At 30.2% G+C, this 72,089-nt stretch overlaps 1 protein-coding gene across 2 annotated transcripts; it reads left to right on the top strand.

Moving 5' to 3' along the window:
* Positions 1 to 14,011: 14,011 nt before the first annotated feature.
* On the top strand, positions 14,012 to 61,638 carry LOC129965937 (serine protease 33-like). Of its 2 annotated transcripts, XM_056080236.1 has the most exons (7): positions 14,013 to 14,449; positions 39,075 to 39,146; positions 41,392 to 41,480; positions 49,305 to 49,393; positions 55,373 to 55,650; positions 58,635 to 58,786; positions 60,650 to 61,638. In XM_056080236.1, the coding sequence occupies exons 1-7, from the start codon at positions 14,245 to 14,247 to the stop codon at positions 60,812 to 60,814; spliced, it is 1,050 nt and encodes a 349-aa protein (XP_055936211.1). In that variant the 5' UTR covers positions 14,013 to 14,244; the 3' UTR covers positions 60,815 to 61,638. The 2 variants fall into 2 exon arrangements, with proteins under 2 accessions (XP_055936212.1, XP_055936211.1); XM_056080237.1 differs by lacking the exon at positions 39,075 to 39,146 and having other exon boundaries at positions 14,012 to 14,449.
* The last annotated feature ends 10,451 nt before the right edge of the window (positions 61,639 to 72,089 follow it).

The raw sequence follows: 72,089 nt of genomic DNA, 5'->3' as shown, positions 1-72,089 counted from the left end.
TAATATAACACAAGTTTAAAATACTGTTACACAAAAATTCATATGCAGTTTACTATATGAAACCGATTGAAAAATTAAAGGAAAAAATAATAATATAGAAAATGAATGAAACAAATAAATATTTGTATTTTGGTATAAAATCAAGTTAAATTTTTATTTGTCATATCATTATATCGCAATATATCGATATTAGATTATTTTCCAATGAATTCTTAATTACCTTTGTTTTTAAAGGTACGTTATACAGTTGTTAGCAATAAATGTTTACAAAATTTAGCAATTAATGTTTACAAAAGCATTGCAATTCAACTCAATTGCAGACTCAATAGGATACTTAAACTACAATGCAAGCTTAAATATGGCAGTTAAATTAAAAATAATAAACATTTTTGTGCATTATTTTCATATTTAATATTCTAGCTATAATTTTTGCATACCTGTTCATCGCTAAAATATGTATAATTTTGAACTGTGATTCTTGTAGAAGAGGGAAATTGCTTTCTATTTATCTGAGTTGCAATATTATAAAATTGAATTCTTTTAAATAAAATCTTGAAATGATTTTGTAAATATTGTTTTTGAATAAAATCTTCTTTCATGTAAAAAAGACTCAAGATGCTAAATTTTTTCAATCTTTTGGAAATCTAAAGTTACACCTATTTTCTTTCAAGTATTAACAGCGGTAATAAATTCTTTAACAACCTTCTCTTTATCAACGACAAAAAAAAAAGAATCATTAAAAAGAATTAATTATAATGTAATAATAAATTCTTTTTTCTTGTAAGAGTCGATAAAAATACTTATTTAAAAAAAAAACATTCCATCACAAATCAATTTACTGCGTTCCTAACTTACCTACCATTAAACAGCAGAGAATTGTAATTTAAATGACTTGTATTTTTTTTTTTTTTTACTTTAAGGTAGATTACTAATTTAATCATTAATTATTAAAATTAATTTCTACTGACTTAATCACTTGACTTCAAGTGGAGAAAAATTTTGATGAAAAATACAGATTTCAATTAATATTTAAAATTTGCTTGCTGTTAGATTTTAATTGAAATTAATATTTTAAATTAAATAAATGTCTTTCTATACCGATTATTTACATTCGTTTATATCTGTATTCATAAATAAACTATTTTATATCTAAATTAGCTGATTTTTAATTTCTCGTGTATGTAGTATCGAAATCGTCAAAAAATTCGAATTTTATATTTTAACGAATCTCAACGTTTTAGACATCCCTGAATTCGGAAAACATATTTTTTTTAAATGTCTGTCCGACTATCTGTGATAAAGATAACTCAAAAACGTTTTGACGGAGGAAATTTGGTATATGATTCTTACATCAAATTGTGTAGATTTCTATCAAAGTTTGAGCAAAATCCGGTCAGAGGAAGTCTGTCTGTCCGGCTGTTTGAATATAACTTAACACCACAACTACAAAATGAAAGGAGTTAGATGGAAAAGAATTCGGCACACACATATTTAACATCTACAGAGTAGACACATGTAAAATTTTGAGCCAAATTTAAAGAGTGTTTGATCATCGGTCTGTTTGTATCTTTTAGAAATATATAAACGAGATAACTCAAAAATGCAGTGATTTAAATACATCAAATTCGGTATAGGATTTTGTGATACAAGTGTAATTTCGTGTCGATTTTTTTACTTCATTTGGTTGGGAAAAATCCGTCTCATTCACAAATTTGATTTTCGAATACAATTAACCGCATGCCAAGGATTATTCGCCAAAAAACTCGCCAAAGATGACACAATAGATTCCGTAAAAATGCTAAATTCACGACAAAGGTTAGTATTTCCTAACTATTTTAAGCCAATACCCTACAGCGCGGTCTCGGGATAGCACCTTTATTAAAGAATATGCGAAAAAGTTCCACTGCCGCTGATTTCGTATTTGTATTATTTGACCACATTATCAAATGAGTAAAAAAATTTAAGTTGTAGGTCCAAAAGAATAAAAAAATAGCAGTGCACTATGTGATACACTAATTAAATACACTATGTGACGCATCGCACTCTGGGACTTCTTTTTGGTTCAGTTATAAAACATTAAAACTGTTATTAATGACAATACAACCTACCTGGAGCACGTATATAGATCTTCAAAACAACCATTCAAAAATAATTTAAAAAAAAAAAAAACGTAGAAAGTAGATTTAATACAATGTACAATTTATAAAGCTTTAATTATTTTTATATCAATAAAAATGTAAAAACAAATCTCAAAACGTATAAACTAATGAAAGACATGCATAAAAAATTTCTAATCATATCGCTAATTCCCCCCCCCCCCAAAAAAATGTGTAAATTGACAAATGCAGCAAGGGAATACCAAAAGGTAAAAGTGTTACATAATGGGGCCATTTAACCTCGAAAGTCTGTGCCCCCCTATTCCGTGAGAGATGATTGCAGGAAAGTTAATTGATTGGATAGAAGAAAAAAAAAATGTCATATTTTATACTATATTTTTCAATATAAACCAACATTTCTGTTTAAAAAAGCTGCCTAATTAAACTACGCCTCGAATATGAAGAGAATATTTCATTATGAGCCTTAAATATTCCGTTTCTCTTTCTCCGACAATCGCAACAAAAACAATTGTTTTGTGTCTCTCTTTTTTTATTTTTTAAATACGTCACTTTTGTTTTAGGTCGCTTGAAATTTCCTACTGTTTCGTTCTGTTTGCTTTGTTTTCGCTTCTCGCACAAATTGCGTGATTCTGGTCGTACTCTGTCAGTGCAAAGCGGATACGTAGCGTGCCGGGCGCATGTTGAGCAGAAATTTTTCTCACAGACTAACTAGAGAACGTCAGTAAACATTTGAATTACGAGCGAGGTTAAATGAGTCGTTGGCAAGATTTAAAGCGTTGAAATTTCAGATGAAAATATCCGCAAACCTCGAGTTTAAGCGTTTTTCAAGGTAAAGGTTTGGATTCAGTACCAAATATAGATTTATCAGTCTGATCTATTTTACATTTTGCTTTGAAGACAGTAAATATACAAATGGAAACAATCACATTTTTTAAAAGGGAAAAAAGGAATATTTGCCGGATTTTTACAGCGGGTGTTTTACATTATTATGCTAATTTCAAAATTGCTACAATAAATAAGTTGAAGTTGACAGCATGTAGAAATTTATGACCGACCAAATCACTACTGAATAACGCATTATGTGTTCTTACGAAAATTTCGGCTAAGAAACGAGCTTAATGAAATTCAGCAGCTTTCGTTTTAAACAAAAAATTTTACTACACAGAATATATCAACTGTTAGCATTTTTAATAAAATTTTATTCAAGTTTATCAGTAACTTTTAAATACATTAGGATGATTTTTAGAATTTTTATATTGGGGTACAGATATACCCTTACGCCCATCAATGGTCTAGTGGGAAATATTAAAGCATAAAAAGATAGAAAAAAGAAGGCGGAAAGTATAAAAACATTAAAAAATGTTATTAGATAATTTTTTTTAAAGCTGTCGACAAATCAGACGGATCATTACAGTTAAAACAGATTTCCAAGTAACAATCTAAAACGAACTGTGTTCAAATAATATAAATTAGAAATAATGTTAAAAATTAAAGTAAGCTAAAATTTAATTTTTAAACACCTTTTCTGATAACTCGATGAACCATCTGTTTTGATGTGAAAAGTATGTAGTCAATTATTTAAATAACTCATAATTAACAATGAGTAATCAATTGAAATTACTCATTGTTAAAATGTAATCCATATTCTATCCTGTATTCAAATATTCTAACAAGATAAATAATGAGAAATACAATATATTATATCCAAATTTACAAAAGAAAGAACAAACTCTTTCTCTTTCTCCCTCTCTCTCTCTCTGTGTGTGTGTGTGCATTTTTTTTTTTTTTTAATATTGTGATGGGTAAAAGCATGCAAATGAAAGAAAAGCAACAAAACAGAGTGCCTCTCCAACAATTAAAATATCAGGTCAAATAATATTTCGCTAAGTACAGGGTACGGCAAAAATATTCGAAAAAACAGTTTTTAATGTAACTTTATTGAAAATAAATGAATTAACAAAATGTTACAAATAATGATAAGAATAGACTTTTGCTAATAAATAAATTAATTGGTTTCAAAATGGCTGTCTTTTGCATCAACGTAGAGACGCAAACTGGTAATGAAATTTTCAGCAATGGGCCGCAATCCTTCTACCTTTAAAGTACCCATTCCCTCCAAAGCAATTGCTTTAGGGGTTCCAAACTTTTGTGCGGTTTAGTGCAAGCCCTAGACTCTGAAATCGAACATATGCTGTGATCCAAGGGATTGAAATTCGGCGAGTGTTGTGCCCACTCTCCAGATGATATCTCGTCCGGACAATGCGATGTAATCCACTCTTGTGTCTTTTTGACCTTGTGAGCTGGTGCGGAGTCTTGTTGAAACGCCCAGTTTACATTGCAGAAGGGCTTTTGGGCCCACAGAAGTACAACATTTATTTTAACGCCCTCATCCACAAAACCTTGAGGTGTTTTACCATTTGCACAAATTCCGCACCGGACCATGACCGACTTCGGATGTTGGCGATGTTCAACAATTGCCAAGGTGCTTGGAGCATCTATAGACCATACCACATCGTTCTGGAAGTTATGAGCTTGTTGGACGGTAAAAAATTTCTCATTAGTGAAAAGGAATTTCTCACAGCGCTGACCTTCGGCCCGTCTCAAAAGTTTTCGGCATCTTTGAAACCTCACGAATTTGTTTTCTTCAGTGGGAAGCAGAACTTTTTGGATTTTGTAAGGCTTTAGTCCAAGTTCTGCTTTTGCCATTCCTCACATTGATCGGTCATTTATTCCCATTTCACGAGCTTTTTGATGACTTTAAGGTTATTGGAAGTGTTCACCGTACGTTTTTTCCCCATCTCCTGGACTGGATGTCGATCATCATTGCCAAGCTCTTTGAAACCACAGATTGCATCAGACACTGTTTGCCAGAAACATTAAGCAAACAAACGACTTCACATTGTCGTTTTCCTTGCTTAAGTAACTCAAAAATAGCAGACCTCTGTACACATATATTATAAGATATTTTATAATTAAAGTGGTTGACAAAAAGAAATGAACACAAATTAAAAAGAAATTAGATAACTTCTATTCTATGATGCAATAACTTTGTCTGAGTTTTTTTGCTGCCCGCTGAATATACTATCAAAAATTAAATATTGGATCTCCAAAATTTCAGATCTCGGCTGATCTATTAAATTCCCGTAACAGCTGTAAGCAATTAAGTGTCGTGTTATCCTTTTGCACTCGGAAAAGTAATTGGATTGGAGGACTAATGCCTAATAAAAATTGCTCAGAAAAAGAAATATGTATAATTAATCTAAATTGAATTTCCACGAAAAATTAATTTACATCTTCTTATTTATTTAGGTATTTTTAACAAACACAATTAAAAAATAAATAAAACCTCAAAATGGTGCATTATCTTGAATGGTGCCTCAGAGGAAAAATCCGAGTGCAAAGAATTAATAAATGATTAATATTGATTCTTTTTATATCTTCTCTTCCTAAAATCAATTTTCAGTCAAATGCAAACCCTTTTGCGGAAAAGAAAAACGATGCGACAATTGTATATGATTGCCCCGTATCGTAAATAAAGTGTTGCTGTCCAAAACGATGTCGAAACACACACGACACTAGACTATTTTTGTTCTGATATAACTAAGCTTTTAGCGTTAACTCATTTAATAGTCATAATGTGTTTCTTATTTTGTGCTTGTTGGAAGTATACAACTAAAAATTTCTGAATACATTTCAATTGAACCTATCAGGTTATACAGCTTTTGAAAGGCCCCTTTGCCTTAATAAATCTGATAACAAGTCTAAAATTGTTAGCATGGACCATTGTCTAAAAATATTCGTCCATCCCTCCTATTACGAGCATAGGCATCACCTCAAAATGAGCGAGTATTCTCAAACGAGCAGTTTACGCCAAGCTAATCCATCCTGTGAGTTTTTTTTGGTGGGGGGTGGAGGGGGGGGTGACGATGCATAGATTTTCTTTCTTTCTTTTCTTCTTTCTTTTTTTTTTTTTTTTTTTGCCATACTATGCCAAGTATGCATCTTTCTTACGAGATAACGCAGATCAGATGTTTCCTTATGGAAAGGCCAATGTTAAGTTAACGTATCACCTCCGGCCCTGTATGTGATATGAATATTCGAAAGATTGTGACTTTTGAACCGCATAAATTTTAAATAGAACTAGAACAACAGATAAAATGGGAATAATATTTAAATATATTTTTAAAATATTCCTATCATTTAAAATGCATAAACTCGGTGAAAAAAAAAGAACTTTCGAATGAGGCAAAACTTCCGAAATTTTAGTTAAGCAGCATTTTAGAAAGATGATATTCATATTAGTGTTTTTATTCTTCAAAATATATAGATTACAAAACAGAAATGATTTTTGTCCATTGCTTTTTATTTTTTTATTTACTTTTGGCAATAATGGAATAATTTCTGAGGAATAAACAGTAAGCGGCCTACGTATTTTTTGTTAGTATTTAACAACAACGGTCTAAAAATATTTTTTTTATCCCAGAAATTTTATGATGTAAGAAATAAAATTCGAAATTTATTTAAACCAGTATTGCTATATTTTTAAAGAAAACATTTAATAAAATTAATAGTTTTTAATAAAAATTTGAAAATACCTTCAATAACTTGAAAATTATCAATTAAAAATAATATTATATCATAAAAATGTTAGTAATATCACAATCACTAAGTTCTAAATGGTAATACTTTATAGTAATCTCTCTCTAATTTTAATTTATTAACTCATTTTATTAGATTAATTTTTCTATCATCAAATACTTGCGATCGATACTCTGAGACAGTATTAAAGACGAAAAAAATCCTTCTTCGATTCATATTTTCATTCACATTTACTACAAAAAACAATGATTGATCAAAATATTTTAATACAAGGGTTAAAATTATAATAATTTATTAGTTATTATTAAACAAAATATAATAATAACTAATAAAATGCACTGTTATGTATACCAAAACAACCCTGACACAAGCGTACAAAGAAATCGATGAGAGTGCGGATATAAAAACAATAACTAAAGAACTAGAAGTAATCGAAAACTATCCGGTAAATATGCCAATAATCGAAAGTGTTAAATTTACGCACTTATTTCCGTAATTTATCCTCATTCCCATTATTTCCCTAAGAAATAATAATATAATAATTACTGAAATTTTTTTTTATTTCATTAATATAAGAAATCATCAATAAAGGAGAGGATTGTTATCGTTATTAACAATTTATTTGTACTTTTATAGATACAATGCAAATCGTATCTATTATTTTTTATTAGAAGCATAAACACTTCTGAAATTAAACGTCTTTTTTAAAACGTTTTATTTAACGTAATATCAAGGGGGAAAAAATAGATTTTATTACAACAAAAGCACACTCATCGACGCTACGTTCTCCAAACTTTCATTTTGTAATATTGTATGTTCCATTATTCAATTATGACAGAAGGATTCATCCTAATACACTACAATCTGTATATGTGCCATGTGATCCTTGTAGTATTTTCTCTGTCTTAAAAATGAAATTTATGGATGGATAAATTTGCATAAGACGTCTATCCTCTTTTAGTGAGATTGTTTTGTATATGCGTCGGTATCAATTCCTTGCAATTTTTATATTAATGCATATTTCTTATATAAATATTTTTAGTATAGTATTTGATTCATTTAAGTAAGGAAATTTTTCAAATCTTTTTATATATTTCTCACAGGCAATTTCGAGATTTTCTTCAGTCCATTCAATCTGAATACTCTGATATACTGTATTACGCGAAAGTAAGGTGGCTTAGTGCAGGACGTTTTTTCGAGCGAGTTTGGCAGCTGAAAGACGACATTGTGTCGTTATTCCATGAGAAACAGTGTTCTGCAGAGTACGAAATGTTAGAAGATACAGAATGGCTTTCGGACTTTGCATTTTTCATAGATCTTCTTTGTCATATGAACTTGAATGTCAAGATGCAAGGGAAAAATCAATTTATCGACGATATCTGGGCCCAACTCAAAGCTTTTAAACTAAAACTTAATCTGTTTGCTGGGCAACTAGCGAAGAACGACTTTTCTCATTTCTCGAGGTGAAATTCAATACCCTCTGTAAATAAAGAGAAGCTTAAAAATTATGAAGATTGCTTTAAAAAATTGAATTTTGAATTCGAACGTAGATTTCAAGATTTCAGTGCCATTCAAACAGAATTGGATATTTTTACCATGCTTTTTAACGTAAATTGTGGAGCACTGAGCTCAGCTTTGCAGCTTGAATTAATTGAGTTGCAATCTAACAATCAACTCAAGCAGTTTTTTCTAAATATGCAAAAGTTAGAATTTTACATATCTTTATCGAAAGTAAGTTTCCCAAATTTAATATCTCACGCCAAGGAAATCAGTTCTATGTTTGCTTTATCTTATATATGTGAACAAGTGTTTTCATCTATGTACCTTAGAAAGAATAATTTCAGAAGTAGACTGACATATGAGCATCTAGTCTCGTTCCTTAGAATCAGTACATCTCACTTCGAACCTCAATATAAGGAACTTTTAAAAATAAAATCGCAATTTCATTCATCTCATTAACATATTTAAATTGTGGTACTTGTATATTTTTTTCTCATTTTCAAAAATTTATCTTGGCCCACCATTTTTTTTTTTTTTTTTTTTTTTTTCGATTTTTGGCTCGCGACCGAAAAAGTTTGCCCATCTCTGTCCTAGCTAGGGTTTAAAGGAAATAGGATTCTATATAGAAACTTGATTAAGGATTATTAGCGTATGTTTCTTGGTACAAAAATTTGACATCGTGGGTCAAGCATCGTTCTCCTGGTACTAAATTGTCGCTGAAGTTTTGAAAAGAGAAGGCCACCCAGTGGATCATCCTCATCATCTCATCGCTTTTCACCAAAATAAGGGCATTCCCCATTTCGAAATTATAAAAAGTCGTATTACGAGTTTACGGTTCTCTTTCTGGAATATTCATTTCCTCGTAATATGCGCAATTTGCATCTTAGATTCTAAAATGTAACACCAGTAGAACCATGAAACACACTAGGCTGAATTTTCTCCAAAATCGTTTAATCCAATAACTTTTATCTTTAAAAAATATGTAATGCCTAAAAAAAGTCTTAATGCTTGTTGAAAAGACTGAATAAGTAGTTTTTATCAAATACATAAAAAATAGCTATCTGTAACAACATCACATTCATTTTATTCAGTATTTTTAAACAGTAAAATAGAAAATACGTTATTGATTTTAGTTTTCATATTTTAAATTTGTAAAGGAAGCAAGATATAATTTTTTATCCATATTACGTTTTTTATAAACTTATTTTTGCATTTAAATTAACTATCTAGTTTTTTTGTTATCTCGTTCACTCTTAATAGTGAATAATATTTTTGAAATTTTAATATTATAAGCTTTTTAAGCGGAAGTAAAAATGAAAAAGTTCCCTTTTTCATCTTTTAAGTGTAATAGAGTTACAGTTATTCAGATCGCTTTGATAGAAAAAAATCTTCCCAATGAAAAAAAAAAAAAAAAAAAAAAAAAAAAGCAAAAACAGCGAAGCATCTAACTTTAACAGAAATGTTTAAACACTGATTTTTAAATATGTAAGTACATAAAATGAGGACAACATTGTTTTTGCAGTCATTGCATTAATACTTTATAAGTAAATTTCGTTTCTTTTCTATTAAATAATATTTCTTCATTTATTATCCGATGATCCGGTCATTCGAATTAAGTTTGGTATTGATTAATTCCAGTTAATATATTTGAGTTCTACTGAATACAAATTAAAGTAAAGGATAACGAAATATTCTAGCAATCAATTCAGTTCTCTTCAAAACAAGATTCTTTCTTAACTTATTTTCTAAGAAAGCTTAAACATTTTTCAGAAAGCAATGATCTTGAAAATAGACAAATAAAAAGTGGATTGCTCCAGAAGGTTAGAGCGGCTAAAAGAATGATTCAGTGTTGAAACAGACAAACGGATTTTGTTCGTGCCTGCTCTTTTCTGTTAAATACAGTTTGTACAGGCGTTGACAAATGCATCTTAGTCATAGATCTGAGATAGAGTGCAAATATCGCTTCTCATTATCTCGTTTCCTTAAAGCCGTGCAACACTCGAAACATCAGCTTACTGAAACGTGTTCATCAAGTTGCTAAATTTTGGACTCTTCAGAAACGATAGTTTCTAATCTTTTTTCCTTGCTGAGTTAAAGAAAAATTGAAAAATTTTACGTAGCTATAAATATACGACACAACAAATAATCCCTCTTCACATATGTAAGGTCATTCTACAGAATTTTCGATAAATTTGAAGAATAGATAAAAGAGTTTACATTTATTTTTTAGATAGGAACACAGAGGCGCATACGCACAACGTACACGTCAGCAAAACAAGAAAGAACGAAAAAAATACATTAATTCAAATAAAACTTGTTTATAAATTAATTCGTGTATAAAAATAAGGTTCGAAGATATAATATAATAATCGCGAATGGCACGAGTACTCAACTACAATAAATGTTGTGGAATATTTCAACAAAGGATGAACATATTTTGAAAATATTTCCCGATACAATTTGGCTTTGTTCTGTCACTTCCACGAGCTGCTCGGAAATATAATGTATGCTTATCATTCCGGAATTGTTCCTCAAAATTATTCTACTTTCGCTATCTTTATTAATAGAAATATATTATTCATTCACTTCACATTAAACGATGCCTTCCAGTGAGTAACTGATACTCCCGTTTAATTATGTCTTGTGTTGTAAAATTAATTTATTTTTATGCCCGATTTGTCATCACGATTTTTTCGGATCTCTTTTGAATATCACTGAGTATACTAAGAGATCGTCTGATATATTCGTTATGTTATTATTTTAAATCCATTGAGAGAATTAACACTTTTCAGTATGCTTGTTACTTTTAAAATTGAAGGACATAGCCAACATATTTGATATTAAATATTATTTTTTCAATAAGCTTTCGTATTTTAATTTCTCCATACTGTGCACACAGAATAAAAACCTATTTGAAGTGAAAAAATGTCTTTACATAATGAGTTTTTGGAATGAATGTAACAATTTTAACTACGAATAGATATTCTTTATTTTCTGTATGATGAAGTCTCTATTGTTGCTTGAGAAAAGGAAAATAAAAACATTTATCAATGTTTAGAAAAATGACATTCATTTATATTATTTCTTGGAAAAATTCGATTTCAGATTAATGAGTCATTTCTAATATCACTTCACCTTTACCTTATTTCAGATTCAAATTGAAACGTATCTACCGTTACTCTACATTCAAATTTCCAACATAGATTTAATTTATGTATTTGCTAATTATATGAAAACATATCTTAAACAAGAAATGAAATTTCAGAAAAAACTAGTGCTAATAATATTAGATCATTTCGTAATTTAGTGATTTTTTTTTTGAATGTTTACTTTTTTGATGAAATTTTTAGTTTAATTAAACAAACAACAGAATTAAAAACATCGATGAAATTAAACGGGAAGTGCATCTACCACAGTCAGGTCCAACGGAAAATTCTAGAAATAACAAAATTGAATCTTATCAAAAATGTTTAGGAGAATTTTGTATGTCTGCACAGAAGCAATAGTAAATAAAGTATAAAATTAGAAGAAATATTTAATAAGCGAAAAAAAAAATATCAACATAAAACTGCTGAGAAAAAGTTATAATAATCCAATGAAGCCGGAACTATGAAGTGATAGAATTAAAACTAGAACGGAATACAGCTTTTTCATATTGACGAAAAAAGAGCATTCTTTTATTAGTATCATTACTGCACTTTCTTGCTAGAATTTTTTGAGTGATCACTCAACTCATCGTGTGAACCATTTACCAAATTTTTGTCATACGATTTTATTTAGCTCGACTTGTTTCGTGTTTGTAAATATGGGATTTTGCAATCGATTTTCCATTTACTTCCTAGTGAACTAAATTTCTTTAATTTTGCATAGGTAAGTATTTCTGATGATATTACTATATTTTAATGTGCTCTTAACTTAATTATCAATAAATTGATTAATTTATTAAATTTGAATATAATTGATTAATTAATATAATGGATTTATTAAATTTAAATATAATATGATTATCCTGTCGTTAATTAGAGAAAAAAATATTGCAAAATTTCAAAATAATTGTATTAGTGAATTATGAAACATATTAACAATTAAAAAAAAGAATAAATAATAATAAACAAAAATTTAAACCCATTTTTATAAGTGCACTTAAGAATTCAAAATATTTATTTGTTATAAATCCGGGCGAAAGAAAATGAAAGTGGGAGACGCTAAAAACAATACAATAAGGAAATGAAACCACAATCTGCACTATAAATAAAGGGCAAAATTTTTTATAGTAATTGAAACAAAAAATTATTATTATTTTAATTCTAATTTATGAGGAGTATTTCTCTCAGTGACTGAAAAAATGCTCTCACAAAAAGCTTATTTTGCTTTTTAAAAAGCATTTTTACTTTAAATAATTATCTGGGAGATAACCCTTTTGCAACAACATTTCAGAATTTCTCGAAACATGTAGATTGACTCCTTTTCTATTATAAAAACTTTCTAAATTAATACTCTCGTGCTTTCATTCAAATGCTGATAAAAACTAAAATGCATCAACTTAAAAATGTTTCCGCAAGACTTTTATTTATCAGCAAATGACAAAATGAAATTCAGAATTTTTGATATTTATAGCTTATTAAAAATTAGAAACAGAAGACAAAGAAAATATTATGATCCGTACAATATTTACTTTTTCTGAGTCATTAACAAATATGAACAAGTAAAAACATAGTAAATAAACCAGGAGACGCTATTCAAGTCAGTCTCATTATAAAAGATTTTATTTAATTTAATATTTCAAGCATTGTATATCATTATGCTTATAAGAAATGAAAAAAGTAAATCAATCCTTAGGGATCTTAAATACATAACATCCACAGCAATTATTTGATTATTTTCCTGAATTAGGAAGCATAAAATAGAAGTACAAATTGTTCTTAAATATTCAGTCTCTGCAAGAAAACTCGCAAATATTAACAAAATCGAACCCCGATCCTGTTTCTTTACTATTTATCTTCAACTGAAACCGTCTGACATTTTTATTCGATGTCAAAATAACTCAAACGCAATCTGTAGAATTTTCTAGAAAAATATATAAAATCTTAATTAAAGTTGCAAAAGAAGTGAACAGAACTAGCACGGAAGAGGGCGCACCAACGGAAAAAGCATCGGAAAGAGATTACAAAACAATTTAGTAGTAAATGATATAGAAAAGTAGGTTCAAACTGGAATCGGTTTCTTTATTTTTTTTAATTTTTTTATTTTATAAACTTTTGTTCCAAAAATAGGTCGATGAAACAGCAATTTAGCGGATGTTAATTTAACTCTGATTCTTAGCAAAGACTTCGATATTTTAATTTTTTGTGACACATTTGCAAATGTATTTAAATTCATTTCGCTTTTTATTGAATGCATCTTTTTTTTAATAACTACATTTTACAAGTTTAACCATAAAAACTAATAGTTGCATCTTTTTTTTTTTTTTTTTTTTTTTAATTATCAGCTAGAATTCTTATAAAGAATTACCTGTGTTCTTAAATAAGATTTAAACATATATTTCAGGAATGCTATTAGTTGTCAAATTGTTTCCCATGCCACATGTTATTATACACATAACTGTAGAAAACATGTTCTCATGCAAAGAAACCCTGAATTATTTTCAAATCCTCAAATTATTTCCATTTATACCAGCATAATGAACACCTAACAACTATAATCACATTTCCCCCTTGAAGGGAGAAGAACTTCAATCCTTATCTACCCCCGAAGAGGGGTGCGAAGTCCGATTGTAGTCAAAAATGTGAAACTCCCACCCCAACACATTCTCGCGGTTCGGACACCCCCACACACCTTTTATTTCCTTCCCTGAAGAAGCTACTACCCTGATCGGGGTCACTAGGTCATAACAATGGCGTCGCACCTGCCAAGCGATTTTTACCTGACCAATAACCCAGTTCGACCCCTCGCATCTCGCAGTCCATTCGTCGTTCGGCTCTGACGCGGGAGAGTGTTTTTCTGTAGCTTTTCATTTCTGGATTATGTGATGACCATGTCAGGTGTTCTCTGTAGATCGCGGTTAAACATGCGAATGTTGTGCATACTCTTCGGCTTGTTGGCCGGCTCTCTGGCCAGCACGTGGGCCCACCCCACCACGACAACTTCGGAAAACTGGAAGGAAACAACAACGATTGAAGGTGCGAAGAATTTTACGGAGGATTTTATAACGGCAGATAGCACTCTAACAACAGGTGAGTGGCCGACTTTCTATCTGATATTTATTATTTTCTCATGATAGAATCTTCGAGGAGTTGGGGTCAATCGTTCGTGTTTTGTTGGTTTAGATTTAATTTCTATCAGGAGGTCATCTATGTTTATTGCTTTTTTATTGGAAGAAAGGTATTAGGGTTTGAGGAAAGAAGTCATAAAAAAGCAATGTTTATTTCATGAGTTTTATAATTGATCTTCTAATTGTAATAGTATATTTTATTTTAAATGGTAATACAAGATTACAGTATTATTAATAATACAAAATTTCTTCCATTACATTGTGATTTAAGAAACTGTTTCTATGTTAAATCCCTTTTATCTTGAAAAAAGATAATAAAAGAATTTTTGTAATTAAAATACAATTTTAATGCTTTCCTGCATTACTAATATGGATGAATTTACAATAGTCTAAATTTTGCTTCTTGCGGTTTTTATTATTTTTTTTTATTTTGATATTTTTCTCTGATTATTTTTAATTGCAATATCAGTTTCATTTGTTTGCTGGATTAGTCACTTATGAGAACATAAGGGCAAAATTCTTTATATTTATGATGATCTTTATGGAATAATCGCAAATTAATTTATTTTATATTTACTTTTACTGATTTTTACTAATACTTTAATAAAAATTTTATAAACAATGACGATTGATGATGGATATAATAAACATGATCAATTCCTTCGAAAATTGACTTATCTCATTTTTGCTTCTTTCATTTTTTTTAATCGATTCTTTAAAGTTTATTTTCGTTGCAGATAATTTTCTTTTTAAGCTAATCCGAATTCAACAGTACATTCCCGATTTGTTATAATAAATCTTTAGAACTTTTATCTGTTAATCTCTCTTTTGTAGTTTAAAAAACATATTGGAAATACTTTTTACATCTTTGTTGTTTTAAAACATATAATACAAATTCAAAATAGTATCGAACATGAAGAAGTTATCGCTCCGAAATGATTAACAATTCTGTGCCCAGAATTAAAACCCTTATTTGTATGCATTATTGTTGGCAGATAGATTTCGGTGATAAACAATCAAACTGATTTGTTTTCAAAAACGTTGTTGTGGATCGAACAAAATGGATTTTATCTTGTTGTACATTTCTTGATGTATTAATGTAATATACATCTCTTTTTCAAAAACTAATTTGGAAATTAAACAAACGTAACTTTAAAATATATTTAAACCAAAATTTACAAATTTCACTGTACCCAAAGCTATATTTGCCAGTGAGTAACAGTTTCGCAATATAACGATAAAATTATCATTAATCAAATAAAGGTTTTTCAGAACGAACGCAGCTCGTAAAAGCGGTAAATTGAGTCCATGAGGTCAATATAATTTTCGAAGTTCTTTCAAAAGGGACTTACTGATTAAATTAAGTTTATTATGCGTTATTTAAATATTTAAAATTATCTGAAAGATAATCTTTCTAGCAAGTTCTATCCTGTGTCCTACTGTCTTCTTTGTAACTCTAATTCATTGCATAATACGTGAAAAATTCCGTAATTTAATGCCTTTATTTTACTGTTCTCGACCGATTTATTTTTTAATTTGACACACGTTTGTAGTCAAGCAGATTTATACTGTGTTTAACAAGATTATTTTCATACTATGATAATGATAATTTGTAAGGAATTAATACATTTTTAAAAAATTAAGATTTGGATATTATATAACTTTAATGCTTTACTATATTTATAATGTTTTTAGTTATAAAAAGCAACCAAAAGCTAAATAATGAATTCATTAAATATGAAAATAAATTTTGCTTTAGCTCAGAACTGTTTTCTTTTGGGATTAAATTTTTCTCTTAAATAATTAAACTGGAAAAATATTTCCCTTACATTAATGAATTAAGCTTCAAATCTCAAGACTTAATTTTGTTGTCAAGGGATATGATGAATGCTTCTACCTTTAAAACAAAAAAGATACGAGAACGAATCTATTGTATTTTGGCAAAAAGGAAAAGCTTTATAAATTGCAAATAATTCGTTCTCGATAAAGTTGTGTATTTGTGTGTGTGCGCGCGCGCGTGCGTGCATGCACGCGTTCTATGTAACACATTGCAGTCAGTTAATTTTTAAGCTTTTGCAATTCATACAAGTATATCTTAGATCCACAATTAATTCAAATTAAAAATATTAAACATTGCTTCGGTTCATAGTTAACAGAAAGTTATAATTCTGCTTCATTTTTTATCTCTTTGAAAGTAGCTTAAAATTTGATTTGTTTTTAAATTTTCATAAATATTGATTTCAATTAAAATATAAAATTTAACTTAAAGTTTAACTTAAAAGGTAACATATTTTCTCTTTTCTGAGTCTGATAAATAGTGTTGGAGATAAGTTCCGGATTATTACAAAAAAAAAAAAAAAAAAAAAAAATACAAACTAACGAACTGTACGAAATTTAGGTGTTGAAAGCATAAATAAAATCGTAAGAAGATATCGTGAATATAAACAAGTGGCAAGGGCAAATAAGACCTTGAGAAAAGTATTTTTCGTTCGACATCATTGCATAAAATGAAATAAATATATTGTTTATATTTGTTTTCATGGCGAGACTAGCATCTACAATTCCATCCTTCCCCGCCAAGGCCCCACACCTTGTATATATGGAATTCGTTGCCATCGATTTTTTTAAAAATATTCTTTATGAAGAAAAAGAAAATGTTCTTTTTGTTCTTTGTAAGAGTATAAACTTGGCTAAAATAAGTTAATATATTAACATATTATGCTTTATTCAGTTTCGTTATATATATATATTATATTAAAAATCGTTCAGCTTAATTATTTCAAAATCCTTTTAGTTCTTTCATAACCAGTGTGTGAAAAAATATTAGATTGCAGTAATTCATCTAATTATTTTTGAGTTTCGTGAAATAAAATACGCATTAATTATTAATAGCCTTTACAAAAAAAAAAAAAAAAAGTTTGAACCAATTTGAAATTTCCCAAGGAATAAATTCTATTATAAACTGAACCAAATATGGCTCGATTTTACAACATACTTGTTAGTGCTGGTTAGGATTTGCCTTTCGAGTGCCATATAAATGGATTCTATAGGTGCAAAGTCAAAAGTATTGAACATACCTAAAATTCCTTTAATAATAGATTAGAATAAATCAACTAACATGAATTTTTTAGATTTTTTTTTACATACTCTATTTAAACAATGGAATTTCTATGAACATTTTTAATTCGAATATACTTAAGTAATTCGAAGTCAAAATCCAAAATTGCAAAAAATTTCATTTTTGAATGGTTGGTGTCACTTAAATACGTCCATATATTTTATTCTCTAATAAGCGAATTTTACGATAGTTAATTCACACATGTATATAAATGATGAAAAAACAAAACAAAATTTCTTTAAAAAGTCTTTGAATACAAGTTTATTTTGTTATAGTTGTTATATTTAAAATTTTGTATTTTTAGTCCAAATTTCCCACAGCTGTATTAGAATTTTTAACTATAATTATTACTTTATTAAAATTATTTGTACTATATTTAATAAAAATTTTAAATATTTAATATAAATCTTGAATGTCATTTTTAGTTTTAAAATTGCCTTTTCCTTGTGAGCATTACTTTTTAGATTCAATTTCTCTTAATTCGAATTTTAAAACTCAGCGACATTTCTGTCGTTCTTTCACATTCGAATCGCAGAAGTTCCATTGCATACGAACTGCCTTCAGTATTGGAGAGAAGTACGTGTCCCAACTTCGTTCCACAAGAAGATCGAAAGTGTTAAACACGTGTAACTCTCAAGGTATAAATCATCAAAAGAGCCCATTTAAGTACAAAAGGGCTCTGACATGAAAGGAAAGGGAAGGGACTAGCATTGACACTCTCTTGAAATGATTCATTGCCACGTAGAAAGGGGTACTTGAAAAGACCTCCCAAGTGTTCGGCGGTACAAGAAGTATCGAAAAAAGTTCTTTTTATGATGTCGCAAAAATTAATTTTACATTTTGCAAAAAAAGCTTAATATTGATTGTTATATAAAATAATTTAATGAGCAAAAACATATATATAATATGGTTTTCACGAGAATATAAGAATTTGCGATATATTCCTTGCCAGTTTTTGTTGCGAAAAGTATAATAATGATAAAAATAATTTGAATTTCTTTTTTTAAAAAACTAGGAAATAGAAATACGTTGACCTTTTAATTTAAGCATTATTTAATTTACTTTTACCATTATTACGATTACTTTAAGAAGAACATAAGAAAATTAGCAAAAAAAAAAAAAAAAAGAATGACTAAGTAAGCTGGTTGGTCATTAAGTCTTTCCATAATTACAAAATTGATTATGAAAGAACTATTGAGTAATACTGTACAGTTCTTAATAAGGAATAGTCATGTTTTTTTTTTAGTCAACATATAGCGCAACCAATAGAGAAATAATGATCTTACATCCGTATGTTAACAAAATAGCCTCAAAGAAAGAAAAACTTCAACGTATTCTTTGGCTCCATGAGCACAAATCGGTCATTATTATTATTGTTCAGTGTCAGTTTTGAGTTGCTCAAGACAGAATGTTTGCAACACCATGTGAAGATATCACTCAAGAAACAGGATCACAAATACTGTGTCTAGTGTGACTGTCTAATTGTTGGACGATACTTGGCGAGTATTTTAAAATGGCCTTGACATTCTTCAAATTACCCCTGGTATTTATTCATAACGAAGGTTACTGACATAAATGATTTAAATAAAAATTTTATAATCATCTTTACAATAAATCGAAATAAAAGATGCATCAAATTACAGTAATTTTTTTTAATCAGAAAAAAAAATTGATGACCACTTGGTTTTTTTTCTCTTAAAATATATGCGAATAAAGTAGCCTTAAAATATGTGTTGTTAAATAAAATGAATTATTTAACAACGCATATGAATGAATTATTATGATGCTCAAAATATAAAATGCTTTAAAGCAAAAAATTTCTCAAAATTGTACCAATGTCTTGAAAATGATCAATATGTTTTAATTTTTGATAATTTGTATAAAAGTAATAATAATTTTTTTATATAAAATAAATCTAGATATCTATTTTAAGTTACGATTTTATTTAAATAATTTGCTTTAGTTTAGAAAATCACAAAATGCAAATTCTGTATACACATATCAACAACTTTCCTGGAAACTAAACTTCAAATAAAAAGTAATAAAACTCAAATTTGTTGAAAAAAATATTTTTGAATAATAATAAAGGTTTAAACAAAATAAAAATTAAAAATAAAATAAAATTTTTGCATGTATTTAATTTTTATATAAAACTTTTTTTATATACTTTTTATTTAAAGATGCTTAGTATTGTTATTCTATTATACTTTCTAGTATTCCAGAAAATAATAAGAATGAAACAAAATGTAAATTCTGTTGTTTTAAAAATCTCCTCGAATTTATTTATTCAACATTAGTTTGATTAACATACATTTCAGCGATCAGAATGTCGATATTCCATTGAAAGGGGTTAATAGTGTGAATCTTATTGAAATTGGTTTAATGTCTTTTGTGACAGCTATGAAACAAATTTTCATTTCTGTCTCTAGATATTGACGATGTCTGATAATAATAAAAATGTGGCGGATATTAAAAATTACCGGTAAATTTTGTGCTAAGACCTACCTTTGTTCATAAACATTTATGTGGCTGATTTGTTCAGCATCATATTACGCCTGAACTGAGGGAATGACGTTTTAATTGTACTTCAGCATAGTTAAAAGTAACGATATAAAAAATTCCTTCAAATAACAAATTTTATCAATTCACTGTTACATTCGACAATGTGTTGAGAGTATTTCTGAATATAATTCTCTTCATTTTTTTTTATTTCATGCACTAGGATTACTTAATGGTTAAAAAAAATGTTGATTTATCACAAAAATATTCTATATCGCTTTTATATCTTTGTATCGACAGCGTATTTTAGGGAATATTTTATTCTTGATAAGATTGAGTGAAGGCCAGAAGAGATACCAATTTTTTGTACCATTCAGTTGAACAGGACTTTTTTATTTACCTCTTAATATATTTTTTTTTTAAAGTAGATATTGGATTTCACTTTACATTTATCTAAAGATTAAAGATGGTTAGCTATTAAAGTTACAATGGATATTTTTATAGCTATTTAAAATTTTAATTCAAATCGAGGAGAGCATATTTAAAATTGATGCTCTCATTTGAATCCTTTATATTAAAATATAGAGAATCAATATTGAAGCAATAAATACTTAATAAAGAACAGAAAATTCTAATTTTTTATGAAGTTGGAAATATTTGTTTCTTTTTATAAATTTGTAGTAGTAGTATTTTTTGGAATTAGATCCCATGTGGGACATGCGGCGTCTAACCCAAGACTAAATGACTAAAAAAACATTAATTGCTTCAAACAAAAAAAATCATATGGAGCGAATGTAAAAGAACTACCTCAATGATATAAAAATAGTACATTTCAATTAAGCAAATCACGGCGAAGGGCAAATTTTGAAATACAATAAAAGAAGCTTATGGCTTTATGAAAATCAAGATGCCGGCGATTCATAAGTTCGAACAATATCAGTTCTTGATTCCATTATTTCCTCAGGAACCATCACCACCTTTTTTTTTTTTAATTACAGCCAGTCACTCCGATACCACAGAACTAAGCCGTATACACAGAGATTATTGTGATTGGCTGTTATGTTCATCAATTCATTGACTATCCAACTTTTGCATAAAAAAAACAACCACCAACCAAAGTTCAAATAATCTTCAAATTGTTGGCAAAAAGCTAAAAATGTCTTCCATCATTTCTTTTAACATTTTTAAATTTCCAGGGTACTGTAATATTGTGTTAAAATTACTATCCATAATCAGTTCCTTTAACGCCTTTGAATTCGACACATTCTGTTAAGTAGTGCTGAACTGAGCCTATTTCCCCTCATTGGCGGATAAAATAAAAGCCACCTGTTATTGCTAGAACTGAAGGAAACCGCGTTTGCCATCGGTGTGCCAGGTAAGAAGCATTATTACAGATTCGAAAGCAAATCTGGCGATAGGGTTTGATTGATGAATGATCGCGCCAGGAAGAAGAAACGCGCATCCGCCTGGTGACGTCACCCGGCTTTCCCTGAACACGAAAGTTCAATACACTTTTTCCTGGATGCTTGTCAACAGTTTTGTGGTTATTTGTATAATTGACTGCTGACCTACTACACCTCTTTCTAAACAGGCAGACCTTGCTCCAGGCCGTTTTGTTTTCGTTTTCTCCCATTTTTTTTAATGTATGCACTAACAGGGTGTGGGGAAAACCCGCTTCTTTGAGAATTAGTTACTGAAGATTCAAAGTAATTCGAAACTTCTGCGCCAAAGCATACGTTTCTTCATAACGCATGGTAATGCAATGACTTGCTGAACTTTTTTCTAATAATTAATTGCATTTTACTTTATCCTTTATATAAAGAATGATATTTTGGAGTCTAATTTAAACTTATTTAATCTCCTGGTTTTTAGCTCGATTCAGCTCATATTGACTTCGATCTAAAGTATTCTCATAGAACCTGGGACCTTGTCGTTCGCAGCCGAGTAACGTGACCACAATACAAAAGCAATTGCTCGTGTAGCGTAGCTGTTAACTGGCTTATAAGCTTTCACCACAGATTAATGCAACAAAAGCTCTGTGAAAATGCTTTCGTCAGTGATTCCCACACTCCGAAAGGGGGGATAAAATATTTGTGACTTAAACAAATTTTTCTAAAAGATCCTTATGATTCCCTTGTCTGTGATTGACACGCGAAGAAAATCCCTATAAAAATCACAGTATATAAGCACTGAGAAATTCTGATTTTCCCTCTTTTAGCTTTTCCTCATTTCACTCTGTGTTGTGCTCGTCGCTTCTGCTTGTTCATAAATCATGCTTCTCGGGATGGAAATAAGAGTTAAAAAATTCTGTCTTTGGCCACGACTCTGCTTCAAAAATTATAATTATAAATCAACATTAAAAAGTGGAAACAGAATGTGACATTTGCAAAACTATACAATAATGCATGCCCATCAAGGGATGAAATCAATGCGGAAGTGGAATTATGGCATTTTCTGTAAACAGTGTGGACGAATTACGTGAAATAATACTGTCTTTACCCCGAATGTTATAACAGACTATAGCTATAGAGATGGAAAAGCGACATGAAACTGAGATTCAAAAATACGCAAACTAAGATTCAAATCTATTGCTTCAAAAATTCACAAGCCTTGATTTAAAGATATACATATGAGCTATTTTTCCCCTTTAAATATCTTATTAGAATATTTTTGCGAGAAATCGCTATAAATGACATTTCTGATAGCTAATTCTAAAAGTGATAGAATTAGTGTTTCAAAATTACAGAAATTTCATGCCCGAATAACAGAAATACTAAATTCGAGAATAACAATTTTGCGCTACTTCTGAAAGAAAAGTTTCATTTGGGTTTATTCATGCCCATACATGAAGGAGCAGTGTCTAGAGTTGACCTTCAATTTCTTCAAGCTTCCGAATGTGCAGTCATGCATTCTCGGACTTTAACACTATTTGCTTTGTGATGATATAAAGCAGAAGAAAAGGGAAAGTCTTTTAAATGAAAGAATGATTGTTGGGACTTTTAAAGAGCACAAAAGGGGAGCGGCTTTGACACTGGTAGATGTATGGATAGGGATCCCAGTCATGTACAGGACAAACATGAAAAGTATTTTAGGATGAGGGGACAGAAAAACTAATTTTCAGACCAAATTGTCAATACTAATAAAATATCCCCATTAAAAATAAGTAAATGGACATTAATCAAACAAGTTGTATTGTATTACTGAAAAGAAAAGAACTTATATCTTATGATGAAATAACTTGGTGGAGACAAATAAAAATCTCAAATCATCATGTCAAAAAAATATCTGCTATAAACTTTTGCTTAAAGATGTTGACGGCTGCCCATACATTGATACTTTCCTTAAATTATAACTAAAAGAATCGCTTTATGATTAATTATCCATAGAGCTTCTCAAACGACTAAGTGTTCGGTGTATGATTCGATACATCACATAAAACATTCATGTTCTTAACATTTTCGTGGATATTAAATTCAAAAGTAAATAATGCATAGTTTTTTTTTATTTCAAGAGTTCTCTTAGGAGATTACTTATTAGTAACCTGTTAAGATGTAAATTTCAAAATAAATTTACCAAAACCATCACTAAGAAAACATTTCTTTTAATGCGTAAGTTTAAGAACTTGGTTGATACTTTAGTGAATTTGTAGGTTTTTCTCAATCTGCCTATGATTTGTGAAGGAGTGTCCTTAAAAGAAGGCTTGGCGCTAAGACATAATAGTTGAATGTAGCAATTCATTAAATAGACTGCAGTGCAACTTGAGATATTTCAATAACACTGTAATAAAAATTTAAATATATTGATATGTAAGAATGAGGCCAAACTACTACATGGCAAAACGTGTTTAAAGATTTGTTTTTAATAAATAGTTTTCAAAAATTAAATAAGTTATTTTTATAAAGAAAAATTTTTACGTTTATAAGTATAGTGCTGGAAACATTTTTGCAGACTCCTATAGGCGAAGTGCCTATCTAATGTAGCGGTAAGTTGTCAGATAATGGAAGTAAATACTTTATGCTTGTGGTTGGATTTTATTTAAGCATCGAATTCTTAGAAATTTGCGATATTCCGAATAAGATATTACTCGGAGTGTTAATATTACAGAATATTAATTTACAATATTCCTAATAAGGTATGTTTGTTCTAGTAAGGTATTTAGATGCGACATTTGCAATATTATTTTGAGTATTCACATCATAATTCAAAACATATTTTGCAGATATCGCATCTTAATACCTTACTCGAACACTTCCACCTATGTGCAATGAAATTCCATGTGTTCCCTGAGAGTTGTACAGCTCAATAACTTATTGATACAGTACAGAAATTTGGAATTACAAATGTCGGCTCGTGTGTTGTCCTCGTAAGCGTTCAAAATAAAGCAGTTAATTTGAAGAGAATCCTCATATTCTTTCATAATGGGATATATGTATATTATAACAGAGGAGCGTCTAAAAATTAACTTTTGCAATTGAAAAAGACTTCTTTTTTCAGATTTCAATATTTTTTTAAAAAAAATTTTAATATCAGTTCTATTTTTTAGAAAATGGTTAAAAAAATAGGCCTAATTTTTCCAAATCGCATAGGTAGATTTTTATTTTCTACTCAAGATATGTCGAACTCGAAAGTCTACCGAAAAAAAGGTCAGGGTGGCCTTTACGTCTCTTCATATAAAGCGTTGATTTAATAGATGAATGCTTTGAATAATTTCTTTTGGGATTTCTCAGCATTGGACTGCTAACAAGAAAGATGAAAAAGAAAGCCGAGTTATTCTCACTTTCCTTTTATAGTCATCAATGCCCATTCATTTGTATTTTCCCTCACCTAACTTTTAAGGGTTTTTCTAATCTTTCAGACACAATTGTGTAGAAAAACGATTTAACTCTATTCTATCATTCTGGCTGGAGAAGTTTAAAGGATGCCATTCACACATGTAAATAGAAACTTCGGAACACATAAAGTTAAAAAGACACCGCCATGCCTTTATTGAAAGCCGCGAGACCCCAAACCGCTTCAAGGCAAGTAGTAAAAAAAACGACAGGGTTGGAGTATTGAAAAAATTCCTTCAATTCTACCTACATGCCAAGTGGCGATATTTTCACAGTTGAAGCAGACCACAGTTTTAACCCCTCTCCATTGGTCGTATTGGCTAGCCATAGTTCATCCGTGCCCAAACACACCAAAAAAAATGAATTAAAAGAGAACAATAAAAATTGCTTTTGATAAATAAATTCTTAATAAAAAGAAATTATTTTTTATATCGGAAACAACAAAAGAGGTATTTTCAGTGCAAACTACGATTGGGAACATTAATATCTGTATTATTTATGAATCACTATCAAGAAATATTTTCCACTGAAAATGGTTTTATAAATATATGCATTTTTTGAGATTATAAAATAGATATAATGTAAGTAACAAAGATATAAAAGTAACGCAATACAGAATGAAAATTTTAGGAAAAAATTTGATACATAAACATTTTTTAAGTAATACAGAATTCAGAAATTAAACTGAAATTAATGTTGCTGTGGCACTATGATTTCAAATGATTCTTAATTTTTTATCTGGTTAACGTTTCTATGTGTATTTTGCTCAGAAATAAATTAGTAAAATTATCTAGCTTATAATTGAATCTCTAGCTTATAATGAAATCTGAAACATGAACGTCGTTACTTCTGTAAATTTGACGAAATATTTTCTATAGAGATTGAAACATGTAACAATTGTTTAACCCTTTGACTCGGATGGTACCTCTCACTCGCCATTCACGACGGTGCATCTTTTTGACGTTTTATTTATTTACTTTTCAATTTTGAGTGTTAAAAATGTCTACAAAATGGTAAAAAGATACAGATTCATTTTCCAGGGAAATTTAACTTGAAACAATTATATATATTTATTTTCTGGAGCAATAAATAATTCTTTGTATTATGTAAATAAGTGTGTATCGAATTACTTTTCCGAGTGCATAAGGTTAAAGTCTTTAGTTAGTTTGTTTTAAAATGCTTGCTTATATCCAGTTTTTTTTTAATGGAAGATTTTTTAAAGGTTTTCATAACTTTGTTTTTATACTTCAACAGATGTCTTAATGTTGTTGAAATTAATCCATTAGCTGCTACGATCTCCATTCGGAGATTTTTGTATTTTAAGGACACCACTCGATGCAAAAAAATATATATTTTGTACGCCTGACAGCTTAGTTTCATTCTATATAGATACAGTCAGTATTCTGTGTCTCGTTTCTTTAAAACAAGCAAACATATTTGAAAATCAGTCTGTGAGTTGAATGGGACAGAATCGTCATATTTGAAGCATTAGAAAAATTTTTGTTTTTTATATATATTATACTAAAAATGTAAAAATATGTAATTTAGATATTATGGTAACGATCTGTTATTTACTAAGTCTTTTGTTTTTCATTAAAATGAGTTTGTTGATCATTTTATAAAGATATCCATTTGGAACTTTGAATATAATTATATTGTTACACAACTTTTTGCGCATATACATAATTTATCCGGCCAAAACTTTAAAAAAATGGCAGTTAATGAGTTAAATATAACAATAAAATTTTCACTACTTTATGACATACAGTGGGTAAAAAAAGTTTCCGTACGGAAGACTAAAATAAAAATAAACTAGCATAATTTCTAATCTTTGGTTTTTATCTTCATAAACTACTTATATATTGTTAATATGAGTCTTTAAAAAGGAGTTTCAAAATAAATTGCTCTTTTTTGCAAAACTCAGCAAGTCTGTTTGAAATTTTTAAGATAAATGACGAATTATCATGCAAAAAAAGTTTCCGTACGCAATATGCGAATTCCTCCTGACGTGCTCAACAACTAATCAACAGTAAATATTCGAAATTTGATGGTTTGTCAGAGTGAAGAATACGACATATCGACAGTTGTTTAATTCCAATGTTTCGCTGATCGTCTTAAAATGCAAATTCAGAAATCCATTCAAAAGTTAGTGATTCGGTTGCGAAAAAATGGATTATTTATGAAAAAAGAAATAGTGAAATGACTTACAAACCCAAGTCTACAGTGCAGTATATTATTGAAAGATACCGTGAAGTGTAAACATTTGAGGATAGTGATCGATCCGGAAAAACACCGAAGTTAAATAGCTTACATAAAAGAAATATCATGTATAAGTTGCAAGATAATCCCTCGGATTAGCGCACCTCAACTTGCAACTGATTTAATGGTTAATTACAACATTAAATTCGCATCTTCAATTGTGAGAAATGTCATTTAAAAAAAAGGTTAAAATGGATGTGGGGCTCATAAGAATCTTGTTATATAAGTCTCTGCTACAGAAAAAGCGTCTCGAGTTTACAAAGAAGCATATAAGCAAGCCTCTATCATTTTGGAAATCGGTTCTTTTTAGTGATGAATCAAAATTTAATATCCGTGGGTCAGATGGTCGAGTTATGATCTGGAGGGAATCAAAACAGCATATGTTACTTAAGAATTTATCTGGAACTGTGAAGCACGGTGATGTTTGGAATATGGCATGGGGGTGTTTAAGTGCCGCTGGTTTCGGGTATTTATGTTTTATAAATGGAAATATGGATAGGTACATACCTCTTGACATTCTAAAACAAAACGTTTTAACCAATGCAGATAAACTGTCCCTTGGAATGGACTTTACTTTTCAACAGTCCTAAGTACACCTCCAAGATTTGTCAAGAGTTATGTCTCTGTAATGTTAAAAAACAGCTTCATAGCCCTCCCCAGTCTCCCGATTTAATGCTTATAGGACATTTATTGGAAGAAATCGGTCGTGAACTAAAAAAAAAATATGACACAAAGAACAAGGTTGAACTCAAAAGGGCCATTTAAGACATTTGGAGTAGTATTTCTTCAGAAACAACAACAACAACAAAAAAAAACAAAAAAAAAAAACTGATGGGGGCTATGCCACAACATTTGAAAGAAGTGATAAAGGCCGAAGGAAGGCCTACCGATCATTAAATGCAAGTTGGTCAGCATGAAAAAGGTTTTTCGTGTACTATGTAAATACCGTACGGAAACTTTTTTGTTCCTTATTAGTGGCATTTTTTTATTTTTTTCAATTTAAGTATTTAATTTTCGTCATATTTTTTCCTTTATAATATTCATAAATAATAAATGAAATTGTGTTAAACCAATTTCAAAATTTTCATTTTCATAACAAATTATTTTGTGCCAAAGATTTAACTTTTATTAACAGTCATAGCTGCGTACGGAAACTTTTTTTACCCACTGCATTTGTCTGATTTTTTTACTAAGAAATTTTGTGTCATTCTGGTGATCGTTCTAAAGCAATCACAAACTGGCTTACCGTCTAAAGTAGGCCCATCTACTTTGCTTTTGATTGAAAGTTTATTGGCTTGAAATGATCCAAAAGTTAATTCACTGCACCTAATAAATGTACATGTAGAAAAAAAATATTAAATAAATATTTAATGAACTTAAAACATTTCATTAAATATGGTTGTATAAATAAGTAAATTATAATATATTTAAAATAAAACCTCATAAAAAATATACGACCTTGTTTGCACTCATAGCCTATGCTTATTAATCCCTGCTTTTTTGGGATAATTAGCTTCCAGTAATGTCTTGCTATGTATATCTTCCTATTCAACGTAATGATATGCTCAAGAAAAGTACATGAACAAAGTTAAAGTTTTTCCTTTAAATTTTTTGTTATACGAAATATAGCTCTACCAAGTGATCTCGAAAGGGGTGGAGGGTAAAGAGGCGGTCGTAACTGTAGTTAAAGCAACTCTACATATTAAGTTGAAAAATGTGATCTATGATTTATTTAGTAAATTGTTTCATTCTCCAATTGTATTGCATCTCCTCATACTTTGATAAATTGATTGCTTAATGAGGAAAGATGACATCAAAAATGATCAGAGGAATTAAAAAGCTTATCCTCAAATAGATGAGACAGGAATAAAGAAGTTTCCCATTTTAAGAGATCATTAGCAATTTTTTTTTCCATATAATCTAAAGATTTGCGAAAATTTGTGTTCTCATCACTTTTATTAAAGATGAAATTGACGTGTCTTTTTACAATATCTGTGAGAAAAAAAAAGAGTAATTTCATATCATTATAAAAATATCAACTCATTCCATCAATTACTTTTCCAGACCCCAAAAATCCTGAATATCTCAGCTTAATTATATAATTTATAACAGGTAGTAATTTTTTTTTACTCGTCCTCATTTTGCAGTTATCGTAACAAAATGTATGAAATTTGTAAAAATAATTGATCTGAGCATATAATTTTTTTTAATGTCAGAGAGAGAGAGAGATTGCTCAGTTTAAAATCTCACTGATTGCACCATTAAAAATCTCTTCATCTTCTTATCATTACATGGAAAATACCCTTTTATTTCATAATACATACATTTTAATAAATAAAAAAGATAATTTAAATTCGAATATCCAGTCCAGAATATTGTAATATAATTACGTTATGACAAAAAGGCTTTTTTTTTTTTTTAATCATGAGCATCTTTTTATTTCACCATTGTTTCCAAATCAAACTTACTAATTCATAAACGAACGTTTTCTAGCAAAATTTAACAAAAAAAAAAATAAATAAGCAAGTTTTAGAAATTAAATAGGTTTGGATTATTAATTTATTTATTCTTTGAATTAAAAACCCTGCTATGGAAATCGACTCTATAATTAAATAGGTTACTGAGCATTTGAATAGTGAAAAATACGTTTCACGAATCGTGGTATAAGAACTAAAATAATTAGACATTTATTGAAATTTAATAAACACGTTTTACGGAAGTAAAGCTGACCTCACTGAAGAACTAATTGGTTTGGTTTTTATTGTGACTATTAATTTTTGCAAGATAATAAACTTGAGGAAAATGTTTACATTTCATTTAGTTTCAAATTAATTAAAAACAATTCATTAAAACGTAGAAAAATCCTTTCTTAGTAAACTGCTACTAACAAAGAATTAATATGTGTCACATTTGATTGCTCAAAATTTAAAGGTATTTCTTATACTGCCTCTTAAGTGAAAAAAGACATGATGTTGTAAAGGTTCACTTTCAATCCTCCACTATTTTGGTAGACGATCATTACGACTTTTTTCTTATTGCGTAATTCCTCTGCATTAATTGTAAGCTTTAAGATTATGTAGACTGCATAGTTTTCCTTTTCCTCGTTATTTTTTATATAACTAAAGAATTTGTATCAGTTTCGATGCTGCAATAGTCTGAAATGAGAGTGCAAAACTGTTTTCTTTAGATTATTAATTATTGCTTTTAAGTAATAAACATTCTTTGTCTTGCTGAAAAACTGAAACTAAATAAAAAATAAAAGAAAATCAGCCAAATTCATTTATTTCTTAGACATTTAGTTCTGAAAGTGATATTTATTAATAATTTAATTTTCGAGAAATAATTTTTAAGAGAGTGTGTATGTGAGTATTTGAATCAAAAGTTTTTTAATTGGAATGAATTGGACTTATTCACACTCTAGGTGAATTTTAGTCTAAAATTATCCTCCTTCGTTTTGTTTACATTTATAGCCCAAAATGTATGCAAATATTTTCATAAAAGAGACTAGCTTATTGATAACAAAGTGCACATGTTTTATATCTGCAAATAATAATAATATAGCACGAAATAATAACTATTATTTCTAATAACTTTTGCGAAATAAAAATAAATTATGAATAGTCTAATTGAATAAATTTTCTCTCGTGAAAACTGGTGGATTACTTCAAGATTTCATTTTTTTCCCTCCAAATGTTTTTAAATAATATGTAAACATTTATAAGAAAATTGTAATGGGATTTCTAAAGAGGTTATAGAATATGCGTATTATGAAAAATGGTCCTATTCAATACAAGTTCGAGCTTTCTAGTCTGATTAGAATCTAAGTTAGTGCGACTTGATTATTTTTGAGAAACGGAAACGAGCCTTTTATCGATAATAAGTCAATTAGAAATTAACATAATGGAGACATAGTGCAATGAATTCAGTAACTGAATTCAATCAATAAACTTTCAATTCATATTTGACATGATGCTCATATTCAAATTGATTTTTTTTTCAACGTATTCTTGATGCAAATTATATTTTTAATAAGCAAGCATTCCCTTTGAACCATCAAATGGCCGGTAAACTGTATTACTAGTTGCTTCATCCTTTTCCAATGACTTCATTGGACTGTACGAACACGGAACATACTAAGCTGTCTGTTAGCGGAAATTATTTATTTGAATCCGCCACCAGATTAACAAATTTTTGAGCTCTTTAGGCGGAAGATCCCTCTATACAGGCAAGACGGTTATCTATTTTTATCTTCCATCCTCACAGTGCATTTATCCATCATACATATCATGATATAATAAGACTGTAGAGTAATTCTAATAGCAAAGAATTAAATCCTTGCGAATTAGTTCTAAATCAACTCTCAGTCGAAGTAAAAGTGGAAAAAGAGAATGACAGACAAAGAAAAGTACTGGTAAAACATTTTCTCTGCCATTCGTAGTGAAAATGTTCATTTAAACAATCTACTGCACACTGTATTAGAAAGTGTACCTTTAACAAGCTTCTATTACAAATAAATAAATTAATTAAATTATGATTACAATATGAAAAGAAAAAATAAATTTAAATTCATTTTTTGAAATCTAGAACAGTTGGAAATTGTTAGTCTGCTTTTAATAATAATAACAATAAACCTTCGGAAACTCCTTTTTAGAGACTGTTTTTTCTCACCGCTTATTCAATTAAGAAACAAAGTTTAAACAAGATTCTAATGAGAGAAAAAATGTTTGCTTATACATTTGTTAAACAAAGATGAATGGTTTTATTATTCCTCAAGAGTTTCGAAGTATACTTCTTTTATTATGTAATTTCGAAATTTTCAATATTGCAATGATTTTAAAATAATACTATTTTGTAAATTCTATCCATTCTAGTTTGTCGCTTGCCTTTACATGCGAGCTCGTCATGAATTTGGAAAGGTTGAGACTGGAAGAAAGGTCAACGCTCTAATCGCGTGGGAACTTCGTCAAATAAATTCTTATCAAATAACTTCAGTCCTGCTGTTGACACGATGACCCTGTCGCGTTTCTGTAACATGTCGGATTTCGCTGCCATGTGTAAAGGCAAAGAATTGTGAAATTTACAGCAGATAATTCTCTATTTAAACAAATTAAAACATCGTATAAAACTTTATTTACTTTTTCATCTTCTAGAATTTCATTGGATTTACAATTCACCCCAAGTTAGGTGAACAGAACTAATGAAATTAAAGAAACTCACAAGAACGAAATTTCGTATGCGTCTGAGCCTTTTTCTTCAAGCTTTCCAAATTTTGCTTTTTATCTTATGGATTTTAATATTTATCTACTCTTATATGAGATAAATACAAAAAAGGAAGAAAAAATTACATAAAAGCAATTGTCTTTTTAAGGATATTATTCTACATAAAGTTATAACACATCAGAGCTGCATCTACAAAATTCTACTCAATAAAATACAAAAACCAAGTAATCTTTGATTATCCAAATGATCATCTTATAAATAAAAGAAGCGACAGCAGCGACTTAATGGTAGTCTCTAAATCAGTTTGAAAAAGGAAACCCAATGACATCGAAGTCCATCGTGTATGCAAGTCTGGCTCTTTTTTAAATCTACCGGTTTATCCTAAATTATACCTTGTGATTAAAAAAAATATTTTCTGTTCTATCAAGGATATATAATTATATACAAAATAAATGTTAAACTCTATTCCATTATTCTCGCTGTGGAAGTTTAAAGGATGTCATTCACACATGTACAATCTTTTTAAATTCGTTCCGGTTGCAATGCGGAACTTTCAAGAGCGTGTATAGCACAGACATCGTCATTTGACGATAGCTTGAAAGTATGAGAGTCGTCCCAAAACACCAGTCACTTAGCTGATTAAATAGGGACCAAGGATATAAAAAAGATGATAGCAAATCAGTCATGAGTTCTCAAAAAACTATATTAGACTCTTTGATAAATTAAAAAATAATGTAAATTTTTAATAATGAAATTTTTAAAATAATTTTAGGATTATTTAAAAAAAGAATAATATTACAAATCAGACAAATTAATCAATTTCATAATTTTTTGTTGTCACGTCAGTTGACTATTTTAATTCATTAGCATTCATTTCACGTCTTAGTCATTAAAAAGCAAGGGTAAGTGACATTTGTGTATTTGTTTGGTTTGTGCTCCACAGTATGCTTTTTAAAAAAAATGTATGCATAAAAAGAAAAACTGGCTTTAGTTTTTGTCCGTCCCTCCAAAAATTAAATGTCAGGAACATCACATAACTCTTTTCTTTAAAACATACTGGTAACCTTTATCTTAAATTTTAAAAAAAATACTTGTAGAGCAGGTATGCAGGGTGTCCCAAAAAGATACAACGAACTTTCATTTTCCTAAATATTGCACCTAGAACATATATTTCAATTATAAAGTTTCAATAAATAAGATGGAAAATTGTAAGAAAATACTTTGACTTCTAAAGAAATTGATTGACACTATGATATGATTTTTAAAAAATAAATTTTTATACCACTCTCATAGCGAAAATTATTGAAAAATGCGCTATTATTTTCTTATTCAGCCCATTCAAGGAATATTTTGCCTTATACATATTATCCCTGAAAATAACGATATATCTCTGAAAAAGAATCTCACTTTAACACCAGTCAGAGGCATAATAAAATTTGCCTTTCAATTTTTCAGAAAATTTTAGAAGCAGAAGCATGCAATTTTGTCTCTTTATAATTGTGAGCACGAAAAATATTTCACTCATTGACGCTTTTTTGATACGGAGGAAGTATAAGAATTTAATTTTTGTAACTTTTTCTTATTTTTATCCACAAAACAAGCCATACTATTTCTGTATAATTGGCTACATTATTTCATGAAACTTGTCAAATGAAAGTATATATCTAATTGTAATAGTAAGAAAATAGACGCTTGTTCCACTTTTTGAAACACCCTGTATATGACATCAGTCACATCCAATCATCCAAATTGAACTCAATAGTTCATTTATTGAATAAAAATGTTTTACAGAATAAAAAACTAACTTGAGAAGTAGATAAACATAGCCCGTTAATGCCCAAGGAAGTAAAATGAAATCTTCAAATAATAATAATAATAACCATCAAAGAAATTGGTTGAATTTTTGATACTTTACTTGTATTTTAGTGGGTGTTTTTTTAACGCATCGTACGTTTATTTAATTTTTAAATAACTTAAAACGTAATGAAACAAAATAAACCTGAATAAAATATAATTTCAATAGATATTCCATGTATTAACTTCTCAAGTGATTCTACAAAAGATATAATTATTCTATATAATTTAAAAATATGAAGATATTTTATTTTTTTGCAATTGTATGTAAAAAGAATTTTATAGTTAAAAGTTTATTATAATTGATAATAGTATTATTATAAATTGATAGAGAATAATTTAAAAAAAAAAGATACTGTCATCAAGTGAGAAAATCATTTGGCAGATTTATTCTTTCAAAAAAAAAAAAAAACACCCTAAGTTGATGATTCAATAAAATAAATCTGAAACTTCGTGTCGTTATAGAAAGAAAGTATTTTACTCACTTGACAATTTTTCGTAATGGGGATTGTATGAAAATCTTAATTTTGTAGCATTTATTATCAATCTCTACGGAAACCAAAGTATTTTCACACCTTGTTTGATGAAAAATTGCATTTACAAGTATTTATCTAATTGCAATAATCAAGGCAGAATAAACGCTTGTTCCGCTTTTTGGGGGCTTTCTGTATACTTATTAGGGCATTTTATATTCTAATTTTTCATAAAACACTTTAAAAAGTACTTTTTTAAAAATATTTAATAGCTGATTTTCTTAATTCCATGCTAAGAGTGGGACATCATTTTTTTCATCAATTACATCAGTAGGACATGATACATCATTTTTTAAATAATGTAAAATTCTATTGCCAAATTCATATTTTGAAAAAATTTTTCCTCTCCATTGTATTGATTTCATTGCTTATATCAAATTTATAATTACAATTTTATCCAATATATTAATTTGAACTGTTATGTGAAAATTTCTAAACTCTTTTTCTCTCACGTGTTTTTGCATCCTTATATTTTAAGTTATAAATTTAATTTAAATTGTGTGAATTATTTTCTTTTTGACAGTGATAAAATTATTATAATTTCAGAAATAATATTGTGATTCTTTTATTGGAATTATTAATTTTGGAAAGATTAGCAGCAAACCTTCCAAAATTATTTGTACTAAACGCTTTCGTTTAAGATTTATAAACCCATTTCTTCTCCTAATTTGATCATTCGACAAGAAATTCACTAATCGCTGGTAGTGCCATCTGTGATCTATTGAAAGAACTAAAAGTAATTTTGCCGTTTGGAATACTCATTAAATACTACATAAAAGTATTAGCTTCCGTATTCAGGAATAAATATTTTTTCATTTTTTTAAATTTAATAATTCTTAACAAATACAAAATCTATGATTTAAAAAAATTTTCATGGAGTTTTTTTTTTTTAAACTTAACAACAATTTGAATACTGTGAACGCATTCTGAAATTGTTTATACATTTATAACTTAATGCATTTCTTTCTTGAAATGAAACTCGTCGAAGAATCATTAATAAAATATTTATGGGAAATGAATTTATTTAATTCTTGTTATCTGTCACTTTATGTATTCTTTTATTAATTAAATGAATCAAATTACATTTGCTTGCTTACTTTTGCAGGATTTTTTTCCAGACTTTGCAATTGATTTAATATAAATCTTATCCACTATCTAAAAGATCATATGTTATAAATATTTAAAAATTACAAACAAATAAAAAAAAAATCTGATTCATTTTCACTTACTGAAAAGCAAAATGAATGCATTTCTTGCAAAAGAATAGTCAACATTACTCGAGGCCACAAATTTTGGACTCAAAACTATAAAAGCTAGGAACTTTTATGTAGATTTACCACGAATGTTTTCAAAGTTATTATTTTTAATTGATGTAAACAGTACTAGGAAGGCTGAAAATATGCATGCTTTTTAACTATTTAAATATATTGGCAACTTAATCTATTATGATAAATAATTAAGAAAAATTTTGCTAAGAAATAAAAATCAAACTTGAGGATCGTTTGAATTTCAATTTAATTTCAAATGTGGTGATTGCGTTGTCAAAGGATATACTATGCAACTTGCCGTTTTCGAAGTTCATAATACTATATGTACAATATTTTTCTTGAAATGTATTTTTTTTTTTCAGTACGTTCCTAAACTTTATCCAAAGGCGACAAATGCAGTAATTGAGTTTTATTGAAAGGTTTCAAGAAACGTTTAGGATAATGTAAATTTATATATGTATACATTAAACCAAATTAGAAATAAACATTAACATTAAGTTTAAATTGCAAAAAAAGAATAAAATCGAATGAAATGTTGAATCCAGCCTAAGGACTTTATCAAGGGTCACCTTCAAACAAGAATTCAGAGCAGAAATTTTTTTTCTGTGAATGGTCTGACAGATCTGACTTTCATCTAAGTATTGTCGCCTCCTGATCCGAAAATCCGAAATAATGCTGACATTAAAATCAAACATTAAAAATCTGTAATTTAGTCTTATAGATATTTGCATAGTTTTATTTCATAAGTACCTGAAAGAAAAAAACCTTAACCTCAACAACCCAGAATACTCGGTTCCAGTCCAAAAGAAAACTTTAAGTTATTTTAAAACTTTTGTAATTAGCAAAGAAGCGCAAATACATCTTAATTCTAGCAAAGTGCATGTGTAAGAAACTACAAGCTATAAAATTAAAGAATATTTTATGAAACTAACTTATAAAGTAAATATTTCCAGAATCAAAAACTTTTAAAATAAAGATACATTATATATTGTGCAGAGAGGGAAATATTGGATAAAAGTCAGAGCCCTCACAGAAGCAAAAAAAAAAAAAAAATCCCTGGTTCGAATTCCTGCTTGAAGGTGACCTTTGATAAAGTCTTTAGGCCGGATTCATCATTTCCTTCTTTTTTAATTCCATTCCATTCTTTTTCTTTCTTTCTTTTTTTTTTTTCAATTTGATTTTAAGGTTAATGTTTATTTCTAATTTGTAATTTCATTTGGGCATTAAATGTAGCAGCACTGGCGAGCCTTGAATACAATATACCCTCCTTTTAAAAGTTTTTGACTCTGGAAATATTTACTTTATATGTTAGTTTCATAAAATATTCTAGTGATTTTATTATTTGTAATTTCATATATGGATTAAAATTATTCAAACAAGTTGCATTAATTTTGTTAAATTTTTCCTTTGTAAAATAATAAGCGTTTTGGCTAAAATAAATGAAATATGATTTATAAACTCTTCATGCATTTCATATAATTCACCAGCAAAAGAAAGAAGACAGATGGGTGAAATCTACTTTATAGTGTCCCTTGAAATTGTCGCCAATATGGAATTCAAACAATCAAATCGAATAATTTTTTTAACAATTCTCGTTTAATTTCTTTTATTGTTGCGATGCACATCTGCCACACAATTTTACATGAACTGAAAATTTAAATTAATAATAATTGACTACTCATTTAACAAATGAAATTAAAATGTAAATTTAATTTCTTTAAAGTATGATTATTTTGACTAATAACAACATTTTAATACTATTTTTTAAAACTAATAGTTTCCTCTTTTTTACAAGTTAATAAAAGAATATTTGAAATTATTTAAATTAGTAGCCTTAAACGATCACCTATGATACTGGTTATATTAAATGTTATTAAAATCGTTTATTCAGATACTTTAGAGTAATAATTAATAAGCGAATAGAGGTTTATGCCTGTTATGAGTTGAATATATAATTTGTACGACTTAGAAGTATATGTGGTTGATTTTTTTTTTCTACATAGATGGGGAAAATAGATACAGGAGAAACAGGTTTAGAGGTTAGAGCAAGATGAAACTATAATTTTTATTTCTCGAATATGAAATGTACGAAGAGAAGGTGTTGTAATAGTCAAAAAATGTGACTTCAAGATTTTGACTTATTTCCGGATTTCAGATGTGAATCCGAAAAACGAAATTTTGGAATTGTATTTATCTGCCACTTTGTTTGTGAACATGATAAATAAAAAAATTTAAGATTTGGTAAATAGTTTTTGCACAGAATTTTAAAATTTTTATCAACTTTTTATTTAACGAAATCTAAACAGAGGAGGTTTGTATCTCTGACTGTCTGAATATAAGTTTAATATGACTATAAAACGAAGAATGATGGATAAAATTTGATACATAGATTTAGCATCTAAAATGTAGATTCGCACCAACTTCAGTATGAAATCTGTCGAAGTGTTGAATCCGTTGGTCTATAATTTTGGATGCATGTAAACACGATAATTCAAAAACATTATGAACTTTTAATCGCCAAAGAATGTCGCCACAGAACGCACAGAGGTTCTTTTGTAACTGATGTTCGCCAATATAAGCCGTACTCTGGAAATAAAAATCTGAACATTTATGGTGTTCATGACCTTTCCCAAAGTTAACAATTTTATGCGGAAGGAGGAGGATATCACATTTATTAGAAATTATGCGAGAAAGTTTCGTGGAGACCGCTCTTGCTGATTTTATATTTTCCCATGCTCCTCAATAGAAATAAAGTGTTTCTTGAGTTTTTAATTTTGATGATTATGGGGAAATACAAAATGTATAAATTATTGAAGAAATATTTGATACAAATGCAAAGAAAAAGTAAAATCATTTTCAGAGGAAGTTTGAAAGTGTGTGAAGGAAAGTGGAAACGAATGTATGCTTGAGTTCTGAATGCGCTGAGTGTACATGAACGATAGCGTAAAACATTGTTTTACTAATAACTCTTTAGAATTAACGATTAACATAATATTTTGCTTTCCAGAAAGCACACGGAGCCCAAAAAGCGAAACTGAGGCTGAAGCATACTTTCATTCTTTTAATCTCCAAACTACTGGTAAATATTCTTTTTTTAATCACCTTATCAGGTGAGGTGGTGGGATTACATTTTTTCAATGAAATATCCTGTTTTTATACAATATCTTTTGAGCTTATAAAATTGATGTTAATAATAAAATATTAAGACACGTTTTCTCTTTCTGGAAAAAAAAAGGCAAAACTTTCAATTACTGCCCAACAGATTATGCTGGAAACTATATTAAGACATCTTTTAGACAATGCGGCAATTAATGCTTTAGTTTCAGTAATACAATATGTATTATTTGCCAGCGGAGTCTGAAACACTCTGAGCCTTTGCGTATAAGATGGGTTTAACTCGACAATTTAAGGGTAAGAGGAACGATTTTACATTTAACAATAAAATAAATTCCGGAAAGGCGCACATCCTTCCGCGTTTCATCCCTTAGTGTGAAAGAATCGTCGAAAAGTGGTCGTCTCAGGATACTGAAACGAACAGTACTTGCGCAGTTTATTCACTATATGCGTTTTGAATATTAAAAAAGGATATATTTTCATATCCTGATGAAATCGGGATGTTTTTCAACAAAAAAATAAGTACAATTAATTCGAAATGCAGAAAAAAGGCATTTCTTTTTATATGATGTTTCGCTGAAGGATTAATTTAATGGTTATTTCCAGTAATATCATTTTGGCCACAGGATTTTGCTTCAAGGATTCTGAGATCCTAACTGAACTTAGTTCTCTTTGAGTAGAAGTGCATATGCATTTCCCTAATCTGAAGATTGTGGAACCTTAAAGGAAAAAACTTTAATAAATGTTTTTAGCTATTCAATTTTGGTCAAACGACCATATGAGATGGAAGAAGAAATGAAATGTACATTAACGCCGGATGAACAAAGTTGAGAAGCAGATGAACAAGAAATAATTTTAGATAGCGGATACATTATGGCGGTTCGAGAAGAAGATACCAATTTGTTGTGATGTACGGGTATTTGTACTTGCTATCACTGTGAGTGTAGTAGGTTTGCTGTTAAACTGTGGTATTTTTTTTAAAATCCAGCTCATCTAAAGATACGCACTTACGCAAAGTTTGAGAAGATGAAATTTACCGTGAATTAAATATTCTCAAAGTGATTTCACTTGGAGGATTGAAGCCGTAGAATAATGATCTCGTCTTTTGGCCATGTGTCAAATATTACGATATCCTCAATAGCTTTGCGCTGCCTCAAAATGAATTTTAATATTTTTAAGAACAAAATAAATTAATCGAATTTGAACTCTTAAACAGAATGTGAAAAAAAAAAAAAAAAAACTGATTACTGAAAATAAAATGTTCAAAAATTTTTCTAATACTAACTTTTACTGCTATTTATTTACTACCATTCTAATATTTTTTTAAAAGAACATTATCAGCTTATTTATAATAACGTAAGACCAAGAATAGATGATTGAAATACGCTCAACCTTTCTGAAATCAGTAAAGACGAAAAGTTAGAGTGTTAATAGTATTGAAAATGTCCATTTAGTTCAGATTAATCTTTATACCGCATTCTCACGTAGAATGAGGAAATGTGAAAATTGCTCTAATTGCTGCTTTTGTTTCCTACCGAGTGCATATAAATCGGGGGCGTAACGAGCAAGAGTAGCACCTCACTCTCCCCTTCCCGTTTTCAGACATAATCAAAAGTTTACAAAGTGTAAGTTTCGTCCGGGATATGATTCCGTTTCATTTTTCTATCCCTTCATTATATTTAGCTGAATATATATATATATATATATATATATATATAGCTTAACATTCTTTAACGAACTCTCTCCATGGAGTCCCCTAAAAGTAGTGCCCATAGTATTCAGTCTCTACGCCGATGATATAATACAGTTTAAGGGTATATCATATCGTATTTATTCTTTCACTCCTACTACTAAGCTATCTCGAATACGAGAAGGTGAACGAAACGGTATTGGCCAACGTTCTTATTTCTAAGAATGGTTAAAAATCCTTGTTTCAACTATGCTTTGTACCTGTTTATAATAATTGAGGATTAACTACACAATAATCAATTCTAGAATGTAATGTGAATTCTGCAAGTAGCGCAGAATTCACATTACAGATAATTAGAGGCTGATTATTATTTCGACATGACGAACTGAGCTGGATTCGTTTTCTTACCCTTGTTTATTCCCACAGTTGCATGATTCATAAGCAGAAACACGTCATCAGCTTTTAACAAATCAATCACTTTATAAATAAATTAAAAGCGTGATTTTGTGTTTGATTCTAGCACCTAAAAGACAGTGCGGCCGAAGATTTGCAAGGAATGCCAGGATTGTTGGAGGAGCAGATACCTATGACGGAGAATTCCCTTGGGCGGTAAGCAAAGAAAATTAGTTTTAGATATTATTACAACAATTATTTAAATGAGTTCAGGATTTTAAAATGAAATACTAAATATTATCATTTGCCTCTCCCTCTCTGGTTCTTTTGTTTTCACCAAGTCTTTTGTCAAGTTCCTAGCACAATTTTCTGATGAATTGTGATAGGAAATAAAGAAAGAATCATAAGGTTAATTTTAAAGAAACTCTTGGTCCACCTTTAAATTCTGTTGGTCCTCAAAGACCGTAACCACTGAAATTTTAATAAAATAATTAAGCGGGGGGGGGGACGTATGTCGAATTCAATTTGTAATTCGACTGACCTTTTTTAAAAAAAATATTTATAGTTGATGCTCCTGATAATATTACTTTTAAGCATCTTTGAGAAATGTTCAACTTTGTATTGATATTTGCAGTGTCCTCTTCATAAGATATTTAGATCAATAATATGCAATCTATTAGTAATGTGTCTCCATTTTTACTATAAGAAGCTTCATTAATCGGAATACAGCTTGCTTCATTACAAAATTTTGTTGAATAACATAGAAGGTTTTTCCCAAGGAACAATTCGTTCATTAATTTCAAAATAAAATTTTTTATTGAATCTGCATTCTTTTCTCTGTAACAATTCGTACGAAATATGCAAGGTGGTTATAATCAAATGTCTTTGAAGGAATCCTGAAGAAAAACTATCTGGAGTATGTTGAGGAAAATATTTATACTATTTGCAGTATGGGGAAGTACACTCATGTCCATAAATTAAGGATAATGCAAGTTCGGGAAAAGAAAGAGTCAGAAGCAAAACAGATGCGACTGATTTGTAAAGCCTATTTATTAAACAAAAGGTAAAAAGCAAAAAAGATGCTATATGTTTGATATCATTAATAAAAATTGCAATTTTTTGCTCCCTAGAGCAAATTACAAAAAAAAAAAAACTATTTACAAAAACCAATATTACATGGTTGGTATGATGGTTAATACATAGTATGTTTCCCAGGCGATGCAATATAATCCGTACAATACCTAGTATCTGAGTATCAAATTATCGATCTGATCTTGGGGAATATTACACCACTCATCAAGCAATGCTCTTCGAAGTTCCGGTAGACATGCAGCAGGTGGTAGACGGGCTGTAATTCGTTGACCAAGCATGTCCCACATATGTTCTACTAGATTCAAGTCCGGTGAGAATGTTGGCCAGTCCATACGGGTGATATCCTTCGACCGTTTCGTATTCTCCGATGCATTCGTTTACGATGTTTGCACAGTGAGGACGGGCGTTGTCATCCATAAACATGTATTCTGCGCCCATGGCGCCCCGAAACAAGCGTACATGTTGTTCCAGGTTGACGTCCCGATAGATTTGGCCTGTCATGATTCCAATTTGAACATGCAGGTCAGTTCTGGAAACCAGAATAATTCCTCCCCAAACGAGCAATCCTGCACCACCTAACGGTGTCGTTCAATGATGTTCTTTTGGTGGTAATGAGTACCTGGCGCTCTCCATACGAAAGTCCGGCGAAAATCAGACTGCAAGCTAAACCTGGACTCGTCGAAAAACATCACACAAGCCCACTGTTACGGTGTCCACAATGCATGCTGTCTACTACAGACTAACCACAGGCGACAGTGAGTTGCGACAGTCCGTCTGTTTCTTTTGGCAGTAACTCCCAAATACCTGTCCTCAATCGGCGTTGTAATACGGGGGCGACCTGTGCTGTAACATCTACTCACATTACCATCATCTTGGGATCGTTTCCAAAGCCTGGAGATGACACTCTGTGTGATTCCAGGTTCCTCGGATACTTCCAGCTGGGTACGCCCAGATTCCAAACTGCCGATAATTCTACCACGTAAAAAATCATCCAAATGCGTCCTTTGTGTCATAACTATGCGATTATTGCACTGAAAGGCTTATAAAGCGCTTGCGAACAATTTTACTTCTTTGCCTGTATTCCTTATACATCACTCTCTTACACTCTCGTCATTGTGACGTATTATCGGTTCATCCGATGGCTTCCTGCAATTTGCATATGATTTTTGAAGATTATGGTCGTTTTACGGGTGATATATGTATTTAGAGTTCGATTTCCGCGTGACTCTGAATTAACCTTAATTTATGGACATGAGTGTAAATTACACAGTAAGAAAATTTTAATTGATTTTTTTATATTTTTGTTAACTAAAATTATAACTTATTTTTCTTTGTTAAAAGATATGAACTGAATTATTACAATAATTGTTTAGTACGACTTAAGCCTTCAAGCTTCCAATGAAATTCAGCACTCACAAAGACGCAAGGTAGGGATTTATTAATCTACAGTAGCATCTACATTCTTCACTCTGGGTTGTATAACAAAATTTTAATTTCATGTAGGTAATGTTGTGAAATATAGTGCAAGATTTTGCTATGGCCCTCGCTACGCTTTTAACGCTTAAATATCACTGATCCTCTGACTCTAAATCAATTGCTTCCCTAATTTCTTCCACAACTTCCTGATTCACAGCGGTTCATCCGCTAATTTTAGGAAGCATTTCGAGTTCTTTTCTAGTTTCAAATTTACTAATTCCAGTCCATTCACAAACATCCCCCCCCTTTTTTTTTTCAAATCTGAAACTTCGATATTTTTTCAAAGCAGCGGTATACAGTGGCGGATTTTGACATCATGAGGTCACAGGCGCTAAATTATTTTGAGGCCCCCTTCTAGGTAAATTATATTTATAACAAGAAAGTAATATGAATTAAACTTATTTTAGCTTTTAATTTTAACTTTGCGTTTACTTTTTTGCAATTTCTGCATTATATGTATATGTCAAACATGAAAAAAGTGCACCTTTTTTAATTAAAAAAAATGTTACCATAAAAGGACAAAATGACAGTTCTATTCAATACGTATTAGGAGAAAATATTTCTATTTACATTCTTTCCAAACTTTGAATTGGTATAAAAAGTGTCAACATCCTTTGACCGAAGGATTGAGCGATATTTTCTATTAACAATGCAGATAATATTAATAATAAAAAATATATATATAAAATGTTCTCTTCTAAGATTTTTTTTAAATAATACTTAGATAAATTTTAAAATAGTTCTTAAAATATTACCTAGTTGAAGGAAAATTGCTTATTTAAATATTTTTCTCCCATCCTTCTATTTGATGTTTCTGGAAATCGCGGTTGGACCTTTTTAATTTTTAGTAAAAATGCGTATTAAAAAAAATTAAATTACTAGTACTAGTTTAAATAATACTTATTTTAAATATATTAGTAAATTTATTTTGGCAAAAAATAGTAATTAAAAATTATTTAGCAAACTAATTATTTATTTCAATATTTTGCAGTAAAAACGTTTTTAAACAAAAAAATGTTAACACAAGTTGAAATAATAGAAATTTACTGATACGACTAATAAAGACTAAATTATAAAAAATAAATAAATAAACTAAACAATTTTATAAAGATCCACGGGTGGATAAATATAGAAATTATTATTTTAAAATTTGATTAATCTGTTGCATACTTATGTAAAACCATACAGATATCAATTTAAGAAGATTAAAAATAAAATAGAATGTTTAAAATGAACTATCGCTATAATTATCAGAGAAAAACTAATAAAAAGCCTTAACGCGTTATTTTGGTGATAATTTTAATACTAAAAAATTTGTAAGTCATAGTTATAAATTTAACAAATTGCAAACATTTCAATACTTAAAATTTAAGATAAGCTGATAAATCTTTCACTTATAAAGTTTTAAGTGATATAATTGCAAAACACATTTCATGCCAAGTTCTTTAAGTAAGTTCAAGCAAGTTTTTTATTTCATATGAACCATCTGTTCTGCTCTGGTAATTAAATTAATAATTAAAATAACCGTTTTGAAAGATTCATTCAATTAAACTTATTAAAAAGAGAAAGTTAATATATATCAAACGTGCCCTTAATGAATAAATACTTCACCGATTTATACCAAAATCACAGTAATTGTTTTAATAATCGTACGGGAAAGAGTAAAATCATGTTACTTCCGACAGTTAAAATTATTATATTAGACAAGAAATTATCACGACTAGGGGACCAAAATTTCAATACCGGTATTCGGTATTTTTTAAATCTTAATACCGGGATACCTGTTTTAATTCCGGTATTAGAAATTTTAGAAAAAGAAAGAAAACACAAGTGTTTCTTTGTTTTATTTGTCAGTTTTGTTAGAGAGTGTAAATATCACAAAAATAATTTGTAACTTATAAATTATAACAGTATATAATCACAAAAAAGTAAAGAAACATCTTATTTATTTAAATCACAAAAAAAGTGTAAATAGCACTATTCAGTCTGTGGTACTATTACAAATTTCTGAAATATGATCTTAAAAAACATAATGCTGCAATTATACTGTCATTAAGCCTGAAAAGTAATTTTGTGTAAAAATTACCAGCTTTTGAAAACGCTCTTTCGGCACTTACGCTAGTTGGTGGTACTGTTAGCGATGCGTGATATGCTTTTTCCAAGTATTTACCTTTAAATCCCTCATCCTCAAATAAATCGATTTCCCGTCGGATGGTTTTGGATATAACTGATTTCTGTATTGTATTTTTGGTTCGTTGAAATTTTATTCATCGCTAATTCTAATTTTTGTTCAAGAGACAATTCCTTTTCACTATCGACAGTAGTGACATCATAATCTCCGATAATTGAACCGAATTCTTCCGAATATGGATAGGTTTGTGGGTAAACAATTTTAAGAAAATTTACTCTAAACTTAATCAGATTTGAATTGGTTATTTTCTTTTCTTCTTTTTCATTTTCATTTTTAAAATCATTATAATTATGTAAATACCATAAAACATTTTCTATTTCGGTATGCCTTTCTTCTGTGAGATTTTTCATTGTAATATATAATTCTTCAGATAGTGATGTGTGCTGCTCTTTCAGTGACTGCAACATGAAATTTATTGTTGCATTAGCTGTTAATAAATTAAAATCTCTCCGACATAATGCCTCAATAGTCAGTTTTATTGGAAGTAGAGCTGATATAGTTCTGGATATTAAGCCGAATTCACATTCCGAAAAATTAATTTACAGGTTTAAGTCGATTATAGCTTTTTTGATTGGATTTCCCAGTTTCAAAAATCGTTCCATCAATAGGAGTAAACTGTTCCAACGTGTTTTAGAATCTAATATTAACATATATTCTGTTTTATTTTCAGTTAGTATCTATTTTAGTAATATATCTTTTTTTATAGGGGAACGTTTAAATATCTTAACAATTTTTCGAACTTTATAAATTATAGGAAGCAATTCTTGATAGGTTAATATTTCATCCTCATAAGCGATATCTTCTTCAACAATTACATTGTCAATATCACTCTCACTCTTACTCTTTTCAAAGTTGGAATCCGAAATTTCTATATCCACAGTATTTGGATTCTTCTGTTCTTTATTTTTTCGGTATAACACATCCATTACTCCTAATTGAATTCCATGTGCATAGCACAACTGCTGATTTGCACCAATCTACTTTCCAACTTTTTTTTTCATAATTGTTGCTCCATCAGTCGTTATGGATACAATATTTTCTTTCAGGGATAATCCATGTTTCGCTAATTTATATTTAAGCAATTAATTAAGCCATTAATTAGCTAATTAATTTCGCCCGTTATGGAGACATAAAAACAAAAACGTATACTATTTTGCTATGTTCGCGATACCTGAACATATAGTGGAGACAATTTTAAAAATTTCTAGTAAATACCGAAAAACCGGTATTTACACTTGTGAATACCGGTATTACGAAATTGTACAAATGGCTCAAAATACCGGTATTCGGTATCCCGGTATACCGGTATTGCAATCCCTAATCACGACATATATATCCACAACTACTTCGATATCCAATTCAAATTAAATTGATATTCGTAATTAAAATGTTCACAATATTCAAATACATTGAATACACTTTTCTTTTTTATCATGAACATTTATTATTAACTTATATTTGTAGATATTTCTTAGAAATAGTTTAAAAAATCATGCTTTTATAAGAAAATAATTAATACAAAAAATGTGTGTAAAATAGTAAGACTTCTCATCTCTTTCAAAGCAGTGTCAGTTTTAGCTATTTTTCAACGATTCGCATAACCTTAGTACTTATTGTTTCAATTTTTATTCTTAGTCTTTGCTCGTATTCTTTAAATTTTTGTTCTTAATCCTGTCTTGAACCGTTGGCAATTGATAGAGATATTTGTTCAAGTCAGCCTACTTTAAACTCCTTTTCCACAGATGTGGAGGCATCAAATTACAAGACCCTTAGAGCTCGTAATTGTGCCCCTGTGTAAAAAGAAGAAATGCTCAGGTTGTCTCAGCTTCGTTTACTGTCGGTGCTTCTGAACATTATTAAAAAGATTTTATTCTCCAAGTGCGCACATTTTACTTAGACGGACGAATACACAAGAGAGTCAGAACTATATATTATTTCTCGCGTTATATAGCATTGAATTAAACTTAAAAAATAATTAAAATAAACCATAAATTTTGCTGCAGAATGATTAAATATATAGTTTTTAAAAATACTTAGCCTTCCAATTTACAGATGCAGTTTTTCTAAAACATTCGGCATGGTTTCAAAATATTTAATGCCGGCAAAAATAATAAAAAGCATATTTTCAACAACATAAGAAAAAATAATTTCAATCCCTTTTTTTTTTTTTTTTCGAAGAATGAAATGTTCGCGTTAATTCATAAGACTTTCAATTCTTAAATTTTCTGAAGCAATCTATGATTTAAGTGTTGTAAATATTAACGTGTCAAACATAACACAAACTTGTTATGCACAACATGCATTTGATTATAACGCATTTGAAGAGAATAAAACTTAAAAATTTCCAAAACTGTGCAACACAGTGTGCACAACAAGTGTCACTGTGCAACGTATTCTAATTGATACGGGCTTTCGCAGCGGCAGATTATCTTGTGTCCCATTGTTGACATAGCGCCACAAAGTTCTACCCCTTGTCTGGACTCCACAACACCGTAATTGGACTCTTAATTATTGGAAAATTATTGTCTGGTCTGACGAGCCACGTTTCCAGTTGTCAGGCGGATAGCCGTGTACGGGTGTGAAGAAAACCCCCATGGATCCCTTATGCCTACAAGGAACTATTCAAGCTGGTGGGGACTCTGTGATGGTATGATGCATGTACAGTTAGTATGAAATGGGACCGTTGATACTTCTAGACTCGACCATAACAGGTCAGCGGTACTTTAACATCCTTTCTGACCACCTGCATCTATTCATGTCCTGTGTGCATTCCAACGGACATGGACAATCCCAACAGGATAATGCGCCATCCTACACGTCTACAGTAGTTACGAATGGCTTGAGGAGGACTCTTCTGAATTTCGTTTCCTCTCTTGGCCACCTAATTCCCCTGACATAAACATTATCGAGCATATCTGAGATGTTTTGGAAAGTGCTGTCCTTAGGAGATCACCACCACCTAGTACTCCCATGGCTTTGTGAACTGCCCTGCAGGAATCATGCTGTGAACTGTCTATAGAATATCTTCACATATTAGTTGAATCCATGCCACCCCTTATTGCGGCACTTCTGCGTGCTCGTGGGGGCTCTACACGATATTATATTGGTGTACCAGTTTTTCTGGCACTTCAGTGTATATTGGTCATTTATAATCATCTGTAAACAAATAATAAACCATTTCACGAAAAAAACTACTGATAAAATTAAATGATGCAATTATTAACAATTCAATACTGATTTTTAGTACTGATAATGTTATCAATAAAACTTTATTTAAATAGGTGTCTGTCAGACTGTTGACCACTCACTATTGTGGAGGTGCCGTAATAAACGAATACTGGGTTTTGACTGCTGCTCATTGTGTGAAAAGGTAATGTATTCTTTATTATTACAGTGAGTACTTTATTACTATTCCTTATTTAAATTATTGATTCTCAACATGTGGAGAAGTCGAGAAGGAATTAATAGTGAAATCAAAATAGGAAACTGTGCAATCGGGGAATTCGACAATAAGATTCTTCCCTTCAAAATAAGTAAATGAATATTAATAAAACAATGTATATAGATGCAATTAATTACAATTTTTTATGCATTTTTTTTTTTTTTTCTTTTTTGAAAATAGTAATAGAAAGCATCAAATCAAAACTTATGTGTTTCAAATATTAAAAAAGTTAAGAGTCGTTGGTTTAATAAATATTTTTATAGCATTTAAAATTACAATAAAAATTATTTTTGCTTTACCATTTTTTTAATTTTGTTGTTTTCTCTTATGAATATATTAGGAAGTAAATGAAGAATAGATGAATATATTTATCATCGAAGTAAGAAAGCTGTTGTTTATATTATTCTATTCATTCCCTTTTTTATTATGTGAGAGAACATGTTGATTTGTTTTGAGGTTTTTGAAGCCTCAAACTACGTAGGCAACAAATTGGTGATTTCTCGCTTTTGAGGCATCAATTTTTCACTTTTAGGCTTATTAGAAAATAATGCAAAAGGTTGTCACATTTGGCGGTTTATCGCCAACTAAAGTTACAACTTGATTTCCAAATTATTCATTCTCTAAATTTTTACGAATTGCCTTAATTAATTTAAGTCATTAAACAGTTAAAACCGGTTTGAAACGATCACGAGACTATCAGATTATGCATGCGTCGATATTTAGAAAAACGATGGGGTTTTTAATCTCAAAATCGGTCGAGCTCCAAAACTTTGTTTACCAGCTAGAAAAATTGAAAATGAAAGTTTAAAAAAATTATCATATATATTGTTACGAAATTTCCGGGGATTCGTTTGGATAGTGGAAGTTATATGGTGTGGAGAACGCTCAATCAGCAGTAGAAAATAAAACAACGACGTTTATTTACACGAAGACACACAGGGCAGCACAAAGACGACAACTATATACAGCACAGAGAGAGACAATTATCTTCAGCCGCGAGGCGTGCAAACAGCAGCACACAACATTACTACTGCAGACAGTAGCGCACAGCTTAGTTCAGCACTAGCTTGACTCCGTCGCTGCTCTGCTAATCCCTGGAAGACCAGTTCTTCACCGTCGATTCCGATGACTCTACTCTGGCAGCATAGACTGCCTTCTTTTATAGGTCTCAGGAGGAGGGGATAGAAGCCTTTCAATCAATCAGGAACGTTCGAGGCGTATCTCGGTTCCTAATGGACGGATCGTGAAAATTCTCGATGTTTCGGGTTTAATCTATTTTGGCAGCAAATTCGTCGCCAAATGGTCGCCAAGCTCATGGACCTCCGACGTGATACCCGGACTCCGTCTAATACAGATGACTGTAAAACTGTCTTTCTGATGATGGAACCAACTATGCTGGGAAGCCGCATCACAGATTCGTAACAATATATATATATATATAGAGAGAGAGAGAGAGAGGAGGGGGGATAGAGACCGATAGAGAAGTCTCGTGATTATTTCAAGCCGGTTTAAACTGGTTAATGACTTAAATTAATTATGACAAATAATGACTTTAAAAAATAATGTTCTCACATGATAACTTGAAATTTGCGATCGTAGATTCATTTTTTTTCTTGAAAATGTAAATGTGTTTTTGAAAATGTAAAGCGTTATATGCACATGATTAATCGGATATTTTCGGTAATTAAAGAATAACTAATCTAAAAGTTTTACTTTTATGTATTTGTAAAAAATGGCAGCTCGTGTATTTTAGACGTGATGGAGTTTTAACCTATATTATATTGCACAGTGATGCATATCGACATAACTTAAAATTCAGTTTGAATAGTTTAATTATTTTAATATAAATAAAAGCTATTTTGGTTGTATATTCATACATGTTTCACATCTCATAAACGATTGGTCCGATTTCAACCAAACTTTGCACACTTATTCTTTAAGACAAGAAAAAGAATACTGTCGGCCTTTCAGAGTGCAAAAGGGAATTAAATATTCAATTAATTATAAATTAATAAAATGTATGTTTTTCTGCAATAAATTGGGAGAAAATAATCTCTCAAGAAATATTTTAGTGTCTTCTTAAAATTTAAAACTTTTTAGTTCTAATGATATTAATTCCATTTTTGTAGTATTTCTTTTTACTGTTATTAATTTTTTTACTTAAATAGGTTAAAATTAATATTAACTATAGACTACTCTACCACTATTTTTAAATTTTTATTTTATTTTAATATCTATTAGCCCAATCTTTATTTGTTTTCATTGTAATTTAACAATATTTAAAAGCATGTATAAAACAATAATTTAAACGGAGTTAAGAAAAATAAAGCCATTGCCAGCTAACCGATATTCGACGACAGCAGCCACTTCAAACAATGAAAAATTAAGCAATATTTTACTTTTTGTCCATAATAATTTCGAAATAAATTGATCATTCTCAACATTTTTTAAAATTTTGTTTTGAAAAAGTTTTAAAGGTTTTTTTTTTATTTTTATTAAAGTAATAAATGCAGAAATAGTTTCTACTTTAAAAATATTATAAGTGAAAAGGTTTTAAACCTAAGCACCACGTATATCAATTAGTAAGTTAAAAAATAATTATGATTCGATTTTGTATTTGATATAAGTAAGTTTTGGCTAAGAGATTGTTGACTAGGAGACCAAGCTTTAATTAATTTTATTCATAATTCAATTTCAAAATAAATTAATTGCTTATAATTTTTCCAATCTTAATTTCCAATATCTTTTCCAATCTTTATTCTCCATTTGAAAAATTTGCTCAACTGCAATACAGCAATTTAAAAATTAATCAGCAATATCAAAAACATACACGTATAGAATGATTATTTTCAATTTTATTTATAAAGGAATTTTATAATAAAATGCTCTTAAGTCATTTTACTACTCAATGGTGACCGCCCGGAGGGGGGGGGGGCACCTCGAAATGAGGATGAGATGCTTCCGGTATGGTGGTTGGATCTCGCCGCTCTGGAGAGTACAAAAAAAAAAAGGTGAGGGATCTGGAACCTTCCATCGATGAAGGGACGTAATTCTTTCGGGAAGGGTTGTACCGTGGCCGGAGATGGCCCTTAAGACTCAACCACAGTTCACGCCAGTGCTGCTACTGCAGCGGCCCGGTCATTCAGTATTTTATCCGTGTCTCTTCGGGCGGGTCGGAGAGTCAGAAGTATGACTTACTACTCAATTGTTTATTTTACAAATTTTTAATGCATATATATATATTCTTTCAGAATTAATAGACTTTTATTTAAATGCTAAAAATGGAAACTTCAACCTCCCTCCCTTCCCTTCTCTTATCTGAATGCGCAATACAGAAGATATTTTGGGTGGCCAACTCAACAATTTAAAAGAATAAAAATCCTCTTATGCAATTTTTTTTTATTTGCATGTGAAATTTCAGTGCAACTAGTACGCAAAATTAAAGTATGATGAACTTGGATTATTGAATTAAAAATATTTATAATGAGCATTATTTCGAAAAAGAAAAATCAAACCTTTATTCAACCTTATTGTGGGATAAAGAATTTCGTTTCAGTTTGAACAGTAATAAGAAATGATGAAAATTAGAAGTGAACTTTTACTATTCTTATTCCCCCCATATAATATATAATATGAATTTATTTTTCATTTTACACTTTGCCATTTTCTTTACTAATTCTATGCATTTTTATATATTGGGAAATTTCCTTTGACTAGAAAATTGCTGTTTTTAAATTGTTATTTTCGGATTCTATCTCTAATTATATCGTAAAAGGCGTGATCGAATTTAACCAATACTGTTCGCTTCTCTGCACCAAAATCCTTCCGTACGCGACAAAATCCATTTTTAGATTCAAGCAGAGTCTCATATGAAAGATTCTACAATATCCTCATAAAGAGTACATGGCAGATTCGGTAACCAGAGAAGTCACCTTAAAAGAATAAATCTTCAATTCAACTGTCTGAAAAATTAGTACTCAGTTATTTCCTTATTTCTCTTCTGATATGTGTTGGTACTCCATCATACTAGAATCCTGTTTTCTGTTGGAACATTTTCTCTTAAATCTGATAGATTTTCTGCGGAAGCCGGTCAGTGATATAAAATGCTTGATAATTCCTGCCCAACATTGGTTAAAAAGCGTCGTTTAAAAATAAATATTCGGCCATACATTCTCAAAGTGGATGTAATTTTCTCTTCGCATGCGAAGATGCTTCGTGTGTGAAAAACCTAGTCGTCAATAAATTTCTCTGCACTTCACTCTTTAGTGGGAAACAGCAAATGAACGATTCAGTGCACCCATTGCTTGGATTCTCTGAAGAGGATACAAGTGTTGTCCGTTGGAAATTCTATCTTTTTGTGGATCGTGGAGTGCCATATGTATGCACCTAACCCCTTTTTCTTGTACTAGAAAGACCTGCTTCACACATGTCCTTTTCACCACTCCTTACAACACCTGCACTAGACCTGACAGAAAGAAAAGGTTCCGGTTGAACGGTTTTACGATTGTGCAACCGCCATCGGGAAAAATGGTTGTCTCTGTATCTCTCACAGACTTTGCATCTCTTAGTCTTTGTATTGATCTTCCATTCTTTTGTAGCTATATGGATGAAACATTCATTGACTTTTTCTTATTTGTAATTTCTTCTATCACCTCAGAAACTAAAGCTGTGGATAACTGCTGTTAAAAATAATGAAGCATATATATGGCAAATAAATTTGCATAAGGATTTTCTTTTCCTGAAATTTAGGTTCGTAGCTTTCTTTTCCTGAAATTTAGGTTCGTAGTTTTTTTCAAACGGAAAACGGCTAAGACATATCTTTGGGGAGGGATATGAAAACGTTGATTTACACGAATGAAAAACAGTACTTGGTTTGGTATGTTAACCACTTGTTATAGGTTCAAAAGTATACAAATTTCTATCCATAACTGCAGAATTACTTTATGTATGCATACGAATTTTCTCTTTTAAACGATGCTTTACCATTATTTTTATTTTTTCAGCATCTGCCTTTTGCATGATTTTTTTCCCTTAATCCTTTGAAATAAAATCTGGGGAAAAGAAAACATTTTCAACAGTAAATTTTATTAAGTCACTTCTCTATCCTTCGATCAGTAATATTAGTAATAAATTATTTTAGGAAAAAGACAGTAATGTTGTCCTGAATACAATATTACGAACAGCATACCAAAAGCATTCTTTGCTTTATTGTAGACAGCTTAGTTTTTATTTAATGGATGGCAAGTCAGACAGGCGCCCCGTTACAGAAAAGCAGCATTGCTCTCTGCAGGCCCAACTTTCAATACCTTCACGTACAGTGGAGAAGCTCATTCAGTTATCAAATTACAGAGTTTTGGTCTAGAATGCAGTAATTCCTTTTAAACGACCGCTAAATTAAAGGCCAATTATTTTTTAAATAGAACGACATAAAAATAAAAACTTTAAACATGTATGAATGCATGTATCATCTTAATAAGAGGTACTATTCATTTTCGGATTCGGAAACTTTCCGAGCTTTTGCGCATGCTTCAGAACCCCCTTATTTCATCAAAAAATAGGCGAGAGGAAAGATGAAAGAAGATGCATACATTTACCAATAGGGTGAATTCAGATTATAAGCGCAAATAGGAAGCACAATAACCGTTCATTTTTCTGCGTACCATCGCTAATCGAAGTACAGTCGTCAGGAAGGGCTCTTAAGATCCTGAAATGAATATGACAGTAAAAGAAATGAATATGGCTAGCATTTGCTCGAGACAAAAGTAGAGGAGGGGGGAATCTTTGCAAAAACCTTTGTTATTTTCTTCCTTTTATTATAGGGCTTTTAAAAACTCAAGATTTGCAGCAAACACATCAAGGTTTCAAAAGCAACAACCGAGTACTCAAATTGTGTCTTTCTTTCTTCAGATACAGTGCTCGTTACTTCCGTGTGCGTATGGCCGAGGACGACATCAGCGTGGATAGATTTCGACCAGACATTGACATCCATGTAGCCGAGGTCTCAATCCACCCGGATTTTGGACGTCCCCGGCGCTATAGTAATGACTTGGCTCTTCTGAAGCTGAAGAGGCCTCTGGTCTTCGACGCCTACACGCAGCCCATCTGTTTACCAGACCCAGACCAGGACCTCGAAGGCAGAAATGCAACTGCTGTTGGATGGGGATGGATGAACGAAATTGAAAATGGTGAGGATATTTATTATTAAGTTTTAATGGATTGATACTATAGTATAACTTTGTGAATCTTTTTTCATTCTGGCCATATATTACTTTGTTGTAAATGTTTGGAACTTTTACATCTTTCAAAAGTTACTAAGTCGTTAGATCAATTTCTATATATCTGAAAAGCAATAATTATGCTTAACGTGATCATTCCGGAACTTAAAAATTTTGATAAAATTTACCGATTGATAACATTAACTGAATATAATAAATTAATTATTTTTATCGTGTCAAAGGAAAAGAAAATAATAACAGTTAAAAATATTCAATAATTGTTCCTTATCGAAGTTCTTAATATTTATAGGCTGTTAAGAACTTCAATTCTGCCTTTAAAACAAATCAGCTCTCGGTTCCCCACCCTCTTTGGTATCATAATTCAATGACATATGGCAGTGATTTATGACTGTTCAACATATTTTAAGCCTAATTTGGCAGCTTGGCAGACCATTTAAATCAGTTTAGAACAAGCCAACCCCATCCCATGGAAAAGATAATTCCCGGATGTTTCTTTACAAAGGAAGCAAGAAATTCTACAAGAGCCAATCTTTAGCCTTTAAGGCTCTATTTAAAACTGATCATGTTAATCCACATATTGATTACACTGAACGAATATTTTTCTGTACATTTGAATGTGTCGGTTCGAGACCTTCTTCTTCTTGCGTACAGCCGACCACCCCGCCACCACTGAACGTAGCAGTATCGACAGGATTTGTTGTGGCCGACTGCTGTCTTGAGCATTGTCCATCCTTGCATTGACCGATTTGTCAAACTGAGATTCTCCTCGAGGTAATTGGCCACAAAGTGGTCAATTACTGTCCTTCTCTTTTATCTACAAACTCTCAAATAGTTGGTAAAAAACTGACAATTTTCGACATCATGTCCTTCAGAATTTTAAGATTACCTGGTACCATCAGTACTGTACTAAGGTCATTATTTAAAATTTTCAGATTTTTTCTTAACTCCGAGATTTTAATACATTCCTTTAAATAGTGGTAAACAGTACCGATTCCTCCACAAATGCATTTATTGTCCTGCATTCTTCCAAATCTTTGGAAATATGCAGGAAATCTCCCATGTCCTGATATAATTTGAATTATCAGTGGATGGTATCTTCTTATTTTTATTTCCGGATTAGGAATAAAATCGAAAGTTACTCTTCCTTTTTTGGACATATACCATCTGTCAAACCATTGCAGCTTTATTTCTTCTCTTAATTCCCATTTTAAGACACCATTTGATTTGGGGACAACCATATCAACACCCTCTTTCTGTGCCGCCAACTTTGCATATTGATCCGCCTTTTCATTACCATATATCCCAATATGGGCCTTAACCCAATTCAACTCTATCCACTTGTTAGTTTTTACACTTTTTATCTTTTCTTTTATCGTCCATATTTCCTTATTACAATTGTGAGATGATTGTATGGCTTGTAGGACTGAGAGAGAATCTGAAAAAATTGAGCACTTCTGTCCGTCTTCCACCCTTTCACAATATTCAATGGCCATCTTTAAAGCTTGCACTTCTGCCTGGAAACTTGTGGCATGGTTCGATAATTTCACAAGACTTTTATCGATTTCTTTCCCATAGTAGTATACTACTATTGCAGCTCCTACTTTATTTTCATCTTTTGAACCATCCGTAAAAATTTCTATTCCATCCATATCTGGGATTTTAATTTGAAAACCGTGAATAAACCATTCTGCAGGATGTTGTTCGAATTTGTCAAAATACATCTCATAATCTTTTTTGCTGAAGCATTTGTTTCCTATTTTAACTTTATTACTAGAAGTTCTTATTTGAAATTTAGTGAAAATTTCCGTTGCTCTGAGGTCCATTGGCAAAATTCCCGTTATCACTTGAAGGGCTTCTGTAGAAATGGTTCTATAAGCCCCAGACATAATGATGAGAGGGCGCCGTTGGATTGAATTTAATGCTTCTCTGATTTTCTTTAGATTTAGCCTATGTCCCCATGCTCCGTGCCCGAAAAGAACAAATGGCTCAATGGCCCCAGTGTAGATTCTTCTTAGATGGTATTTCTTTTTTCCATAAAATTTATCCACAACTGTCACTAGTTTATATGTTAATACATCCACTTTTTTCTTGACCTTATTAAAATGTGACGTAAATGTTAATTTACTGTCCCATGTAACTCCCAAGTATTGTCGGTTCGAGACCAAAGGATTCGGATAATATTAAGAGGACGATAAAAACATTAACTGTGATTACATTAAGTGGTATATTGAAAGAACATATTTGCACAAATTTGTTAAAATGAGCTGAATGAATCACAGAAAAATTAAAAACGAATACTGGATTACAAATTTAACAAAGCGTACTTTAACCTAAATTGCCAGAACATGTACATTTATAGTCCTTGCTTTGCTGTTAGAATTGAGATAGTGCATCATACTTATGAAATTTAGCACTTTAAAAAAAAGTCGTTCTACTAAGAATATTTATAGAATTATTGAAGCAGTTTAGCTTGAATGATATAGGAATAATTATTTACCTAGCGCGAAATGTATTCTAAGCGAACGATTCTAAAACAAAATAAAAAACATTAAAAATGTTTATCAGGTTAATGAAATATAAGAATGTAATTATGAATGTAATGCTGTTCATACATTATCTGAGTAGAGTTATATTTCTTTGAAACTCATTGTTCAAAAATAAACAGATTCTTTTCCTTGATATTCTAATAACAATATATCTTTTCAAAAATTTTAAAAATGATGTATTGCACAGCATGTTATGGAATCTTTATGCGGATTAACATACAGGTTAAAAATTGTTGAACCGCCAAGAAATATTACAATTTAGGGATGTTTAATTTTTATTTTGCCAGTTTAATTCTATTTATCGTTAGAAAGTCTTAGGCTTTGATTTTGCAGGAAGTTGTTTTGACCTCAGATGTGATTTCACTTACGAAAATTTATCTCCCTCAGCGAAAGCCAAACGTTTGCAGAAGGTTCAAGTTCCAATCCTAAACAACACCATCTGCGAGAAGTGGTATGCAGAAGTTTACAGCAGCTACGTTAGAATATATAATTACCAAATATGCGCTGGATACAAGGAGGGTGGAAAAGACGCTTGCCAGGTAAGTTCCTTGTATAGCTTCAAATTATTCTTATCGAATCAAACTAACATGGAATTTTTAATCCTTTCATCAATTTATCAGTTATGTTTTGGATACAAACAAAGGAGAGAAATATGATTACTTCTTGAGTTATATTTTGTGCTATGCTAATGCTAAAAGAAACTAAAGATGCTGTACTATGCTAAAAGGAGCTAAAAAATCTAGAATTGCAAAATGGTTTCTCAAATGCTAAATGAAATCTACCTTTGAAAATTATATTTTGGCAGTTATAATTGTATACTCAAAATAAATTGTAAGTGTGTGCCCATGCGCGCATTTTCTCTTTTATTTATGATGAAAATACTTAATTTGAATGGCTCATTTTATAAATGAAAATTCGTCTGAAATTCATATTTAAAAAATTTATATTCGATCAAAATCATCTGTTTTTATTATTTCAATTTTTTTCATATTTCCTTTACCTCTTTATCCTTTTTTCTCTGCATTTCTTTCTTGAAATTGTTTCTGAGTGGACAAAAAAACATCTGATCTCAAAGACATCATAGATTTTTAACAACTACTTGAATTGTTCTGTAGGATATACTTTTAAATTTACTAAAATATTATCATTACATTACTATTAAGAACTGCATGCAGTTAACGTTTGTGAAAGAGTTTTAGTAAGACTTGTTCTTTCCATATCTAATTTCATACCTCCGCATCTACACACTTCATTACAAGCACTTGCAGTCAGAAAAAACACAAGCTCATTGATTACTAAAGTCATCTTTACCTTACACCAAATACTCATATTGATCAATCTAATCTAAATGACATTTTATCTCAGCTGTCCGAATCTTTATATATTCTAGCTGATTTCGTTCGGGACAATCATCTGTAGGAAAACAATACTAATCACAAAGATGGTCGTCAGATAGAACAGTTTTTAACTGACGATAATTCTTATCTATATAGCAGTGGTGAGTGAACTTATTTTCTCTCACAGACAAAGGGCTGTAATATAATTGGTCTAAAAATATGGTTTTTTATAACTAGAAAAGGATTTAAGTCAACATTGACTATTTTGCAATTGACTTGATCAAATTTATTTATTATATACTAAAGGGTTTCGCCCTTTGCTCGCCAACTCCAATGTTTTTCTTGAATCAGGTTAGAAGGACGTTTTGAGGGATTGATTCTCTCCCTCCAGACAATAAAAGTACATAGAAACAAACTATTTTGAAAATGTAAAAAATAAAAAAGCTGAATTCCAAATAAAAAAGGAAATATTTTAGCATTAGTTAAAATGCGTAAGAAATCTCATCCCAATTTTAAAAGTTTCTGTAGTAATGAAAAATTAAAACATGAAATTAAAACCGTTAAAAGATACTTATTAATATAATATTTTATGTTGCTTAATTTTTACTAAGAGCATCTTTCAAAACAATATTTTAAATGCTACTTACTTTAGCATGCATTATAATTCCAGCTCTAGATTTTGCTTTGGACAATGTTACATATGTCATAAGGTTCACGCTTCGTCCTGCCTTAAACTTGTGGCGTGATCATGTAAAGCATCATTTACTTTTAAAATGCTTAGTCATCACGCTATTGTGGTCTCTTTTATTGTCTATTTATTGTTTGCCCGAAACATGTCAATATGATGTGTAAGTGCCCTCTTTTGATTAATTCCAAATAATTTTTTTTAATAGAAAAAAATACAAAATACCTGTAATCGTATTTAAGCAAACCAAACTTTTTTAGAGCATAATTATTTTTATTAAAGTTTGTACTTCTGTTGATCTTTTCGCTCTCTAATCTAAAGTGTTAGTTTCTCTATGATGTTATATGTCTTACTCATTATCTGTTTTACTTCTTCCACAGGGTGATAGTGGAGGCCCTTTAGTCATGAAAGATGGCGACCATTTTAGCATTATTGGTGTTGTGTCTGCTGGTGTTGGATGTGCAAGAGAGCATTTACCTGGTATATACTCCAGAGTCTCCGTTTTTGTGCCCTGGATTCAGAAAGTCACTGGTGTCAGTTACTGAAATTTGAGACAAAGAAGCTTACATTTCATGTTACTGAAGACCAAAACATTTTTTGTATTAGACTGTTAAAACTGTGGCGTCCAATACTCCATGACGAGCTAACTGTTATTCCATGTAAGAATTGATTGTTTTGAAAGGTACTCGATATGCTTCAAGAAGGAATGTGGTTTGCCTTACCAAAGAAAAATGAAAACTCATCACAGTTAGAAAATATTCGATTAGTTTTATTTCTGTTTTTTAAAAAAATATACGAAATGATATAAAAGTCCCAGCAAGAGAAAAAAATTCGTATTACAGAAAGACAATTTACATCTTTTATATGATTGGTTTATATCGATTGTAATATTATGAAAAACTTTTTCTGATTCCTTAACAAATTCAAATTTGCAGACTGCATTCATCTGGTTTACAAAGAAATTTGCACCCGCTATTAATAATTATTGCTAACAGTTCGAAATAACGATCAGATACTTGTTGAAATAAGACATTAAAAAAAATAGAATATAATTGTATTTCAGTGCAGTGTATATTATCAAGTTATTCTGTTTGATATTCAGGTGCTACAGATATATACATTTAAGAAAAGTACTTACAATTTACATTGTTTTTTTAAAAGTGTTTTTACATGTATAATGCTGTTATTAGCAGTTTTTAATGTTTGGTGCTTGTTAATGTTTTATTTATGCTTTTAATTTACTTGATAAGTGTAGAATATTTATTGAGCCTGCACCTCGATGTCTTTTAGTATTGCAAAGATCTCGATTAAAACTAGTGTTAAGTTAATTTTGAGTAATATCTTGTATGTTAATGTCTGCTGTAATTGAATTTTCTTATTAATAAATTATTTTTAATAAGATATTGAAGTCGTAATTTTGATATTTAAACCTATATTTTGCTTGATGGGTGGGAAACACAAAGGTGTTGTATAATTAGGAAAAAAATGTAATAAAAACATGGCACTGAAATTATCGTGAAGCAAGAATTTCAGCTAAAGAAAACTTTTCATGATACTTCGGTTTCTCTTTTACTCTCAGACTATTTAGCATGATTGGTTAAGAATTTATAATTCTCAACTTCTGTTGTAGATTAGAGACAAATTCATTTAAAAATACAATACATTAAGAACAGTGTTTCGAATACATCTTTTACTGTAATCCAGCTTTAAGTAGACTTACTGTTTGAGATTATCAAACAATCTTGCGTTAAGGAAGTGTTCAATTCTTGTTTTTTAATAAAATCCAATGTCAGCACCATTACTACGTCTGCAGATATACAAACATAAAAAAACAAAAAAAAAAACACCTCTTATAGTTTAATAATAATTGAGATGCTGTTGAGAGATTGGAATAGGAATCCTATTTACTTAGTCTTCCATATCTCAAGACATAATGCCTATTTCCTCTCCTTCTCCTTTTCCTATCGTTTCCTTACATCAATATGGATGTACAGAGGCAAAAAATTCTCACTTTTTATTATTGAAGTAAATTGTTAATGACATTTAAAACCCTTCTAAGTCACAAGAAACCGATTACCGATCAAATATTTTAAAAGACACAAATTGTTCTCAGATTAAATTTCATGAGCAAGGAAAGGAGATAAGAAATTCATTATCTCTAAATGCAACTGCAATTATACGATTATTTATCAGATAAGAAGTAACATTTTGATACCTTTAAACAAAATTCTGCAATTTTCATTTCGAATTAATCAAATAAATTAGAATTACAGGTGGTACTTTAACATAATAGGAAATTCCAAAAGCAAGGTAAAAAATTAAATTGATGAAGAATTCGAATTTTAGAAATTTGCAGCCAAGTTTCAATATATACTAATAGATAAACAAACAATTGTAAAATATGTTTTGCTGAATAATGGCATTTAAGCGATTTTTTTAGGTTGTCGAAAAATAGGAATTATCAGCTTTGAAAGATAAAATAGTGCTTTTTTGTAATTGTTAGACATAAAGATTAAATTTTGTCGAAACAAAATTATGACAATGCACAAATAATCAAGAACACAAACATGAATTTAAGAGAGGAGGTGAAAAAAATTGTTTTTCTCACTTTCCGAACATAATGCCGTTTGAAATTTTTTTAAGACTTCATTTAAAAGGATTATAAAACAGTATAAATTAGGATTATTTAAAAGAGTGCAAGTTACTACCTGAAATGATACTAAGTATCAAGAGATCAATTAATGACTGGAGAAAAATACTACAGTGCCCGAAAAAATTATAAGGACACGCGAAAAATCGCCAAATCTAGAAGCCTTGTTTACAGAATCGTATGCAAATTTTTGCAGCAAAAATAGAAGTAAAACTAAAATATTTTATGCGTAAAGTAATTAAAATTTTCAATTTTAAATCTGCTAAAATTTAAATTTTGATTTTTGAACCTAAAAGAAAACGGAAAAAAGTATAAGGACATAGCTTTTTCTCCAGTAATTATTTAAAAATTTGCATATTTGAAAGCATAAAATGACAATTCCGAGTTAAAAGATTCATTTGCGAAAAGAATTTCCCATTCGGCGACTTTCAGTGTGAATTTTTAAACGATTCCCAAAGGAACTCAACTTTCTGACTCTGAAAAAGGACAAATTGTTGCTTTTCGAGAATGTGGATTAAGTGGATGGGAAATTTTAAAAAGAATCGAGAGATCTAAAACGGTGGTTTATAATTTACTAAAAAATCCTGGGATGTATGGTATGAAAAAGCGAACTGGGAGACCAGAAATTCTCACTCGTCGACAAAAAAGAATGATTGTAAGGAGAGCTTGCGAGAAAAGAGAAACCGCAAATGAAGTTAGACAAAATTTGAGTTTACCATGCTCAACAAGGACTGTTCAAAATGTTTTGAGTAAACATCCTCAAGTTTCTTATGGGAAATTAGTGTCACGCCCCCCCCCCCCCTCTTACAAATCATCATAAGAAAAGAAGAGTTTACTTTGCCAAAAAATACATTTATCTTGGTCAAAAGTGGGCTGATGTAATTTTTTCGGACGAAAAAAAAGTTCAATCTTGATGGACCTGATGGTTTTCGTTATTTTTGGTATGATCTGCAAAAGACAAAGGAAGTGTTTTCCAGGCGTCAATATGGTGGTGGCTCGGTTATGGTATGGGGCGCTTTTGCGGCAAATGGAACCATTCCAATTGTATTTATTAACCGTAAAATGAATTCGGACAGGTATGTTGATATGTTAGGAGAATGTTTGTTACCTGAAGTGCCACTAACTACTTCAGGGGACTATATTTTTCAGCAGGATAATGGTTCGATACACGTTTCTACGGGTGCAAAACTCTGGTTTGAAGCTAATTCTGTAAATTTACTTGATTGGCCGGCAAGAAGTCCCGATCTTAATCCAATCGAAAACTTATGGGGACTTCTAGCCCGAAAAGTTTATAAAAACGGCACACAATATCAATATAAACAAGATCTTGTCGTCGCTATCAAAGACGCTTGGAAAAAAATATCTGTGGACATTTTAAAAGATCTTTCAGGATCTATGACCTCTCAGCTTATTCAAGTGATTGAAAAAAAGGTAGTTTTCTTGATTATTGAAACATTTTTTAAGTATTTTACAACATGTCCTTATAATTTTTTCCGTATTTCCTTTAATGTTAATTTTTGTAAAATCAATATTTTGAAGCTAAATAATGTTTTTTATGTGGTATAAGTGTTATCACAAAATTATGCAGCAGAAGTAAGAAATATAAAAAGTTCACTTAGGTGAAATGGAAATAAAGCATATTTTCATGCAATTACATGTTGTCCTTATACTTTTTTCGCGCACTGTAGATGTCAACCAGTGGCTTTCACAAAATGATTAAAAAAAATTATGGCAACAAAAAGACTCGATATGGAGAAGGGCGAAAAGAAGTGGACATTTCAAGTATTGAATATACTGCTATTGCTGCCAAAGATTTAACAAACCATTCGCCTTATGATAATTTAAGTGTGCCAAATATTTCAAATGAAGTCGCCAATACTTCAACTTTTGCACTACTATCAATACAAAATTCAAAGGGTGCAACAATTAATACATAGTGAAACAGAAAATTGGCCATCATTTGTGTTATGTTTCCTTGCACAAATGAATGTGGATGGATGAAGCACATTTTTGTTTTAACAGACAAGTGAGCACACACAATTGTCGGATTTGGAAGAAAGAGGATGTTGCTCAAGAAGTTCCATTACATGCAGCTAAAGTAACAACATGGTGCGGCTTAACAGCTACATGTATGACCATATATATATTTTTTGTGGAATAACACCTATAGAATGCATTATATGTTCTGTAAATGGGAGAAGCTGTCTCAGTAGTTGTCAAGTTTTGTGGTTCTCGAGTTGCAACAGCCTGAACTGTCTTCAAAATACCGTTTTTGTGAGAAATGGCCCACCACCTCACATTACTCGAACAATTCGGATTTTTTTTTAATGTAATTTCCTTCAAGATCGTATGATAAGTATAGATAAGTATGATCGTATAAATCAGGTCACTACGATCACCTGATTTAACACTATGCGATATTTAGCTGAGAGTATTTTTAAGATTTTTTTTATTTAATACAAATGTCAGACGATCTTTGATCTGAAGAATGGTATTTAGGCTTCACATCCGCTCAAATCTACAGGACAGTTTACACTATACAGTTAAAAAAAAAACACGTCAGAGAATAAATGCACGATTATAAATAATGGAGGGTTAATTGAAAAAGCGTAATGCTATTTTTCTTTATTTTGTCTGTGCCGAACGGCATAATTTATTTTTGTTACGCAGATTGCATCACATGAAATTCTCATTTTTTTTTTTTTTTCTGTATTGTTTGGGAACATAAATCCTACTTTAGAGCTTTCTGATTCGGCAAAATTTGATTTTATCAGCTATAAAATAAATTTTTCCTTAATTTTTATTCAAAAAAATCTGCAAAAATTACCTTAGATGTTGGCACAGATCTTTCTGTTTAGATCTGGCACAGATCTTAGATGTTGGCCTACTGACTAAAATTTTAACTTTTCCCCCCAATTTTTGCAAAGCGCATCATTTGTACTACATACAAGTGAAATTTTATTTCGTTTGGAGCCGTAGAACTAACTACCTCTTTCTTTGCCTTCTGAATAGGCAAACTTTAACTATCAACCTTGTATGTACACAGGGTGATCGGTAAAGCCCTTTTTTTAAGCCCTTTTAATTCAAAACGGTGTCTGGTATAGCCAGGGACGTAGCGTGTTCCTATAATAAAGAAATTATGCTGAAGGGAGGAAAAAAATAGCATTACAATACATTCTCTATGAAGAAATCTTGCGACGGAGTTCGCTAAGCTGATCAACTTCAAAACTTGTTTTTTGGGAAAGCTCATGATCCCTAAATATATCATCAAGTACCCGTTAACATTTGAATACCCGTCACCGTTTTCTATTTTTGAAAGAAATTGAAAGCAACTCAATTTCTAGCCACAAAATTTTCGAAAGCTTTGTTTTATACAAATATATAGCAAATACTCTTGAGACAATTATTGTGTAACAATCGTGAATCCCCTTCTTCTCCGTTTATTATATTATAATCTCGGAGATATATAATATAATAAAACTTTGACATAGCCCTCACCTTCAGCAACTGGAAAGATTTCGCAAACTTTCGTGGTCAACTTGACAATTCTGGTATTTTGGAGTATAATAGTTTAGCAGTCAGAATGCTCGATCATTATTATGTATCTTACATTTTCATTGTTGTAGCAATATTTTTTTAAATATTTTTGCTGTGATAGACATAGTTCATTAAAACTAACTACATGACTAAATTATTCGTATTAGTACTAATAGACATCGGCGTCCATATTAAAGATACTAAAATAATCACGTAAACTACATCTTATTAAGCAAAAAATATATGCAATTTTAAATTATGACTAGATAATAATTATAGAGTATTCTAATTGGCCATCTATGCTTGCAATATTAGAAATTAATTGGAATGATGATTGGATAAATCAATCCAACTGTTGAGATTAAATACCCCTTATAAGTTTTATTTAGTAATATGAATATTCTATCATACCATATGAATAATATTCTATGACATTTGTATTCTATAATATTATTTATAATTTCGGAGTTGGAATGAGACGACACTTAATGACATATCTAGGAGTTGTGATTTTAAATGAAATGAAAATTCACGAAATCGGATTTTAAGACGTTTTATTTAATGATCATGAATGATGAATTTTGTTTGTTTCTCAGACAGAAAATGACAATGAAGTAATACCTATGAAATATCTCTCAAAATGGACGATAGGTAGAGAAGGGCATTACTGATTTCATATGATTACGTTTGCATGAAAAAGAATTCCCGAACTCAATGCAATGTTTGTGATTTGGGGTGTTGAATGGTCCTTAGGTTTTCCAAATTATTTTAGTTACCTACCGCAGTGGCCAAAACTGTGGAGATATTTTAGAAAAAGTTTATTTTTGATATTTGTATAACATTAGTAGTATTAGCAGCAATACTATAAAGCTATATATATATATATTTAACCAAATATATAATGCATTATATATTCGGCTTATATAATTATTAAAGCTTTATAATTTAGCCAAAAATATATTGCATTAAATTATGTTCAATTGTCTTTATTTTCTTTAAAACTCTTTCTAAATAACCTGAATAAAGAAGCACGCCTTGCCTAGCTGATAAGACACAGATTTTTTTCATTCGGATGTAGGCAATGAATAAGAGCTCTTAGAAAAGCCAATAACGTACCTTATTATCAACAGAATTCAGCAATTGGTATCTGTCAGTACAGTAGTGCTGTTAGTTAATAGTTACTATTCAGCATTAATAACTATTTAATGCCTCTTTTATCTTCACTGAATTAACTGAAAAGAATTGAACTATTGAAACAATCTCATGAACCTCACAAAAGGCTTAGAAATCCGATGTATTTTATCATTAAACTCATGAACAAAATTCTTGTAGCTCTGGTTGCCTAAACTGATGAATATGTTTGAATAATGAAACTTTGAATAATGAAAAGGATATTAATAAACATTTATTACAGAGTGACTGAACGAACAATTTCTGTTCTTGCATCCATTTACTAACGCTTTTACAACCCACTCTAACATTATTCAAGTCCTATTAATCGCCAGTATCTCCCGTTTTCCTACAATATTGGTTTCCGCGTTCCCATATTTACACAACCTTCCAGTTCCAGCAAAACTGTGAGATAACCACGATTGCCAATTAGACGATCTGCCTTCACTGGCCGTCCGAAGCGAGATTGAACTCTTTCCCTATTAGATTTATAGCAGCGGACGCTTATTAACACAGGCCCCGTGTAACGACCTAAAGCCTCCTAACTGTCAACTTTCATCAAGGGCAGCCCCATAAAATCGGCGCCCTAGACGGAGAGAGAGAGGCAATTGCCCTTCCGCGCCCCGGCTCAATAAATCTCTTCTATTTCAACCACGTAGTATCATCGCCCATTTGTCACTTTCTCAATCATCTGCTCTGACCAGAGAACTTCGTTTGAGTCAAAGATTGTGCAACGGGTCCAGAGAAACTGATCCCCGTTTAAGGAAGTGGTTTTTAATCAGAGATTTCCACTGAGAGAACATTGCAAAAAAATTTTTCTATGTAACACGATACTCATTCGTTATATGAGTTTAACATATCTGGAAATGTAGCATGGGAGATGAGAAGATATTGTTTAACAAAAAAGTGTAAATTTTAATTTATTTACAATTGTTTCGTTCTAATATTATAATAAATTGTAAAAAGTAGCGACTTTGAAAATCGGTAACGGCTCTTAGAAAGGTTTTTATTTATAAGATGCAAATGTTAACTGGGCAGAGAATTGGCAAAAGGGAACTACAAATTATACATCACATTTTTAGGCATAATCCTTTCTACAGAATTTTATTAAAAGAAATACAGATAATACATTTTTGAAAATTAAACACTGTATTATAAGCGTTTGTTGTGCAACGAATTGTAGTTAGCCTAAGTTTAGAAATAGTTGAAATAAAAACAAGCAGCGGAAGTTCTCTCTAAAAATTTTCTCGCATATTCTCTAATAAAGATGTCCCTCCCCACCCCCCCGCATAAAATTGTAGATCTTCATAAACCAGACCGTAAATGCCCCGATTGCTCAGATTTTTTTTTTTTTTTTTTTCCCTTCAGATTTTTATACACGATAGTTGTGTTCTTCGTAATATACTAAAGAAAACAGATACTTGAATAATTATTACATGGAAATGATAAACAATAGTTAAGAAATATCAATCTCTGGCTTAAATAAAGAATTCGATATTTTTCATCTTCCTTTTTTTTTGGGGGGGGGTACACTTAATCAAGTACCAAAAAATCGCCTATGTATTTTGGACGCTTTTTTCTAATTGACTGAAATAAAACTTTGACATAGAATTACAATTGTAATCTCAAAGTCAAGTATTAAATTTCATTAAATCATTGCGTTTATGAATCATTGAACGTACTCTTGATAGATTTGATATAGATCTCCATTGTAGACGCTAAATCTGTGCATCATATTTATCCATCTAGTTCTTTACATTTTATATTTTTTCTGTTCACTGGTACTCTGATAGTAGAGCTGACAAACATCCTTTGAATGAACTTCGTTCAAAATTTTAGGTTTCCAAATCTACAAATTTGGTATAATGATCGCATGCAAAATTTCCTTCTTCCAGCTCAAATCATTTTTGAATTAGAAGTTGTTGGAAAATTGGGACTGATCTGTTTGGAAAAAGCGAATTCCCACTTGGCGACACTTCGTATCTTCGATTAGGATTATTTTTCAGAAGTCATGATGAAAACTAAAATTTAAACAGAATAAGAAATTACACAATGAGTTAATTCAATTGTATCTAGACGTATAAGGCAAAAAAAGTGTGAGTCAACACAATTTAATCATTTTTTTTTTTTTTTGTCTATGTATATGAGATGAATTTATGAAAATATGTGATATACAGAAACTTGTATAGCAATGGAAATCAGAACTAATAGTTGTTATAAACTTAAATTATATATACTCTTGCTATTTCCTATATAAAATGAAACAAAGGAAATCAGAATAATAGGAGCCCAAATACATTATTTTTAAAATTAAAATGGCGCTAAAAATTTATTTTTAATATTTTTCTGTTTTATTTTAAAAAATAAGAGATGATTTTGATAAATAAATTAATAATTATAATCACAATTTATAAATTTCATTAGTTTTAAAAACAATACTTGCAACATCATTTTTATAAATATTATACAGAATGATAAAAGAATTATAAAAATTCAAAATAAACAACAAAAAAAATCCCCATCTATTCTCACTCAGTTCTTTAAAAAATTTATTCCTTAATCGAATATATTATACAATATGAATTGAGCTGAAAAATAATTTTTACCTACGATCTCTCAAAATGCAAAGTACGGAGGAAAGAATTCAACAAAAACATAATAGAAATAAAAAGTTCTTTAAATTGCAAATATAGTTTTGAATTAACCAAACAAATTCGAGTCACAGGTGTTAATCAACAAAAAAATACAAATTAATGGGGAACTTGAATTACAAATTTTCGAATTAAATTAATAAAGTTTGAGTCCAAGCACTAATTTATAAATTCCTGCATCCGCAAGTACCGAATACTCTAGTTAAGCTATTTACCTCTTACCTTATTATTAAATTCTTTAAAGTCAAAATAGGCAAAGCGTGTTCTGAATCCAAAGCATACTGAATTAATGCAATCTGAAGAATTTTTAGAGTGCTATTCTCGCGTCAATCTATTTCAGTGTATACTTTGATGCATTACTAGAATCCCAGAAAGCATTTATAACTCTTCACCGATGACACAACTGTATTCATTATCTCACAATTATCTTAAATACCATGTTCAAAAACTCCAGAAAATAATTTAAAAATTAGAAAAATGGCAAATGAAATGGATGATTAAAAAACTGTTGAAAAGAAGTAGGTTATCTTCCTCTAGAATTAAAGGAAGAAAAAATTTCCTCCAGCAGAAACTATCATGTGGCAAATTTAGACTAAATATCTTGTAATCTTTGGTGATCAAAGACAAATCTAGGGGTAAGCGCTTCAATCCTATCATAAAGAATTCTAGACCAATCTCCCTCATCAGCAGAAAATCACATATCCCCATCAATAATAAAATTCTTGCCTTCAAATCTTTCTTAAGGCTATTAATAATATTTGTAACGCCAATTTTTGGATAACGGCTTCATCTTATAAAATTGAAAGAACTTTATATCATACTGAAACAAAGATGCCATAGTTTTTGAGAAATAATGATATCGGAAAAGAGGAGCCGTACATAACTACATTCTTCTTCAGCATATTGACAGTATAAAGTCAACATTTCAATCCTTTTAATCCTACATTATGACTCCTCGGTCTAGTCGAGAAGCAAACGACAGAGAAAACTGAAAGCAAGATTTTGTCTTTTATAGTCAATTGTAATTAATCCAAAAGTGCGCCCTTGAAATCATCACTTGGTTTTTACCGAAAAAAATTATTTTTCTGCAATATTCCATATCAAGTTTCTGATCCTCTTTAAAATCTGATATAGCATGTTAGAAATGAATCTGCTATAACTAATGCTGTTATAAAAATATCGCTTACCCTAAAAATTAATGCATTTTTTCCTTTATTTTTAATTTCTTTTTTTTTTTTTCATATAAAGATATAAAATCATTTTCCTTATTTTCCTACTAATAATACTAAATAATTATCCGTAATATTTACTATTTAAGAATTAAAGCGTTATATGGCTTTCGAAACAATATTATGAAATGACAATAACAAGTTCATTCTTCAGCTCTCATTCATATGCATATATCGGTGGTTATGATAACGGTTGTGAAATTATTAGAAAATATAAATTGCTACTAATAAATTTACATCCATTAAAAGTTTACATATTTTGTTTTCTTCCTTTTCTCCATATAATAAAAAAATAATAAACTCGCTCTCTTTTCCTACAACTAATACTAAACCATTATACACAATTTTCATTGTTAAAAAATTATACCATTACACGATTTTTGATGCAATATCGTGAAGCAGAGATTTTAAATTTGTGACCAGGCTTTTCCAACAAATACGCATATTAATGATAATGGTGGTTTTGAGAGCCTTTGAAAGTGACATTAAATTTCGTCGAAAGCAAAATTGCTAATGTGCATAAATACTCAGTAATATACAAAAAATAATTTTTCTCCCATACATTATTTATTTTCTCAATAAA

The sequence above is a fragment of the Argiope bruennichi genome, chromosome 4 (assembly GCF_947563725.1).
Source record: "Argiope bruennichi chromosome 4, qqArgBrue1.1, whole genome shotgun sequence".
Classification (NCBI taxonomy): domain Eukaryota; kingdom Metazoa; phylum Arthropoda; class Arachnida; order Araneae; family Araneidae; genus Argiope; species Argiope bruennichi.
Note: the sequence above shows the minus strand (reverse complement) of the source record. Positions and strands in the feature narration are given on the sequence as shown.

Excerpts from the sequence above, each read along its gene's own strand:
- LOC129965937 (XM_056080236.1), top strand. The coding sequence starts at position 14,245 with ATGACCATGTCAGGTGTTCTCTGTAGATCGCGGTTAAACATGCGAATG. Across the intron at positions 39,147-41,391 it reads TTTTAATCTCCAAACTACTG|CACCTAAAAGACAGTGCGGC; the intron begins GTAAATATTCTT and ends GTTTGATTCTAG. Across the intron at positions 49,394-55,372 it reads GCTGCTCATTGTGTGAAAAG|ATACAGTGCTCGTTACTTCC; the intron begins GTAATGTATTCT and ends TTCTTTCTTCAG.